Raw genomic sequence first — 72089 nt, 5'->3', positions numbered from 1 at the left:
CAAGCCCTTGCCAGATACTCCCACTCTCTCCCAGTATGGAACCACTGCCCAAATCCTACATGCCAGTAAGGGTGGGAAGGGAGAGAACGTAAAACAGACCCTCAAGCGTGGAACAAAGGATTAATAATCAGTTGTCACATACAGTTGCATTTATCAGTTTTTCCCTCATTGTTTTTCTCCTTGTAAAATCAGGTTTCTCACCCTGAGCTGGAGCGGGACAGCTTTTGAGGGCTTCTTTAACAGACAAGTGAGGCAGGACTCCAGGCCTGGCCCAGAGAGAGGGTGGCCCGAATCTATGTAGCAATTCTTTACCATATGAACCTTCCTCATGGTAAAGAGAAGAAAATCCTTCCCCTGAAAATGGGAGGAAATGTGTTCATTAAGAGGGTATAAAGGAAGGGAGGGGCCTGACCCTTCTGGATGCAAGGAATAGTTGGAGGAAAGGGGCAAAGAGAGGAAGGGTGTAGAACTAGAAGACAGCAAATAAAGCCTGCTTTCCAGCTCTCCACATTCAGCTCCCAGCTTGCAGTCAAGAAGGGGAATATTGATGGCTGTGGGGGATGGGGAGAGATAAGGTGAGAGACACTCTGATAACAGAGGGCTTCTGGCCAGCCAAGCTCCACCACTGAGCTCTAAAGGAGATCTCCTTTTGGACTCCCCACCCCACTCGCACTGGGGGCAGGGACTCTCTGAGGTATGCCAGGCAGATTGGATTGGAGGGGACTCCGATGTCAGCTTTCCCAGGTGACCAGGGAGCTGCAGGAGCTCAGGGCCTGGCTGCCAAGATCTGGTGGGTAGTCTTGGTGAGCACAGAGACTGGGGGGGGGGGGGTGAACCACTGGTGCTGAATGGGTCCCAGCAAACCCCAGGGCTCACAGCACCAGTCAGAGCTATTATGGGATTGCTTTAGGGCAGCAAAGGATGAGGGAGGGGTACCAGGGGATTTCAGGAGGAAGCAGGGCAAGAAAGTAGAGGAGGCATTCCAGCTGTGTGTGGGAGGGGGAGGGAAGTAGGGAAAAACAGATTAAGGGGCAAAGGAGAAAAAAATAGAAGTCACAGGAAATGCTCAAAAAGGCGACAGCCCTGGTAGAGGAATTGGCAGGCTGGGCCAGCAGGGGAGGAAACAGTGTTGTCGGCAGTCCTGGAAGCAGGCTCAGCCAGGGTGAGGAGCTGAAGGCGGGAGCAGGCAACAAGAGTGATGGATTCAGGAAGGGAATAAATAGGTGTAGTCTGCAGGCAGGATGGAGGCTGGGCTTTGCAGGAGAAAAACTACAAGTGGCAAGGACACCAAAGCTAGACCTAAGAGGGAATGAGCAGGAAGTGGAGAGAGCACTGTGGCCAAAGCCTTGAAGGGTTGATTGATATTACACATCAACAGCTCAAAGAAGCAACAATGATGTCAATAGTACATGTCCCCAGAGAAAAATGCTTACAGCACGTAGCCTCCAGAGAGAACAAGAACTGATGTCCTTCTAGACAGCTAAGCCCTTCGTAGGTTCCTCCAACTCCTCATGGGTCCTTTCAGGGTGTCTAGGGGCTAGAGCCATTTCAACACCACTTTTCAGTAACTGTAATTTGTCAGGAGCACCATTATCTTATGAGCCAATAAGAAAAAAGAAAAAGAAAGAAAGAAAGAAAGAAAGAAAGAAAGAAAGAAAGAAAGAAAGAAAGAAAGAAAGAAAGAAAAGAAAGAAAGAAAGGCAAGGTGGCAGACAAAAACATGCTATTAATTGCAAGATACATCCTGATTCCAGAAATAATAAAACATGAGGGTAAGGAGGGGAGCTCTATGTGTTAAAGTCAGTGAAATACAGTGTGACAAAGAGCCAAGAACAGGTTGTACACAGCTATGACAAAGCCACAGCGCTTATTCAAGTTCAAGTTCTATTGATTTGGAGTGAAAACTGCATCAGGGAGTCTGTGCTACAACCTGACAATCATGTCATGATGATCAGATGGGCAAATGCGACTTACTAAAAAAAATAAAATAAAAATAAAAAAGAGGACCAGATTGCCTGACTCAATCTGTTAAGTGTGTGACTCCTGACTTTGATTTCAGTCATGATCTCAGGGTTGTGCAATTAAGCCCCATGTCAGGCTCTGTGCTGGGTATAGATCCTGGTTAAGATTCTCTCTCTTCCTCTGCACCCCCCAGTCTCTCTCTCTTTCTAAAAAAAGGAGGGGACCATAATGCCATACCACTGCACACCTGTTGAGATAGCTGTTATCAAAACCAAACAAATCTGGAAAACAAATGTTGACAAGGATGTGGAGATTTTACTGATCAGAATATAAAATGGTGCAGCTGCTACAGAGAACAGTATGGCTGTTCCTCAAAAAATCAGATATAGAACTACCATATGGTTCCACCATTTCACCTCTGAGTCTATACCCAAAAGAACTGAAAGTGGGAACTCAAACAGATATTACACACCCACGTTCATAGCAGTATTATTCATAATAACCAAAAGGTAGAAGCAACCCAAATATCTATTGACAGATGAACAAATAAAATGTGGCATAGACATACAAATGACTATTATTCAGCCTTAAAAAGGAAGGGAAGACATTATGCTAAGTGAAATAAGCCAGATATAAAGGGAAAAATTCTGTATGATTCCACTTATTATGATACTCGGAGCAGTCAAACTCATAAAGACAGAAAGTAGAATGGTAGCTGCCAGGGGCTGGGAGGTGGGGGAATGGGGAATTAGTGTTTACTGGGGACAGAATTTCATTTTGGGAAGATAAAGTGAGTTGAGATGATGGTGGTGATGATTGCACAGCAATGCGAATATTCTTAATTCCATTGAACTATACAGTTAAAAATGGCTAAATTCATAAATTTTGTGTTATGTGTATTTTACCACAATAAAAAATGTAAAATATAGTAATAGAAAATTTTCAAAGGAGATGGTGAGGAGAAAAGTGATTTGGCAGACAGAGACTTCCCAGATCTGGTGCTGAGGTGACAACGGGTGAAGGAAACAGCAGGCCAGCTCCACACAGCAGACCAGGTGCTCTCTTTGTTCAAGTTTCTGAGTGGTGAATTCAGGAAGAAAATCAACAGAGTGAAAGGGAAAGGAGGTGTAACAAGAGTAGTTGTTCTGCTATCTGTTAGAAGTTTGGTTAGACACAGGAATGAGGCATGGTATGAAGTCACAGGTTTATGTCTAACAGAATTTATAAGCCAGGAAAGGAGACAGAACATTTGTACCTGGGTACAATTGGGCTCAATCAGTGTCCCTGCTGCTTCCAGGAGGATCCAGGGTCATGAGCTCACTTTGGCATTTCCAATAACTAGCTGATCTCTCTAAGCAAACCACTTGACTTCTCTGAGCATCAGTTACTCTAATAATAAGAAGAAGGTGCCAGACTAAAGGGCCACTGAGGTTACAGTAGGAGTTTGTGGGAAAAGAGAACACACAATGCTGTGTTATAAATGATTACCCTTGAATCTTGCAGACCTCTTGTAAAAATATTGGAGTCATTGGTTCTTAAAATTGTCCAGGTAATATCTTCCCCTTTCAAAAATATGGTGAAAACCATGAACAACACCCCAGGAAAAAAAATGAGCACATTCCTATTTTCCACATATCTAGCAATTACATGCACAAAATATCGCATATAATTTTAGGTGGCAGGGACCTCTGAAGCCCACCCATAGAAGACCCCCAGAGATTCACAAAATCCAGGTTAATATTTTTTTTATCTAGGTCTTAGGATCTAATATAAAACATGATGATTATAGTTGATAACATTGTGTTCCATAACTGAAATTTGTTGAGAGTAAAACTTTTTTAAAAGATGTATTTATTTATTTATTTATTTATTTATTTATTTGAGAGAAAGAGAGCAAGTAGGGGGATGTGCAGAGAGAGATGGAGAGAAATAGTCCCAAGCTGACTTCAAGCTGAGCACAGAGCCCAATGAGGGTCTCAACAAGGGGCTTCATCCTACCATCCCAAGACTGTCACCTGAGCTGAAATCAAGAGTCAATTGCTCAATCAACTATACCACCTAGGTGTCCCCAGGAGAGTAAAACTTAAATGTTGTCTTACATATACAAAGAACCTATGATGTAGTTCTTGGAGATGAGGAAACTGAGAGGAGAGAGACAATTGAGAGGAAGACCCGGAGCTTTGGTTGACCAGTATATACTGGAAGTGGGATTTAAGAAGAAGGAAAGAAATGGTGTTTGTGAGCATATATGCTCTTGTTCAACCTGTAGCTACAGGGAAAAGTTTTCCAAAGATGATTCCCTTTCTGCCTGATGATAAAAGAAAGACACATCCATGACAAGTCAGGCAAAGAGAGTTAGGAAGGGTAGAAATCTGACATTGACATAGGAAGTAAAATCCTTGGAAATTGTCTTAAAAAAAAAGACAAACATGGTTAGAGTATGTTCCTGCCCCCACCTCCACAACACATACACACACACACACTTGCTAATATTGTCAAGACAGCTTATCAACAAGGGAAGTAGGCTAATGAGATGGCCTGGATTTATACGGCTTAAAATGCACAGTGGAATGTGCAGAGTGGGATGTCTGAGCTCCTAAGAAGGCAGGAAGTGTCTTTGATCCTGTCTCTGCTGCCCCAGGCAGTGCTTGGCACATCACAAATATTTGCAGAATGAATGATGCTTGGGGAACCATCCAGTGGTAAGAGTGGGGTGAGGAGTACAGTCAAAAAGATTAGATAACAATAAAATAGGGACAGTATAACCTGAGGGTGAAAAGCTTTCCTGCCTGCCCATAGACCAGTGCATGGAAAAGACAAACAGCCATTAATGCAAGTCCAATAGCTTCTATGGGTTAGAGACAACTGGGACGGTCTGTGAGGCACACAGACAGGGCACACATCCTTAGGCCACCCATTATCCCAAGCAGCCGAGAAATCAACTAAGGTCCAACAAACATACAATCTCAGGTAAAAGCAATGGCGTAAAGATCAAATAAAAAAGTTATGGGAAGGAACTGGGCAGAAGATGGAGAGAACGAAAGGATAGATGTCATTGGGGCAGACTAAGAAGACAGAATTAGGGGCACTGAAAATGGCCAGGACCTTCCTTAGACACTGAGGCTGCTCTCAGCTGAGCTTAGGAGGCAACTTTTAGACAACTAGAGTCACCCCAAGAAGACTGCTGTATCAGAAATTGCATTTGGCTACTAGTAACAGAGACTCTCCTCCCAAAATGATTTAAACCAGATAGTTGTCTATTTATCACTCAAGTGAAAGATTTCTAGAGGTAGACACTCTTGAGCTAGTAAAGAGTATTCCTGACAACTTCATTTTTCTGCCCTGTTATACTTGCTGCCAATTTCCTTCTTTAAGTTTCCTTATGGTCACAAGATGGCTGCTGTTGGCCAGCAGTTTGACTGGAATCCATTCAGCCCAGCACTAATGGTCTACTTCTTCTTTGGCTCCTTGCTCATTAAGACCTCCTACCACAACTTTACTACCAGTCCATGAGCTCTTGCATGGTATTAGATGTCTATACCCCAAGACACCTAAGTATCTCAGAAAAGTGAACATCAGAGTCCCCACACTCTGCCCAAAATAATTTGATGAAGACTTGTTCCAGGTGGAATAAGGGTAAGGTGTCCAAAAAGAGGTCTTTTCAGAGTTCAGTCATGGGGCTGGACTGGGCAAAAGCCCTTTGCTATTGAAGTGTCATTCACTTGCAGAGTCTAGAGAGCAAAGAACCAGAGTCCTGTCTTGCTTTATTCCAGCTCTGCACACTTCTTTTTGCCACCCATCCAAATTTCATGAGGAATAAGGTAGGAAAGCAGAGGCACTTACCAACAACTGAGTTAGCCCCTTAGAAAGTTGACCTGAAGCTGTTGTCTTCCACCTTCTTCCTGTTACAGAACTTATAAGGCCATTGCACCTGCACAGGGGGCCAGCTAGCAATGACTTGGCAGGGGGAGAAACAAGGTTTGGCAGTGACGACAGCGTGGGCCATTGCTGGCTTTCAAGTGGAGAAAAGAGAATGTGATATAAAGTTTGAAGGCTATAAAGGACAGATTGAGAGAAAGAAAACTTCAAGACAAGTTCTGGAGAATGAAGCATTTTGTTTTTACTTTGTGCCCACATTGTTTCCGAGGAAAATAAATCCCTATCTAGAAGGTAGCAATGTGGGTCAGAGAAAAGAGCTCTGCACTATTTGACAGGCAGCCTGTAAATATGGGTTTGGCCACTGCCTAGCTGTCTGACTGTGGGCAGATCACTTTTCACCTCTGGGCCTCAATTTCCCACCAATAAATTATACCTATGTTCACTTCCAAACTCTGAATCCAGTGGTTCTCAAATGGTTCATATCTAAAAAAAAAAAAGCCCTCCTGGGTGTGATGATCTTGAGCAACCAAAGGTATGTGGAGGTGGGTAATCCCTTTGGCAAGGTTTTTTATCTTCATATACAACAGAAGGAGTAAACAGAATGATAACCCCAGAGAGAAGGGAGCTAGTATGGTCAGTGGCATCCCTGAATAAGATTTAAAATCCTACTGGAAGTGACAAGTCATTAGCGCAGGTGCCAGTTATTCAACACCAATAGATCAAAAGCAGATGCCATATAAAGAAGGTCAGAAAAGTCAGATGTTTACTCAAAATAAGAGAAAATATTAAACATGCCAACTCAGGTCAAGCTCCCTGGAAGAGAAAAAGGGCTTTTATGGAAAACTATGAAGATGTGAAAGTGGCCAAGATGATAAGCAGAAAATCATCATTCAAAAAATGTTCAAACCATCCACAAGTACGATGGGGGCATAAAAAATAAAAACCACTGTGAAGAGATGCACGTGGAGCCCATGTTCCATGACATAATAAGCCATTAGTTACTGATGGGTCAATAGCTGTTATGCCAAGGGAATCAAATGTACAGATCCACCACTGGCCTTAAGGAGCCAATTTTGCAGCCGGGAGGTGGGAACTGGAGGGAGATCAGTGGGGCCAGCAAATGCTGCACCCTGGATATGCAATAGAATCACCTAATATAATGGGTTTGCCCCAGCTGCTGTAACAAAGTACCCAGGCCGGGCAGCTTCAACAAAAGAAATTTACATTCTCATCATTCTGGAGGCTGGAAGTCTAAGATCAAATTTTTGGCTGAGTTGGTTTCTCCTGAGGTCTCTCGCCTTGGCTTAAAGATAGCCATCATCGCCCTGTGTCTTCACGTGGTCTTCCTTCTGAGTATGTCTGTGTCCCAATGTCCTCCTCTTCACCAGTCATATTGGATTAGGACTCATCCTAATGTGAGCCTCCTTTTGCTTAATTACCTCTTAGGAGACCCTGTATATATAATCATATTCTGAGGTACTGGGGTCAGGACTTCAACACATAAATTGGGTAGGGGTGGGGGACACAATTCAGCCCATAACTTCTAAAGAGCTTTTGAAAGTACTGATACCCAGACTCCACCTTCAGAGATTCTGAGCCTTTGGTTTGGTCTGAGGCCCAAACAATTTTTTAGAATTTAGAAGTGACTTTCAATTTCTTTAAAAAAACACAAAACAAAACAAAACCTCCCAGTGTTGAAAATCACTAACCTAGAGTAACACCTGGACAACATTGAATTGGCAATTGCAGGCCAGCCTAAGTGATGTTAAGTCTAAATACAACAGAAATTCATAGACTGGTCACTGAGACAGAGAATTTGAACAGGACTTCCCAGTGGGCCTTCCAGGGATGGGAAGATATATGTGACAGAGCAGGGTGAGGCTTGCAGCAACTTTGTGAGTGGGGCCTTGGTCGAGGAAGAGAACACCCAACTCTCAGGAGTGGTGACATTTGCTGGTTTGGGAGCGGGGGTTGTATATAAAGTGGCTGCACACTGAGAACCAGGGAGGACTTCTGAGCAGGAGCATTATGATTACCCAAGATCAACTAGCAGGATGAATCAGAGGGCCTGTGGGGAGGATATTGTCATGGCAACAGTACCTGCACACACACACACATACACACACACAATAACAAAATGGGCAGGGGACACTGCTTTGAAATATGTAATGAATAAACAACCACAGCTCAGCAAGAGTTCATGAAACCTAAAGAACCCTTAATCATACATAGGAAATCATGCAGTAATCTTTTATATAGTTCAGAATATGATTAATGAATCTATGCTGTTAGGGGATAGTGATTCTATTTATGGGGGAGGGGAGGGTAGGATTGAAGATTGGAACACAGTTGAGGACAACTCTGGAGTGCTGATAATTCCTGATTCTTGAGCTGGTAGTGGTTACATTGGTGCTCGTGACAACTCACTAAGTATAGCTGTCTCTGCACTCCTGATTTATATACTCTTTTGTATGCATGTTATACTTCAATAAAAATAAAGTTTAATGTAAAGACAAGCTTTGTGATATCCCATTGAATAGACTTACCAAATATATTTAGCTAATATCCTATGGGTAGGTATTTCTTACTGATTATTATAGATAATCCTGACATAAAATGCCCTTGTAAACATAAAATTAGAAGAAAAGAACCCTTTAAGGCAACATATGTAAAGCTTTTTTCAATTAATAAAGTGATTTTATAATATATGTAATATATATTTAAATATATACAAGAATATATTTACATTATATACAAATATAATAATACACACATACATATTATCTCATTGTTCCTACCATAACCTACAAGGGAGAGCGTGGGAAACCCCACTGAACAAAAGAGAAATCCGAGGCCCGGCACAGTTCCAGAGTTTGTTTGTCCCTTGGCCTCTGGGTCACAAATGACAGAGGCAAGGCTCCTGCAGCCTTCAGACCGCCAACACCGCGGCTCTCAGTCAGGGTGCCTCAATCCGTTGAGGGGTGGTTGAAGGCTGAAGAGAAGCAGCCCATCCTTGATGAAATGAAAACCAAGGACAACAAACCCTTAAAGACTGCACCTTGGGGAAGACACTGTGACTGCAAGCGTCTGGACTCAAAAACAGGAAGGGGGAAACTAGCACAGAGCAGATCTGGAATCGGTCCATGGAAGTAGAATGAATAATTCCAAATCCTGCTTTCTCTGACACTTACGGTGGCCTCCATGAGCGGGACTGCTCGTTTCCTTGAGAATGTTTTTGTCATTTTGTCATCATGTTTCACATGGTGGGAGATGGTGGGGGAGGAGTCTTCAAAAGGCCACCAGAGGACAGGTCCTACTAAGGAAGGAAAGGGAGCAAAGACAGGAGACAGACCTAGGCCGAGGAGGAGGCATAGGAATACAGGCCAGGTGGTTTCTCTTCCCACAATCCCACGACTGTATAGTAGTCAGGGTTCTCCTGAGAAACAGAACCAACAGAATGTATGTAGAGAGAAATATAGAGATTTATCATGAGGGACTGGTGCGGGAGATTCTGGAGGCTGAGAGGTCCTACTGTCCACCATTACCAGGGGGAGGCCCTGGAGAGCCAGAGGTATAAGTTCGGTCTGAGTCCAAAGGCCTGACGGTATTAGGGGAACTGATGATATCAGTCCTAGTAGAGCCTGAAGGCCCAAGAACCAGGAGTTCTGATGTCTGAGGACAGGAGAAGATGGAGTTCTCTGTTCAAGCAGAGAATAAGTTCTCCCTTCCTCTGCCTTTTGGTTCTATGTGGGCCTTCAGTGGATTGAATGATGCTTGCCCTGTGTTGGTGAAGGTCATCTTCTTTACTCAGTTTACTGATTCAAATGCTATTTTCTTCTGAAAACATCCTCCCACATACACCCAGAAATGTTTTACTAGCTATCTGGATACCGTCTTAGCCCAAAGTGACACCTAAAGTTCATCACACTTTGGTTCTGACAAATGATATAAAAGAAACTGTGGCAACCCTGGGATGCAAGAACTGTAGGCAATCCCTGTTTTCCTGCTTGGGTTTAGCAACAACTAGCTAACTCTCCACTCTATGACCCTTCATTGGATGCAGGCAGAACCTTCTTTTCTCCTCCAGGAAATGGATAAATTTTTCTGTGATGTATGGAGGTGGAAGAGACTGCAAACCTGCAAACCTTGAATCTAGAACTTGCTGGGCAACCACTCAGTTTCTTCAAAGTTTTTTCCTTCCCTGCACAGTGAGGATAATGGTGTTTACCAGGAGTTTTAAGATGATTGTGAAGCCTTTGCTCACATAGCAGGACACTAATAAAGGTTAGGTATCCCTTTTGACTTAGCTTGTTGGTAAACAATTGTCTCTTGGCTATACAATGCAATATATTGATTTATGGGGTTATCTTCCCCCAAAATCCAAGGGAGATGATTCCCTATCTCTTCCTGATTTCCTTTCTTCCCTGAACTCCTGCAGCGCTCTATTTCTCAGCCCTCATTTCTCGTGCTGACTGCATCATTGAAGTATGTGCCCACGACTTATTTCTCCTACTGCACTAGGAGATGGTTGGGGGTGAGAACTAGGCCATTTATTTTGGGGTTCCCAGTGCATAGCTATGCACAGAGAACAGCACACTGAAGGTGCTCAGGAAATGTCTGTTGTGTGCCTAAATGAAGGCAATTGCCCTCCTCCAACCTTATTGTGGTCTCTGTTACCCACCATCAGCAGCCATCCAGAAGTAGACTCCTTCTGCATATTGTCAGAAAGGCAGTAGTAGTCCAACACTGCATCACAGTGCCTGCATCATTCACCTTACTTCATCTTTTCATGTGGACATTTTAGCATCTCACATCCTCACAAGGAAACAAGTGAGTACAAGACAATAAGGTATTTTGAGAGAGAAAGAGACATAACTTTTATTACAGTATATTGTTTTAATTGTTCAATTTTATTATTAGTTATTGTTATTAATCTCCTATTGGGCTTAATGTATGAATGTATCGGGAAAAATGTAGTATGTATAAAATTTGGTACAATCCACAGTTCCAGCATCCACTGGGGGTCTTAGAACAAACACATCCCTTGTGAACAAGGGGACACTACTATAAATAAATGAACATTCATTGGACAGAATGGCCATGTGATTCTCAACCTGAGGCTGACCAGACATAGAGTCGGTGAGGTCAATGTTAGAATTTAAAAGCAATTTGAGGACCTTTTGATGGTCTGACATTATTTGGAACCTCAACAGTCTTTGAGACTCCTCAGCCCATACTCAGAGTTAAAATAATTAGAAGTTTGTACTCGCTTCTCCTTGGGCTAATACTGATGTATAGTAAGTGGCATCCCAGCCACTTCCTCTGCTTAACTGTTATGCTGGGCTGGGCCCCCCAGGAGCTTGGAGCTGGATCCACTGAACCCCAGGAGACATTCTGAAAGTGAGGGTCAGCATCTGACGGTATCCATCTTGGCCAGTCAATGTTCCCCTGGGAAACACAGGGCATAGTCAAAGGGTTGATTGTGAGAGTTTAGGGAAGAAACGTGGGTAGAGCGTCCAACACTCTGTGTCCAACAAAGAATGGTGATGTGCCTATGAGATGACAGCAGTGGGAAGTTGCTATTGCCCCTGTGCCTGAAGGGTTGAGAGGAGGAAAGAGAATTGCTGGACCAGTGAGAGGTAAAGCTACAGAGCAAGTACCCAATGGACTTGAGTAGAAAAATGCAGACATTGCCAAAGCTGTGGTCTGGCAGTGGACAAGAAAACAAATAGCCCAACCTCTATCTTCTCAACCTGCCATTGGCCAAACCCAACCAGAAGTCAGAGGGCAAGGAAATCTATGAGGCAATCCATAGAAGTCAAAAATCTAAAAATATATGTGGAGGGGCAGACAGAGATTTGACAACGCAAATATCCCAAATTACATCAGCTTTCAGCCAAAGGAAACACTGGGCAGGGCACCAATAACATGCCTGAGACCATAGTGCATTTCAGCTTCAAAAACCCTCTCTACAGCTCTCCTAAGTGCCAGGCACCAGAGAGTCTCTAGGAAGTAATAAGCCTGCTCAGAGGAGTCCACAGTCCTAGAAGAGAAGCAAAATGTCATTTTTTTATCTTTGAATTTGATATCAACCTAGAGTAGCTAGAGGGCCTTCAAACCTCTAGACTGCAACCCAAGTTACCCCAAAGAGTTCTCCAGACCTCTATCAGGGTTCACACAAACTTCAGTAACCACAATTCATGGTGGGTCACTACTTATAAGGCATTTTCATAGTACTGTAGATAATCTTCACATTGTACCATGAGGAATACAAAAACTAAAATTCCTTTCTACCCTCCCTCCTTTTTTTCAGATGAGAAAATTGATTGATAAATGTAAAGGGAATCTGATCTTCATGATTCTAGACATCCTGCCCTCCTACTGTAAAGAAGCGTGGCTAAAGGCCTACCCAGGTTCCTAAACTCACACTGCCTCCCAACTGCAGGCCTGAGGTAGCTTCAGATCCCTGAAGCAGAGAAAATAGGGCTCAGAGTGTCAGGCGAACCACACTGCAGTTGTCTGAGCAGAAAGAGAGATGATGGGGGCATGAAATGGGGTAGAGTACTCATGCCACAGAACACCTACAGAAGAAAAAAGGTACCTTTTGGCTCCTCTCTGACACCCCACTCATTCACTCTTATGCAAATAGTTCAGAATATATGCTTTCCCATTATCCAAGAAGCAGCAGCAACCATGACTGTGATGCTCAGAACGTGGACCACAGAACAAGATACATTCTACTATATAACCTCATCTTCACCGGCATCTTCAAGGTTTCTACAAGCATGTGAACTGATTCTTTGTGATTGCAATGATTGAGGAAGACCAAATTAAAGAGCATGGAAGTGGAGTGTTGGGTCTAATGTTGCCGCATGAGGAGAACTTGGTTTCATGACTTCCAGGTCTATCCTCAAAGTTACTGACTTTGGGTACTGCTTGTTGGAGCTGAAGGAGGCTCTGGGTTTAGCAGAGAAGCTTGGAGAAGAGTAGTAAGCCCCTAGGCTGTTGCTGGATTAGGAGACCATCCAAGGGATTTGGCGACATCCCAGAAGGAATCGAGTTTACAGGCTGGTGGTAGCTGTTATATTTTACTACTGAAGCCCCTACACAGAACCCACCAGGCCAAAGGGTCCCATCTCATCTATTTCCAGGCATTATGGCTCTTTCACCTTGTATGAGTTCACCAACCCTCAAATGGGATTTCCCCTCCTCAAGGGGCACCAATAAACATGGCCTCTCCAGTCTCCTTGGGACCCTCTTCACCAAGAATTAGGGACTCACCTCCCTCAGGAAAGCATCCACCCAGGTCCTAGGTACTATTGGGCCTTCTTAGTCACTCTTTCTGCTATGCATAAGTGAAAATGTGTAGAGTGTTTGTAAGCTTTTTGTCTCCTCTTTGCTAATTAACATCAGCCAATAATAATAAACGCACAGAGCAGTTGAACTGTGAAATGGGAAGAGACAGGCAAAGGCTTAGGAGTCAGAAGACTAGGTCTTCATCTTAATCCCACCATGGACTAACATTCATCCTTGAAGAAGTCAGTTAACCTCATTGGGTACAAGTGGGGTAGGATACAGAAGCCCAGGTGCTTTTCAAGTGACCCTTGAGGTCCAGTAGCCCATGATTCTATTGCCTTCTCCAAGAGGAGCCCCTTCTAGGCATCCAAAACCCTTCGTGTTAATCTCTGGGTCTTTTTCACCATACCATGCCTTGTTTCCCCCAACCCACCTCTAGATATCCAATGCCTCACGTACTTTCTGGTTTCTCTTAGATGCTCTAAAAGAACATAATTAACAAAACCTATGTTATTCTATGAGACCAATTCATTCCTTTGTTCTGGAAAAACCTACTGAATATCTACCAAAACCTGGATGTTGTCAAGAAAAAAGACTAGGTAACTTCTTGGGACAGAGTTATTTAATGCTGTACTCTCTGGGCAACCATGAAACTGAAAAAAGGAAAAACCCTTTGACTTAACACTAAGAGCTTCCCATCTCCTCCACACTTCTCTTCCCAGGTGGGGAACCTGTCATAGAGTTGTTGGTTGAAGGAGCCATTGGTAAAGGTGATGGGGTGCCTACTAGGGATGGTGGAGAACATGGGTGTTTTTATGTACACTTCCAGCAACCTTTCAATAGGCTTGAGATTACTGCAAAATAAATATTAGTTACTTAAAAAGCATGAATAGTGGAAACTCGGGATCAGCTGGAGGCCAGTGGGTAGAATGCTTGGAGGCAGCAGGAGAAGTTATCCCAGGTCAGGCCATTGCATTGACCTGTGAACAGAAGTCCATTTGAAGGGGCTGGCACAGAATGAGAACTGGACAGGAATGGGGCTTGAGCTCATGTCCAGCTCTACCATTAATTTTGTCATTTAATCAACAACTCCTTGTGGATGACCTGCCCTCTTCTGTTAAGTGCTGTGTGGGCATGGAGGAATTCCTTCATCTTTCTGGGCCTCAGTTTTCTCATCTGTAAAAAATGGATTATTTGGACTCAGTGATGCTTGTGGGTCCCGAGTGCTCACCTTTTCTGAGTCTATAATAAGAACTCTAGGATGCTTCATGTCTGGATCTTGAAGAGGGGTACTGGGGGCATTTGGGGTAGGTAAAGGGTTGCTTTGTCCAACATGGAGATGGCAACATGAGGCAAAGGAAAGAGAGGCAGATTTGCAGTCAGCCAGACCCCGTCCCCTCAAAGCCCTAGTGCTACCCTTTAGCAGCTGTAAAGCCTTGACTTGGACTAATAAATCAACCTATCTGAACCTGGTCACTGCTCCTGTGTAACATGGACACATCAACACCTGCCCTGCACAGTCAATACCTCTCTTCTTCCCCTTCCCCCTTGAATTGCATCTCAGGGCCCCGCCAGCCCCAAGGAGCCTGCTTCATAATGACCTCCTTGGATGACAGGCGCTGGGGCAACAGGAAGGACTGTTGTTTTAACTGCTCTGCGTTTCCTCCCTTTGTCTCTGGCATTATAAACAAGCCTATTCCCCAAAGCCACATCTGATAATCCAGCTGCAGGAGGTCAGCGGTCAAGCAATCAGAAATGCTTTTAGTTGGGATTAGGTAATTCAGAGCTGGGCCTGATGCCTGCAGCAGGTCAGAACCAACCTATCCTTGTTGTCACTCAGGCTGCCTGGACACAGATGCCCCTTGGGAAGCTGCCTGCTGCCCAGATGGAGCAGGAGTGACCAGGGCAAGGGTCAGTCTGTCCACATGGCTCCCTGAGACAGCTCCCAGGCCACCAGCCTTAGGAACTCAAGTCATGACAAAAGGCCCCTGTTAGGGGAGGCTCTTTGTGGTACACAAAGCACTTTCACCTGCTCTCAGCTATCCTTGGAGAGCATTCAGAGCAAAAGATCAGGGCCCAGATTGGAGAAGGGCCTGCTTAGGGCCTGAGGAGCAGGTAAGGAGAAAGCATTTTGAATCTGGATCCAAACTCAATGCTCACACGGAGGTGTCAGCTTCACATTCCCCAACCACCCCAGCTTATCACAGAATCTGAGTGACTATGCCTTCTACCACCTCCTGAGGAGAGCACATCTCCTTTAGTACTCTTCTACTATACTGAAATCAAGCCAGGTAGGTGATAAATTTACTGTGTATGATGTTATACAGGAACCAGAAGACTCTTCTAGGTCTTTTTGGTATTAAATAGAGGAATAAAAACAGCAGTAAAGAGTATAGTCCAAAGAACTCCTCCTTAGTCAATTGACCCACTTGATAATGTGCTATACGCTCTAGTTAATGTGCTCAGTTGAGCTTTCCTGCAAAGAAAGAGTTAATGTAGCTGTTATTTGTAGTAACTTATCTCCCATATAGGCATTTATTTCCCTAAGTTGGTTGAGACAGGAGGGGAAAGAGACAGGGGGAAATAGGAAGAGAGAGAGGAAAAAATGGGTTCGTTTCAAGATCAAAAGATGCTCAGAGATCCAAAAGGAAATACGAACTCTGGGGGTGGGGGGATTTTCAGGACTCTGTATCCTCCTGATAAGGAACTAAATCTTGGGATGGCTCCACCCTCCTGTCTACAGCCCCAGGGCCTGGTCCACTCTCCAGCAAGAGCAGGCAATGGCACCCATTCCTGGAGCTGGTGACCACAGAAGCCAGAGCAGATACAGACCTGGGCAATATTCCCTAAGTCCACGACAGGAAAGAAGGATTGGACAACACCTGCTTTGTAATATTTTGTTAGTTTCGGGTATGGTTTATGTGAGTTACACATGTGAATACAAAAATATGAGCTAAGCTTGCCTATGCAAATTAAACACATTTCCACTTATTTATAGGTGGCTCTATTAGTGATTCTCACTGAGGTCTAACCAAATAGTAAAATAGTTTAGTTAGTCTTAATGATAAAAGTACAAACAGAAGCATTGAAATAAGAACTTTCCATGAATGCTGGAACTTAAGCAGAGACTTAAGACAGTTTCGCATACAAGTGAAAATTTGAAGGAAGAATTGAAATAATTCATTCCCTTGATTTTTTTCTTAAAATATTAGATAAAAGTTTCTATTCAAATTATTTGAGAGTTGAAATTATTGGGACTAGAGCTGAGGCAAATAAAGGAGTTCACCAGACAGAAGGACACAGATTAAACCCATTAGCTGCTCAACAGATTAATAGAAGAGCTACAGCCAGGCAGTCTTGCCTCTGCTTTCTGACAGAGCAAACCCATGTTACTTTTGCTGAGGCCCTTTGCTAACCCTCAGTTCTGGTCCTTTTAACCCCATCATCAGCAGGAAAGACTGCAGCAGAGATAGAGAAATAAGGACATATGGACATTGTGTTATTTAGGATTCAGGTAATACTATTCTAAGTGTGTTAACCTGACCTACTTCTTTCTCTCTGCTTTTTCTTTTTTTTTTTTTTGAAGGAACTTACACTTATTGAGTATTAACTTTGTGCCAGGCATTAAGCCAGGCACTTCACATGAGTTAACTTCGGTACATTTTATTTATTTTTTTAATTTATTTTTTTTATTGGTGTTCAATTTGCCAACATATAGAATAACATCCCATCAAGTGCCCCCCTCAGTGCCGGTCACCCAGTCACCCCCAACCCCCGCCCACCTCCCTTTCTACCACCCCTAGTTCGTTTCCCAGAGTTCGGAGTCTCTCATGTTCTGTCTCCCTTTCTGATATTTCCCACTCATTTTTTTTCTCCTTTCCCTATTCCCTTTCACTATTTTTTATATTCCCCAAATGAATGAGACCATATAATGTCTGTCGTTCTCTGATTGACTTATCTTGATGATGTTTTCAATTTATTTAAGAAACCATGCTATTTGAGCATTTATTTTTTTTGTATATTTTTATTGGAGTTTGATTAGCCCACATAGAGTATAACACCCAGTGCTCATCCCATCAAGTGCCCCCCCTCAGTGCCCGTCACCCAGTCCCTCCAACCCCCGCCCACCTCCCCTTCCACTACCCCTTGTTTATTTCCCAGAGTTAGGAGTCTCTCATGTTTTGTCACCCTCTCTGGTATTTCCCACTCATTTTCTTTCCTTTCCCCTTTAATCCCTTTCACTATTTTTTATATTCCCCGTATGAATGAAACCATATAATGCATTTAATTGTAAGCCTTTCTGTTGCATTGCCACAGGAAAAGCTTGGCCAAACTGTACTCAGACTACCAATGCATCAAGGTATCCACTATATAACAAATCTAAAATTTAACTTGGTAAAGATGGATGAAAAGCATTTTAAGTAGAAGGAACAGCTTGGGCAAAAGAATTCCTGTGGCATTTCCCTCTTTTTTAGGGGATTCTGTTGGCAGAATGCTGCAGGAGATGCATTTATTACAGGGTTCTGAATGGTCAGGGTTTGTTGCTGTTGTTGTTCATTTGTCTTTTGGTTCCACTTTAATACTTAAAAGCAAAACAAAAAATAAAGCTCCCTCAGAATGATACCAGTCATAGGAAAGAAACTACAGAAACTGGAAGATTTTGGAGTGAGGTTAACAGGAGCCTTTGACTGGCCAAGGAAAGCTGCACGATTTGAATAGCTTAAGCCTGTTCCCTTTGTTTCAACAATAATATTGTTTTGACAGTGAGGTCTCATATACCTCACTTATTTGGAAAATGAGCCATTTTGCATAAGTCAACTTTCCAAATAACAGAAATTTTACTTCATATAATACCAAGACTTTTTTCTATGATGTAAATCACTAATTTTTTCTTTTTCATTTCTTATTTAAGTAGGCTCCACACCTAGCATGGAGCCCAACACAGGGCTTGAACTCATGACCCTGAGATCAAGACCTGAGCTGAAATCAAGAGTCGGTCACTTAACCAACTGAGCCACCTAGGCATCCCTAAATCACTCAAATATCTTAAAAGAATTTATAAGAAACAGGAAAAAACTCTTATAATATTAACCCATAAAATAAAATGCAACATTTTTCATACAATATGGAGCAGATACAATGCCATGGCTCACCAAATCCTCTGTCATATTCCTCCTTCCTGATTGTATGACCACCCTTTCTATCCTTTGCAATTAGGTGGCCTTTCTGACCAGCTCTTGCTAATGAAATGTGGACAGACATGACACATGTCATTACTATGTTGACACAGTGAGTATGGAAGCCTCAAGCTGGGACAGCAGAACCAATCAAAGCATCTAGGACCCCACCACTTAAATGGCAATAGCCTCAAAGGTTGCCTGAAAAATCTTTTGTAAATGAGAAATAAATCTCCACTGGACTAAGCCACCGAGATTTGGGAGTCATTGGCCATTGCAGCATAACCTAGCCTATCTACACTAATGAATGATATAAAAATGAGAACAGTTAAAATAGGGGTGCCTGGGTGGTTCAATTGGTTAAGCATCTGCCTTTGGCTCAAGTCATGATCTCAGAGTTCTGGGATCGAACCCCACTTCAGGCTCCCTGCTCACCCAGGAGTCTTCTTGTCCCTCTCCCTCTGCCCTGCTTGTGTGCTCTCTCTCTCTCTCTCTTTCTTAGTCTCTCACTCTCAAATAAAGAAATAAAATCTTTTTTGGAAAAAAATAACAATGCCAGAACAAGGGCATCCCGAGTGGCGCAGCAGTTTAGCACTGTCTTATTAGGCCCAGGGTTTGATCGAGTCCCACGTCAGGTTCCCAGCATGGAGCCTGCTTATCCCTCTGCCTGTGTCTCTGCCTCTCTCTCTCTCTCTCTCTCTCTCTGCCTCTCATGAATAAATAAATAAAATCTTTAAAAAGATTAAAAAAAAACAGAACAATAAAAATATTTTTAAACATGGAGAGAGAAATTATTCCAAAATGTTTATAATTCTGTTTTTAAGTGATGATATATACAGGTAATTTTAAAAAACACTAGATTTGGGTATTTTTAATATTCTATCATGTAATACATTAATTTTAGTGGGAAAAAATTTCTTTTAAAAGCCCCCCAAAGTTATTGGTGGAGGGTTAGACACATAGATGAATGGAACAGAATAGAGAACCCTAAAGTAAACCTACACAAAAATGTTCAATGGATTTTTTACCAAAATGCAAAATGAGAAAGGATAGTTTTTTCAGTAAATGGTGCTGGAGCAATTAGACATCCATAGCAAAAAGAAAGAAAGAAGAAGAAAGAAAGAAAGAAAGAAAGAAAGAAAGAAAGAAGAAAGAAAGAAAGAAAGAAAGAAAGAAAGAAAGAAAGTTAATACCAACCCAAACTCCATGTTGTATACAAAAATTAACTCAAAATCACAGACTTTAATGTAAAACAAAATAATAAAACTTTCAGGAAAAAAAATAAGAGAAAATCTTCAGGACCTATGTAAAAGTTCTTAACTCAAACACATGAGAAATTGATTAAATTCAGCCTTATCAAAATCTTAAACTTTTGTTCTGCAAAGACCCCCATCAAGTAGATAAAAAGACAAATGACAGAATGAGAGTAAATATTTGCAAATCACAAGTCCAACAAAGAACTGGTATGTAGCATATATAAAGAAATCTCAACAGGGAACACACAAAAAATCCAATTAGGAAATGGGTAAAAGACATGAGAAAACACTTCACCAAAGATAAGACATGGATAGCAAATAAGCACGTGAAAATATGTTCAGTCATTAGCCATTGGGAAATGGAAGTTAACATCACCATGAGGAATCTTTACCTAACTGTCAGAATGGCCAAAATTTTACAGTCCTACATTGCTGGTAGGAATGTAAATTATCACAGCCACTTTGAAAGAGAGTTTAGCAGTTTCTAATAAAACTAAACAAGCAACTACCATAAGACCCAAGAATTGCACTCTTGGGCATTTATCCCAAAGAAATGAAAACATAGTTTAACACGAAAGCCTGTACATAAGTATTCAAGGCAGCTTTATTCGTAAGGCTGGAAACAGCTCAGAATGCTTCAATGAATGAATGCTTAAACAGGCTGGTGGTACATCCATTCCATAGAATACGACTCAACAATGAAAAAGGAACAAACTATTGATGCACACCACAAGTTGTGATGCAAAATGTTGCATACTCTCATTGCATCCATCTACCTTTCTTGAAATGACAAAATTATAGAAATGGAGAACAGAGGAATTGTTGCCAGAGTTAAGGAGGAAAGTGGGTAGCTATAAAAAGGCAAAATAAGGGATTCTTCTGGTGCAAGAGATGTCTATATCTTGACTGTATCAATGTCAACATCTTGTGACATGTTGTGTCAGTATACTATGAGATGTTACCATTAGGGGAAACTGGGCAAAGGGCACAGGTCTCTATTATTTCTTACACCTACATACAAATCTACAAGTACCTCAAAATAAAAGACTTAATTTTTAAAAAAGGAGTTTTTAAAAAGTCCTGAGAGTGATCAAAATCATTACCATGTGTGGCAAAGACTGAATATCCACTGTTCCTTTCTTCTTACTCCCCAAATCCTACATATTAGGGGGTACAATATGTCTAATTAATAAAATTAAATTTCCAAATTCCTTTTCAGATGTGAATGACTAAAGAGTTTTAAGCAGAAATCATTGGGAGGAGCTTCTAGGAAACCTTTCTCAAGGTGCCTGGAACGTGTATGCCATGACTGGAGCTACAGGCACCATTCTGCCACCAGGATGGAATCCAGTACTAAAGATAAGAGATAGAAGGAGCCTAGATGCCAATGGCCATGGAAATGCCAGCCCTGGACTGCCTCTGAGTTTTTCAATTAAGCCACTGAAACTTGATTTTCCATTACCTGTAGTCAAATCTAACCTAATTGGCATACCATACAAGTCACCACATCCCTCAGCTCCTCAGCTCCCCCTATCCAGTCCCAACCATACCTACGCCCCCACAGTAGAAAGGCGACTTGGCCTGGGGCTTAGTTGTGTTTCAGAGGCAAGAGTAAGTGCAGAATTAAAAAAGCAGAGAAGGCCTTGATTTATTTATATTAGAAAATTCTCAGGGCACCTGAGTGGTTGAGTTATTTGAGTGTCCGACTCTTGATTTCAGCTCAAGTCGTAATCTTGGGGTCTTGGGATTGAGCCCCACATTGGGCTCCTCACTCAGCAGTGAGTCTGCTGGAGATTCTCACTTTCCTTCTTCCTATTGCTCTCTCTCTCTCTCTCTCAAATAAATAAGTCTTAAAAAAAAAAAAAGAAAAGAAGACTCTCAAGAAGCTTAAGAAAAAACAAAAATAACTGGGAAGTTGAAAGTGAGAAAAAAAGCAAAATCCTGAGAGAAAATATTTTTTGGAAAAACTAGAAAAATCTGGGCAGTGAGGGGAAGACAGAGAAGTTCTGTTGGATATTTTGCTGTGAAAGGACCCCTTCAGGCCTCTTAGGAAGGTTTTAGTAAATATTTGGTTTTTGAAAATTATTTTTTAAATTTCAGAACAAGTTTCTCTGATTCTGCCCAAGATACTGTGAAATGCCACTAGGCAGCCCAGGTGTATCCTGGCTACACAAGAATTGTCTATATACCCAGGGTCCCCTGAGCTAGATGCTCAGTAACTCAAGGGAAAGATAAGAAAAAAGTGAGGTGTTTTAGGAGGCATAAGCAGGCGAACATTGGCTCTAACAAAACCATAATCAACTTTTAAAAATATTTTTGAAGAGGAATGTCACAGAGGTTCTCTCTCTCTCTCTCTCTCTCTCTCTCTCTCTCTCTCTCTCTAAAACTTTATTTTAGAGAGTTCACTCATGCAAATGAATAGGGGGAGGAACAGAGGCAAAGGATCCTCCAGCAACTCCCTGGCCAGAGTCCGAGGTAGGGCTCGATCCCATGACCCATGAGGTCACAACCTGAGCTGAAACTGAGAGTTGGTCAGCCAATCGACTGAGCCACCCAGGTGCCCCTATTTCTCTCTCTATTTTTTTTTTTAAATGCAGAGCTTTAAGTAAGGCACAGGGAAGCTTATGGTTACACAGGTATGGTCAAATTTTGGGTTTTTCCCCACTTACTAGTTATATAATTTGGAGTAAATTAACTAGTAGCCCAAGCTCCAGTTTTCTCATTTGAAAAATAAACTAAAAACTACCCCAAGTTCTACATGAGAGCGTGTATGTGAAAATGCCTGGAACCCTATAGATGCTGGATGGTATTTCTTCCTCTTCTGATGGTTGCTAATCCAGCTGCTGCCATAGGGTGGTGGTTAGTCTGTTGTGTGCTTCCCAAAAGATTCAGGGATCAGTCATGACACATTCTTGGCTTCTCAGAAAGGAAGGGAAAACATTCAGGTTAATGTTTTGGGAGAAAAAAACAGTCTGTCTCTTTTCAAGGTAACAAGGTAATGAAGACTCTGGAAAAAGCTAGAATGTTGTCTTTCCTGCCTAGGAAAGAAAAGCCAGTCACTGCACCAGGATAGAAAGGATCCTGGTTCAGCCAAGAACCTAACGTGGGTGCTGGAAAAACACTCCTTTCTTGCCTGGGGGCTTGCCGGCTACCTCTCACCTGGGCAGGTGGTGGTGTGTGGCAAAGCACCCAGCTTCAGGAACATGTTGACGGATCCATGGAAATTCAGAGAATGGAAGCAACTGGTATGTTACAAGAAACTGATTTACGAGCAATAAAACTGGGTACAGCCTGTGTCATTCTGGCAAATGTGGCCAAGGATGGGTGGGAGGAGATTGGGAGGTGGTCAAGAAGGGTAGCAGAAGCTTTCAGAATCTGTCAACAAGGGGCATATTGCCAGAGACAAGTTTGGGATGTGAGAAGGCCATGCGGGGTCCTGAGAGCATCCAGCCCAATTCTGACCTCCAGGAAAGCTTATACTCTGTTCCTTGGCTTAAGAAATCCTCCAGGAGGATCCAAGCTCCAATTCAAGGTCTGTGCAACTGGAATTATAGGAGGGCTCAGGACAGGCCAGATGACTGACATGCTATCTCAGTGGGGCAATAAGGACTCAGGGGTCTCATCTCATGCCATATCTCTGGACTTCTGATTTCTTCTCCAAAAAATGAGGAGGCTGGACAAAGCAGCTCCTAAAGAAGCCATCCAGGGGCACCTGGGTGGCTCAGTGGTTGAGTGCCTGCCTTTGGCTCAGGTTATGATGCTAGGGTCCTGGGATCGAGTTCTGCATCAGGCTCCCTGCAGGGAGCTTGCTTCTCCCTCTGTCTTACGTCTCTGCCTCTCTCTGTGTGTCTCTCATGAGTAAATAAATAAAACCTCTTAAAAAATAAAGAAGCTGTCCATCCTAAAAGTCTATGTTTCTACAGAAAGCCAATGGCTCTCCCAAATTGTAGCTTATAGAGAAAGGCAGCCCACAGCAGATCGCCCCTGTGCACATAGGCCATGCAAGTCAGATTCACCCTTGCTCTTCCAACTGTACGGAGAAATGTGACTACTAAGAGTTGCCCGGGTCAAGGTGAGGTTACAGCATCTATTAAACAAAGAACCAGCTCTTTCCCTCTCTAGCTTCTGGCTGGTTCATTCAGCATTCTGGGCCTCAGCTTTTCATCCTTTTTCATGAATAAAATAAAAACAAATCCCTGCCTATATCACAGGCTTGCCCTGAGGATGCCATGAAGCTGGAGACTAGGAGGAGCTCTGACAATGCCATAGCAGGGGTTCTCAAACTGGCTGCATGTTAGACTCTACCTAGAGCCCCACCTCAGAGATCCCTACTGAACCAGCACTTTCCTAATGTTCCTTGTGGGATTCTAATGTATACCCAGGAATGAGAACCACTTTTCTCCGACTCTGCATAAATACATGTTGTTGCTAATAAAGGTGAAAATTTCAGCCAAGCAGTCATTTAGCTTATACAGCACTAACAACCCATTTGACTGATTTTTGTACTAATGACCATTTATTGTAACACCAGATCTCTTGGGTTTCTATAATGTTTACATTATTGTGGGAATGAAAAAAACAAATATAAGAAATAAAATCTTAAATTATTCTCTATAAAGATCTCTCCAAACCAGTGGTTCCCAAACATCAGTCTTCAACAACAAATTATCCAAACCACCAGAGGTTTTGGTTGAAGTCCCAGATTTTCCAAACACTGCTTCCTAGAACTGAATCCAAGCCTTTGAGGGTGGGGAATGGGTATGAGCCATCACTTCAGGTGATTCTGAAGCACAGCCAGGCTAGAGAATCATTGCTAACACATTCTGGGATGGGCACATCCTGCCAGGAAAGAAGGCCTCCAGGAAGGGAAGCAGTGATGTGCCCTTGAGCCTTCGGCCTCTGCTTCCTCACTGGGCCTCCAGGTTTCCAACTGTGAAATGAGACACCAGTAAATGATGGGCTCTGGCAGTGCTCAGAGATATAACCCACAAACTGTTTCTCATTGTGCGAGGGAGTACAGCTCCCATGTCACAACTAGGCTAGATGGAGGACACATTCTTATCTTGGTTACCAGTGAACACAGATACCACACTGTGGACTCAGGAGATACCTGCTGATGTGGCCTTTCTCCACCTTCCTGCTTGCACTTTGTCTCGCTCAGAGAACCTTGATTCTTTCAACACCCTGCAGTCCACCTTGCCCCATCTTCATTGTGTCAATTAGCAGATACACACTGCATCCCAGGCTGGGCGTTGGGGTCGCTGCAAAGAACATGACAGAAGCCATCTCTGCACCTCAGAGCTTAAAGTCTTGTCTAGAGACAGGTGAGGAGGATAAGGCTGGGTCAGGAGAAGCAAAGGGTGAGTCAGACTCAGCAATGTTGCTGGGATGTGATGAGGACTTCATAGTGCCAGCACTCATTTATGGGTCACTTACCTTGCCAACCTGATCCCCATGCACCACATAGGACTGATCACTATCATCTCCATTTTGTGGTGGAGAAAATGGAGAAATTGGAGATTTAAAAGCCTAGAGACAGGCAGCAGCTGCAAAGGGAAGCCGGGGTTTGAACCCAGAAGCATGGATACCACGGATACCATTACTGGTTTCTGAGTGGTTTTTTCTTGTGTGCTATGTGAAGACCTTGTTTTTTTTTACAAGCCATTGAAGGATTTTGCATACTTTACTAGGAGCCTTGGGAGCATGGACTAGGAGAAGAGATGACACAGGCCCTAGGAATTTCCAGGGAATCCTGAGTATTGACCCAAGTGTATGGTCAAGAAGGAAGGGAAGAATATACGCTCCAGGTGGGGCACATCCCCCGCTCCCTCTGGACTTCTTGTCCCCTAGGAATGAGTGTCAATGGATATGTGGCAGGGCCAGCCCTTCTAATGTCCAGCATCCAAGGCAGAGCCTCTATTTCCTGCATCTACAGGTGGCAGGTGTGGACAGAGCCCTGGACTCAGGAGGTTGGAGTTCTTTTTTTTTTTAAGATTTTATTTATTTATTCATGAGAGACATGAGAGAGAGGGGGGCAGAGACACAGGCAGAGGGAGAAACAGGCTCCATGCAGGGAGCCCCGATCCCGGGGTCTCCAGGATCAGGCCCTGGACTGAAGACGGTGCTGAACCACTGGGCCACCCGGACTGCCCAGGAGATTGGAGTTCTAAATAAGCTCAGCTACTTACTAGCTATATGGCTGGGCAAGTGACTTAACTGCTGTATGCCTTACATACAAAACAAGGAGATAAGGCTTTCTTCAGAAAATGCTACAAAGATTGGGGAGAAGATTCAAGGATGGGTGTTGAAGACTATTCTATACTCACGCTCATAGGCACTTTGCATGTGTTATCAAATGACAGCCCTCAGCATTCAGCCCCCTTAGGAATTGCTTCAGCAGAAGACAACCTTGCCCAGGGTCACACATCCAAAGACAGATCCATCCCCAGCTATAAAGGCCTTGTCATCTCACCCCAAGTTGGAACAGCAGTAAAGAGCTGTCTATTTTCAGAACTCCCTGCAAAATTGGCTGAGTCTCCACTGAGACTCCATGGCAGCCCACTTCTCCTTCTGCCTGTCCTGTTTCTTCTCTCTCCTCTGTGGAGATTGATCCAAGCCACTACCTTATAAGCCTCAGTACCCTAACCTGCCTCTCAGATTCTGTTTCCCAAAGAACCGAATCTGTTATGGGTGAGAGCGTGTTTTCATTGTTGTTGCTGCTACTGCTCTTTTTAGTTGTGTCAAAGTATACATAACATAAAGTATACCATTTTAACCATTTCTAAGTGTTCTGTGCCATGACATTAAGTACATTTACATTGTTGTACAATCATCACCACCATCCACCTACAGAACTCCTCATCTTTCAAAACAGTTGTTGTCACCATTAAACACTAACTCTCCATTCCCCCTTTATCCAGACCCTGGCAGCCACCATGCTACCATTTCTGATAGAACCACCATTTCTGTCTCTATGAATTTGACTCCTCTAGGAATCTAATATAAGTGAAACCATACAGTATTTGTCCTTTTGTGGCTAGCGTATTTTACTCTTAGCACAACATCCTCAAGATTCATCATCCATGTTGTTCAGTACGGAATACAGAATTTCTATATATATATATATATATATATATATATATATATATATATATAACATTTTCATTATGCTTTCACCCATTTATATATACTTGAGTTGTTCCATCCTTTGGGTATAGTGGATGATGCTGCTATAAACATGGGTGTTCAAAACTCTGACTTCAATCACTCTGGGTATATACCCAAATGTGGAATTGCTGGATTGTACAGTAATCTTATGTTTAATTTTTTGAGGAACCGCCATGCTGTTTTCTACAGTGGCTACATCATTTTGCATTTCTACCAACAGTGCACAAGGATTCCAGTTTCTCCACATCCTCACCAACCCTTGCTATTTCCTCTTCTTTTGATAGTAACCGATTTAATTGCTAGTTGCTAATTGTTTTTCAACGTAAGTCTCCAGCCTTCCTCCTCTAGGGGCTGTGTTTTTTAAATGTTTCAGGCAGTTTCACCACAAACAGATTTGAGAACCACAGCTCTGAAATCTAGTAGTCACAACATCTTACTCCTGGATGGATCGGATACATATCTCCAAGCTTTTAAAATAAATCACATGGAACAACATGGAACAATGGGACACGCATGGACCCTGACATGCAAAGCTCTGGGCTCTTTGTCTTATTTGAAGTGACCTCCTTGTCTTTGCCAGTAAAATGAGACCTTCAAAACAGAGCAATAAGGTCCATTTGGCTTTGCCATTATCCAACTCTTGTGCTAGAGTTCTAGGTAGGAACTCATTTAGAGAAATCATTTTTGCTGGGCATGGACAGATACCACACACACAGGGGAATTGGACACAATCTTCCTTCTCAGTGTTTATCCTCTTCAATCCTGCAAATATCTCCTGTAGAGACTCCCCTGGGGATATCAGCCTCATAGCTTTCCCACAATACTTAATAGGAGTTAAATGGAGAGCTTCAGAAACAAGGGCATCCACCCATAGATATGAGGAGCCAGAGCAGTGAGGGCTGTGGCCATCCCCTCCCCTCCCTACTTTGCTTCCTTTCAGAGCTGTGTGGCCATCCCTGGGCCAAGACATGAGCCTGTGCCTTAGAATAGAACCTTGGTGGGAGTCTGCCCTTCCCTCAGAAAACCCCTGTATCCAACCATTCCAATGGATTCACAAAGCTCTGACAGAGGAAGAAGAATTAGATTTTTTAAATCCACAGACCTGACTTTCTCAGAATGCCAGCAAAATATTTCTATTCCACTATAAAAGCATTCATTCTCCCCAAACCCACTGCTGACCAAACTATTTTAATTGTGGCAATTAAAGTGTCTTTCTTAGGCACTTAGGTATTTGTCAGGCACATCCTCTAGCCACTAGCACTATGCTAGATTCAGGAGAAAATGCCACATACAGTAGTAATGTTGTGGTGCTGATTTTTGAATTCTCAGGGTCAAGCACTTTGTCTAGGAAAGATTCTGTGGCAACTGAGTCCACAAGGCTGTGGTCTTTCCCTGACCTTCCAGACCAGTAACCTCACTGCCAAGACAGGGAGCTGAGTTCCTCCCCCTGACTCCCAGGGAGCTCAGTTTCTCGTTTCAGGATTGTGCTGGGGGCCCCTTCCAGCTGCGACCCCAGCTACAGGAAAACTTCGTAACGCTGTGGGGAGATGTGCAAGTTAAAGAAAGAAAGAAAGAAAGAAAGAAAGAAAGAAAGAAAGAAAGAAAGAAAGAAAGAAAGAAAGAAAGAAAGAAAGAAAAAGAAAGAAAGAAAGGGACTTTGCTGGTCTCCACCCACCCTCCCCCGCCCCCTTCTCACTTGGTGACTTTCTCACTTGCTGACAGAGGGCCTGATCCAGTGACCACATGTTCCATGAGCCTCTTCCAGCCATGGCAGTTGAATATTAACTAGTCTAAACCAATCCGGCAATTCCATTTCTCATCATAGGGCATGCAATACAACCCTGGCCAATAAGAGCCTTCTAAGAATTTTTTTTTTTTACATGAACAGGGATGCAAGTGAAGGATTCATCTCTTTCTGCTTCTGATTGTTTTCATATGTGGATGTGATCTTTGGCACTGCTACAACCACCATGTGACCATGAAGAGAAGGCCAAAAGAATCCCTGAGTCTTAACTTGGTCAAGCCATTGAGTTAATCAACCCTGAAATCACCCTGCCTCTGGACTTCTTGTGAGATGAAACAACCACTTTTAGCTAGTATTCTGTTTCTTGTAGCCAGAAGCATCTAATGTAACAGTGGCCCAACATGTAGCTTTGACCAAAGGAGCCAACAGGACACAGGACAGCAGCAGCCAGGTATTAACTAGAAGGTTGCATTATCCACATGTAGAATAATGAGCTACTACATGACCAAGATTGGTACATAAGATGAACCCACTGGCCAACTTTTCATATCACAGATAAGGAATTTGAAACTTAAGAAAGTTATAAAAACAAGACTCCATATTTCTTTATAATTTCACAGGTTGCTTTTATATCAGTCATTTCACTTCATCTTCATAAAAATTACTATTATTATCCTCATTTTACAGGTGAGTAAGCTAAAGCTGATGGGAAATATTAAGCCATTAATAGTTATATTGTGTTTTATAGTTTATAAAGTGCTTTGCTCATCATAATTTTTCTAATTATTATCTTTAAATCTAATCTGCAAGGTAGAAGTTTATAAATAAAGAAGCAGGCTCAGAAAGGTCAACTCACTTGGCCAAACTCCATCAAGTTCCAAAGCTGTAGTTCCTATATCAGGGGTTCTCATAGTGAAGACCCTGGACCCACAGACTCAGTGTCCCCAGGGAATATCTTAGAAATGCAAATTATCAGGTTCCACCCAGACTCATTGAATCAGAAACTCTGGGATGGAGCCCAGCAATTGGTGTTTACTAAGACCTCCAGGTGATTCTGATGCACACTCACATTTGAGAAGCATTTGCTTTGTACCACAGCTGTCTTTTCAGTGGCTTGCCCAAAGTTACCCTGCCAGGTTAGCCAGGGGTCTCAGTCAAGGGCCAAGTGCTCTTCCTCATACAAAAAGTTGATGCTAACTGAAAAAAGAATATGTACCCCCAACCACAACAATAGAAGATGAGACCATAGCTGTTGATCTCAAGCTATAAAGTCATGAAGCATATGCTATACTATAAATAAAATATTGCCCTCCAACCTTGAATAAAATTATTTTAGAATCAATAAGCAGAGATGATACTATTGTACACATCATATAATCAACTTACAGAACTTAGAAACTTAACTAGTGGTATGACCAGCAATATATATCCATTCGGAAGAGCTGAAGACTTTCAAGAAACTGATCCTTAATGAGTTGTGAGGGGAAGAGAGATTATAATACCAATCACCTACCATGCACCAAACACTTTACAAATGTGATGTTGTCTAAGCTCAAACAATCCTTCTTTGTTGGTATTATCCTGCCATGTAAAGAATCTGAGACTCAGAAACCTTAACTAACTTGCCTGAGGTTCACTCAGCTAATGAAGGTTATAATCATTACTCAAATAAAGGTCTGGTTTGCTCCAAATTCAGAATTCTTTTGGCTACTTCACTTTATTATTGATCATGCTGCATCTGGGAGAAAAGCTTTCAAATCATCTCACATAGAACACCGATGTCCTATCTGCAATCTTGAGGTTGGCTAGGTCCTCACTTAGGACACACCTATCCCTCTTTGCTTCCATACCCACCCTGCTCTCTACCTTGTGCACCTGACTTTCCTCCCAGTGGTCCTGGACAGCATCACACTCATTTTCATAACCCTCAAGGTGCCTAGCACAGAGCTCTAAACAGAGCAGGTGCCCTTAAATGTTTACTTAAAACATTTTCAGATATTGATGTTGAGGCACGGCCCTGATCTTCAAAGATGATGGTATTAGAAGAAACGATATCCTCCCAACATGTCCACAGTGCCTCAGGCCACTGCTGGACAAATGAACCCTTGGTCTGAGCCACAGTGAAAACTCTTTTTGTTCCTGTGTGGTTGGATTGTATCAGCCCGGCACCTCCTGCAAGCCACAGGGTGGTTGCTTAAGAGATATTGTTGACAGATTGATTTACTGACTAATTTATACGACATACTTATCCAATGACATAGGTATCTTGGAGGGAGTTCAGAGAAAAATAACCAAGTTGATTAAAGGATTGGAAAATGTGCTTTACAGGGAAAGGTTATAGGGACTGGGGTTATTTAACTTGGAGCTGAGAAAGCTGCGGAACACTGCGTGTGTAGGCTATCACCCTGTAAAGAAGAGATGGCTCCTCTACCCCATCCTGCTTGCTTTCCACCTGGAAAACCAAGACCCAAAGAGCAGAAGTACCAGGCAGCCATCCAGAGCAGGTCTAGGCATTGTAACTGTTAGTCCAGTGGTCTCTCCGCATCTCCAAGTCTCCTGCAGCAGCATACACACACACACACACACACACACACACACACACACGTACCAAGATGCATACACATGCACAAAGAAATACCCATTCACATATGCACACCTTACAGGCATGCACATTTACATATACATACTTTTACACACATAGACACACACATATAGGCATGTATACCCACACAAAAATACACAAACATACATTTAAGCACATAGGTACTGGAAATGGCAACCAGCTCTCCTCTTTACCCCAAGCTTAGATAAGGAAAGCAGACCCATCTGAGGTCACCATAATAAGAGGATTTCTGGATGATGTTTATATATCTAAGAGAGTAAATACAGACTGATGTGGGTTATACTTCTCTAGGAATCACCCCTCACAGAGGATATTCAATATTCTCACTGTCTGAGGTGCACTTCTGGGCTATGGGAAGGGCCCACATGCCTTCCCATGCCTCCTCCATGGTTACACAACTGAGAGACAGTGATTTACACCCCCTTCCCCATACTATCGAGTGGACTTCCTCCTCCAAGTAGGGGATGAGTCAGCACTAGGGTGGAGCCCTGTGGGAAGATGCAGAACTGAGGCACAGAGGCAATTAGTAGCAGTCACACTGTACTTGGTCAAGAGTCTGCCCTCACCGGCTGTGTGCCCTCTGCAAAATATCCAGCTACCTCAAGTCTCAGTCTCTTTGTCAGTAAACAGGGACCAGAAGATAGCATCTGTCTCACCCAGCGATGACAGTAAAAAGAGCAACAAGGAGGTAGAAACTGGGTTTGACTTTGGGGCTGCCCATAATTTAATCTCTCTATGCCCCACTTTCTTCTGTAGGAATGGACACAGTGATGCTAATCCTGAAACCAGCAGAGAAAATGCAATGAGGTAATTCTTAGGGACTCCCAACCCCTTTCCCTGCCAATCTTTATATTCATCCGGGCTCTTTATAGCTTTTTCTTAAAGCCTTGATTATCTGAGAAGCAAGTGTGATCCCTGAACCATCCCACCATGGGCTATCCTCACCGTGCAGGAGTGGAGGGGCAGCCCCTCCCCCCCCACTCTAAGAGCCTGAGGGAGGGTCCTCAGGAGGGATTTCTCCCTCTCTGGCTTCAGTGACTGCATTGTTCCCTCTCCCGGGACAGGTGGGAGAACCAGACAGGCTATAATATTAACATCCTGTAAATCAACGAGCAGGAACCTGAATCTCAGCAGCACCGTGTTTAAACATGACCTACCACCAGACAACCCAGCAGGCTGGGGAAAGAGACCCAATCTTGCATCACCACAGGTATCCTGCTCAAGACGTCCCTCCCAGAGTCTCAGGCTGAAACGCCTCCCTGTTGGCTATGACTTCCCAGAAACAAGATACTCTACCCCAGGGATGGCTGACCCCAAAGGATACAGACCTACAGACTCACCGTTCTCTGCAAAGCAAAAGGGCATGGCCAGCTCTTCTGAGCCCTCTGAGCCCCAGGAAAATGACCAGCAGAGGAGTGTCAGGCCAGTTTAGATGCTTGCCCCACTCTCTGAAGCTGGTTCAACCTCCTGGGGCCACAGGGCTGGTGGCCTTCTTCTGGACAGTCCTTGCAGCCACTCTCCTTGACTTGAGAGGCCAGAACCCCCGTCCCACAGAGCAGCTACCCTATCTCCTCGCTTAAGCAGACAGCCCTTTTGCACGAAAGCCAGACACCCAGCAGCTCTCCTCAGAACAGAACTGGATTATGACAAACCGAGAGAGGATTAGTGGGGGACACCATCTGCAGAGAGAATAATTAGCTTAGTGAGTTACACAGATTGTTCCTGGCTCTCTGCCCAAGGGTACACTCTTCAAGACTGTTAAACACAGCCCCCATGGGCTTTCAGGGGAGTCCTCCCAGCACCAGGGGCTCCTGCCTGATTCCAGCCACCAGCGTGGGCCTCCAGCAGCCTGTGATGGCAGGGGGGTGCTCCATGGAAGCTCAAGCCCTGTGTCAGGCTGGTTCCCATCTACCTGAATAAATCAGAAAAGGAAATAGGGTGTTATTGCAGGAGGTAGGAATTAGATATGTGAAGACTTTAAAGAACTGACTGGTGAGTAAACCCATCCATCAGTTGTTTTCTCTACCAATCTTGAGGGATCCCACTTACTCATTTGAGACTGAATTGATCATTTTGGCTTTATGTTGACAACACTTCTAGGCAACTATTGAAGCCTGGAATTATCAAATCCACCCTTTCTGAGGGAAGAAAACTATTTTTTCTTAGAACATTCACATTTAGGGAGTGCCTGGATGGCTTAGTCAGGTAAGCGTCTGCCTTTGGCTCAGGTCATGATCCCAGGGTCCCAGGATTAGGTCCCACATCAGGCTCCCTGCTCAACAGAGAGTCTCTCTCTCTCTCTCTCTCTCAAATAAATAAATAAAATCTCTAATTAAAAAAAAAAAAGAATATTCACGTTTAGGTGCAGGGTTGCCTGGAGGCAGAATGAACTACGTGACCTAAAACTTGGTGGCTTCCTTACTGGAATTTAAGGAGGTGAAAGAGCCACCTGCAGAAACGATTGGGACTGAGAGCCCATCGCCATAAAGGGGCAACAACTTAGGCAATGTACATTCAATATCAATATGACTGATCAGTTCTGCAAACAAAATCACTCAAGGCTTGCCTCTGGCTGACAGATGTGGGATTCAATCCAATCAGATGCGCATACATGTGGGCTCCAGAACGGAGATCACTCTGTATTTGAAAGCTAGGTGTATTAGTCAAATTTCTCAAATGAAACTGAATCAATAAGAATATAGAAAGATCTAGCTGTGCAGAGATTATAAAGGATTGGCCCATGCAGCTATGGAGGCTGAGGAGTCCCACATCTGCAAGCTGAAGAGCCAGGCGAGCTGGTGGTGTAGTTCCAATCTCAGCCAGAAGGCCGGAGAACCAGGAGCCCTGATGTGGCGGGAGAAGATGGAGGTCCCAGCTTAAACAAAAAGAACAAATTCTCCTGTCCTCTACTTTCTTGTTCTTTGGAGCCCTCGACAGATTGGATGGCACTTACCCACATCAGGGAGGGTGATCTGCTTTACTAAGGCTATCACTTTGAATGCGAATCTCTTTCAGAAACACCTTCACAGACACCTCCAGAAATAATGTTTTACCAGCCATCTGGGCATTCCTTAGCCTAGTCAAGCTGACACGTAAAATTAACTGTCATACTTGGCTAGCCTAGGTAATCTTAATAAGTCTGAACATTGTCCAACACAATAGTCATTGGCTGATCCAGATTCTTCATGCCAACGTAGAACATAAGGAACACAAAACAAATTTCAGACGGTATGTGTTGGCTCATTGAGTACTTGTAAAGTGTACAACATTCATTGGTATTCAATAAATGACAATTCATCTACTCTATGAGGTAGGTATTATTATGATACCACTTTTTGAATGGGGAACCTGAAACTTGGAGAGGTTAACTTTCCAAAAGTCATTTGGCTGGTATGTGATGGAACCAGAATTTAGATCCAGGCTGCTTGGTATCAGCCTCCTTGTGTCTAACCATTACACTGTACTTTTGGGGGACAATAGCATAGGCCCAGAGAGGAATGATTTTACTAAAGCAATAAGAAAGAGCATGAAGTGTCAAAAAAGGAATGAGGAGAGAAGTAAAAAAACAAAAAACAAAAAACAAAAAAACCAGAAGTGTGTTTCTTCATAACCAGACCACTGTGCATAATAGATGTCTGTGATTTGGGGGGCAAAGAAGGGCACGTAGGGTAATGTCAGGAGGGAGGACACTTTAAAGCGACTCTGACACATCCCTGTGTGCCAAAGGCCTTGGTCCTTACACCCTCTCCTTGGGCCCCAGCTTGCTTCGTTGTACCCTCTTCTTCAAGGTCCTCTTTAGAGTCCCCAGATTCCTCACCTCTTCTACATCCAAGGCCCTGCCCCTTCTTTTTCCCCAGCAAATATTTTATTATCCTCAGGCAGAAAGGCTTTGTTGTTGGGGCAGGTGAGGTTGATTGTCTACTTAACTGCCATGACTACTTTCTTCATTGCCAATAGGACCCCACTTTTTGAGGTTGAATACTAAAAGTCCTATCCACTTCTTTTGCAGAGCCATTTATGTAGCCTTCTGCCCTCTGCCCCAGTATTCCCTGAGAGCCATCTTGGCACAACCAAAGAAGCCCATTAAGTTATTCTAAAAAAATCTCTCCCCAAAATGATCTCTCCCCTGGCCCTAAGGCTAACTTCCACATTTCTCTTTCCTACATTGAAGTTAGACCTTTGTCAATTTCCATCATGACCCTATACTCTCACCTTACCATGCCCATCACCCAGTTACCCCATCCCCCACCCACTTCTCCTGCAGCAATCCTCTGTTTGTTTCCTAGAATTAAGTCTCTTATGAATTGCCTCCCTATTTTTGTCTTATTTTATTTTTCCTTTCCTTCTCTTAAATCCCACATTTGAGTGAATTCATATGGTATTTGTGTTTGTTTTATCATCCACCCACTTCTCCTGACTTAGGGGAAGAAGGGCTCACCAGCCTGCTTCACATAGCTAATCTACTAGACACCATACTCTTTCTCTGCCCTGACCCTCAGTCCCCCATTAGTCCTCTCTGTCTCCACAGAGTCCTTTTCTCCAGGCATCCATTCCTGTCTGGACTGGGTGTCCTTCCTCTCTTCCCCCCAGCCTCCTGAGTGCTCTGTCCTTACACTTAGCACTCTTTGTGATTTGATCTGCTTCTCTCCTAGACTGCAAGCATCTTGGGGACAAGGCCTGTGTTTATTCATTCAATTAATATGTATGAAATGTCTTCTCAGACACTGTTGTAGGCACATGGTCCCTGCAGTGAGCAAAGCAAAGACCTTCCTTTCATGGACATTACATTCTAGTGGGACAGCAAATACAACAAAATACAAACAAATAGCAAATAAATATATGGTAGGTGGTAATAAGTGCTGTGAAGGAAAATAAAGCAGGATGAGGGTACAGAGAGTGAGAAGAAAGCATCTCTGAGGATGTGACGTGTAGTCACATCCTGAGTGGAAAGAGCTGGCCAAACAGGTACCTGGGAGAAGAGCCTTCTGGACAGAAGCAAGAAAAGGTTCAAAATCTCCAAGAAAGAGCATGCTCCAAGTCAGTGCTAGGAACAAGGGCCACATCATAGAAGATTTTTATAGGTTATCTCTGTATCTCACACTTGTAGCAGAATGGATACACTCTTCATAAACATTTTTTGAGTGAATGAATGAATGATTGCTTAGAAATATGCTGAGGTTTATTATGTCCTAAAAATGGCCTTTCTTTGCTGTGTACTTCCCCCATCCCACTTGCAGGGGTCCTTTCCCAGGGAAGCTAAGGCCTAACAGGTTGCATGCTCACAAAGCCTAAATTTACCTTCTGAGTAGTGTCTACAACAGGGTAGACCCTTGACTTCTCATAAAAATTTGTCTGTAATGGAGCTCCTTTTATGTTAATGAACAGACTTCCTGCCCACCCCACCACCCCCCCAGCCCTGGAAAAGTCTCCCAAGATGACTGATGACTGTCCCTTTCTCAGGGCCCTGACAGGAAGTAGGACGTGCAACGCACATTGGTGACCAGAGGAGATATCCTGCAACCTAAACGCCCCCACTTCCTGGTTCTGGCAAATCACTTTATTTCTGTGAACAAGAAACCGCCATTGCCTGATCCATCTCATGACCTGGTTTGACCCAGGTTGGACCTCAGAAATTAGTTTCTGCAGCACTGAGAGATTGAGTATAGATACACACAACTCTAAACCCAAATAATAGTGACTTAAAAAGCGGGTGGGTTTTTTCCTCTCATATCATAAAACGTCCAGAGTTCAGTAATCAGTCACTGGTTCAGTAGCCTTGGCTATCATCAGGGACCCCAGGATGGAGTTCTCACTCACGTGCTTGCAACATGACTGCTAGTGCTCCAGTGATCATCTCTACATTCCCAATTGGAAGAAAGAAGGAGATAAAGGGTGAATGGGCTTTCCAAAGCCCAGAAAACCTATCCAGGGACTATGTCACATAATCAGTCCAATCTGCAAAGGAGACAGGGAAATATTTTTCGGTTGTGTACATTCCTCCCTTGGAAGAATTGGAGTCCTATTCATAGGACTAAGAGAGAATAAATACTGGACGGACCACAAAGTGTATCTGTCAGGATCCACCCCCTGAGCTACCCATCATCCATAAATATCATTCTTCGTATTCATATTCATGCCCACTAAGGGTGATGTTCTCTTTTCTATCATGTCTAAATGTGGTCACTATAGTCCAAAGTTCTAAAAACTAAAAGTCAAAGAGTCTGCCCCAGCATCCTCCATATGCAATGACAGAAAAGGAAGATAACTGTCTTTAAAACTCCCACAAACAAAAGACAATAATGGGAAACCCACAGCATTCATTGATCCATAACAATTCTGGAGTACTCTGGAACAGAACCAGTGTGGACTCTTGGTCTTGGCCATGGACTATATTTCTGGCCAGTTGCTTCAACCTCTGAAAGAATCTCCCTGAAGTATTTTCCTCATTGCTCTCCCTTCTGGGAACCTTTTCTTATCCATTATTCTCCAAGCTCCATCTCAGAATGGTGTTTGGAAGGATGACTTTTCTTGGAAATTCTCAGCCATTAAAGCTTACCTCTTACTTGTTTGGGTTTGGAGGTATAGTTAGTTTTAGTCATGAAATGTTTCAGGTAAGATTAGGCTTTCAATGGTAATATTAAAAACTTAGCTAACTTTGGTTCTAATTGTTTCTGTTGATTCCATGTGCAAACAACCCACAGAACCAAAGATCCTATCTAGACTTAATTTTTAGAGCTGCTTGCCTTTTTCTGTGGGCCACTGCGTAATACCTTAGCCCATAAAATAGTACTACTGACTTGAGGTAATCTCTAACAATAATTTCCATTTGGAAGGTTTAATCCTATCTTTACTAAGTGATCATTGCCTTTGCCTCATGGCACAGCAGTCTTTTCTTACTGTGGCTGTCATTTTCAAGCCACTATTTATAAATTATTCAGTTTGAAGTATAGAAGTAGTTGGTTTTTTTAATCCCGTAAGACTTCAAATTACAGTGATCTCTTTGGACACTCATGTTCACAGCATTATTCTGAAAAAGCCAAAAGGTGGAAACAACCCAAGTGTCCATCAGTAAACAAAATGTCATCTATCCATACAATGGAATATTATTCTACCTTAAAAATGAAATTCTGACACAGGTTACAACATGGATGAACTTTGAGGACATTACATGAAATTAACCTGTCACAAAAGGACAGATACTGTATAACTTCAATATGAGTAGCGAGAGTAGTTGAATTCATACAGACAGAAAGTAGAATGGTGGCTGTCAGGGCTTTTGGGGGAGAAGAGAATGGGGAGTTATTGTTTGCTGAATATAGTATTCCAGTATGGGAAAATGAAAAAGTTCTGGAGATGGATGGTGCTGATGGTTGCATGACAATGTGAATGCACTTAATGTCACTGAACTGTATGCTTGAAAATTATTTAAGTGCTAAACTTTCTTACACATATTTTGCCATTATTTTAAAACATCATATTTAATAGATACATAAGTAAAAATATTGCAATGCTCTCAGCAAACATAGATGGTAGACTGTAGGCAAAGGGTATATCCCTAAGAAAATCAGTATTTTTATTCATTTCTGCTTTTAGATTGTCCTACTTCAGCCTGAATTTATATCTCTGATTTTGCTGCCATAAGTCTGGATTTTTCTTACCATATTCTCTGATGCCATACCTATGGTTGGCATGTGGTATACATTTCAAGATACAGTAGGTGACAGTTTTAAATGCGTTCAAATATATCATGTAGCTTTTATTCTGTGATATCTGATATATTACTATCTCTCGACATACTTTCTTAATTCAGTCACTTTCAAATATTAGATTGTTAATTGCAACATCCCACTCCTGGTACAGTGGTCGGCCTCAGGAGGAATTACTAGAACTGTGAATACCAGCCACTTAATTACAGTGGGTTAAACACCAACAGGTTTGGTTTTGTCATCCAAAGAATAGTCTAGAAGCAGGTAACTGATGGTGTTGGTTTGATTAGCCTTTTTTTTTTATGGTCCAAGATGCTTCTGAGGTTTCAGCCATGGCATCTATGCTCTAGGCAAGAAGAATAAAGGAGAAAAAGACCAAAAAAAATGTGTGTTCCAGGTGCATATGCTTCTCTTAAAACCCTTCTATGATATACCAGCTAGAAACTTCTGCTTATATCTTATTGGGGAAAAACTTTATCATATGGTCAGCTCTAGCTGAAAGAGTCTAAGATATGAAGCTTTTAGCTGAACATAGTGCTGTCCCTTCCCCCAAACATGAGAATTCTGTTAGTAATGCAAATAGGGAGGATAAGTATTAGGGAACAACCAGCATTCTCTGTATCTCTACTGAAGAAATTCGAGTTCTCTTGACACCACAAACCAGCAGCTCATAACTAATCTATCAACTATCCTATTAGACTGCTTTCACCTTACCCTATATATTCTTAGTAGGTAGATTGCATTTTTTAGAAAAATTTTTAACTTTATGTATTTTCTTTAAAGTGCCTATGCTGTATATATGTGAACAAAATTTATGTGTGCCATGTAAGTTCCGTTAGGGTACATTATCAGTCAAGGTTCTCCAAAGAAACAGAACCAAGAGAAGAGATAGATAGATGATGATTATAAATAGTTGATAATGATGATAGTAGGTAAATTGATAGATGATTGACAGATGATGATGATGATGAAGAAGAAGATGATGATAGATAGATAGATGATAGATATTATGAGATTTTTTAAGGAATTGGCTTATGTGATTACAGTGTATTAGTCCAAAATCTATAGGACAAGTTGACAGCCTAGAAACTCAGATAGGAGTTGATGCTGCAGTCTTGAAGCAGAATTTCTTCTTTTTCAAGAAACTTCCATTTTTCTCTCTAGAACTTCAGTTGACTGGAAGAGCTCCACCAACAATATAAAGAGAAATCTCCTTTACTTAAAGTCATCTGATTATAGCTGTCAATCATACCTACAAAATACCTTCACAGCAACACCTAGCTTAGTGTTTGATTAAATAACTGGATACTAGGGTCCAGTCAAATTGATACATAAAACTAACCATCACAGATAGGTAATATGATGTAGATTAAATGGCACTATGTGGTCAGAGGCTTGAGTTCCAGTCTGGAGTCCTATACCTAACCAATGATGTTCCCTTTGCTCTGGGCCTCTATCCATTATCTGGAATTTTAAGGCCATAGACAAGAATATCTTTGTGTTCCCTTCCAGATGAAATATTTTTAAATATTAAATATTTAAAACATTTAAAATTTTAATTTAAATATGTAATATTAAATATTTTTAAATATTGCCTTACTGTATACCTTTTTGTATTTTGAATATCTGCCATCATGTCTTAGTATGATGATAAAGGTGATAAAAACAATGTTGATCAATATTATGGAATATGGAGGTTCCCCAAATAATTAAAAATAGAACTACTGGGGCACCTAGGTGGCTCAGCAGTTGAACGTTGCCTTTAGCTCAGGTCATGACCCTGGGGTCCTGAGATTGAGTCCCATGGGGAGCCTGCTTCTCCCTCTTCCTTTGCCTCTGCCTCTCTGTGTCTCTCATGAATAAATAAACAAAATCTTAAAAAAAATACAACTACCATATGATCCAGCAATTTCACTTCTGGGTATTTACTCAAAGGAAATAAAACAGGATATGAAAGAGATATATGCACCTCCATATTCATTGCAGCATTATTCACAATAGCCAAGGCATAGAAGCAACTTAAGTGTCTATTGATGGATGAATTGATAAAGAAAACATGGTGTGTGTGTGTGTGTATGTATAATGAAATATTATTCAACACTAAGAAAGAAGTAAATTCTGCTATTTATGACAACATGGAGAAATTGGAGGGCATTATGCTAAGTGAAAAAAGCCAGACACAGAAAGACAGATACTGTATGATCTCACTTATATCTGGAATCTTAAAAAGAGAGAAAAAAGTCAAACTCATAGAAACAAAGAGTTTAAAAGTTGTTGGTTGCCAGGGGCTAGGGTTGAGGAAATAGAAATAAGGAGAGGTTGGTAAAAGGATACAAACTTCCAGTTATAATATGAATAAGGTCTGAGGATCTAACATGTAACATGGTGACTGCTACAAAAAAAGTTGTTGATGATGATAAAGGATAAAAATAAAAATAATGGTCAGATCTTCCCTGAATCATTCAAAGGTATTTGAAATCTCCAGGTTATAGTGTATATTGTAGCCTGAAGTGAGAAGTTATATAAACTCTATTTGAGCACTAACTGGAGTCTGTGAACCCAAATGTCTAGATATTATCTAGAAAACTCTTGAATCCTGCGATAGTAATTAGCATGACCAAGTGTTAAGGTTAGGGTTTCTTTCTTTAAAAAAAAAAAAAAGATTATTTATTCATGAGAGACACAGGGAAAGAGAGGCTGAGACATAGGCAGAGGGAGAAGCAGGCTCCTTGCAGGGATCCCAATGGGGGACTTGGTCCTGGACCCCAGGATCACACCTTGAGTTGAAGGCAGACTCTCAACCACTGAGCCACTCAGGCACTCAGATTAGGGTTTCAATACTAGTTTTTCAAGATATTTAATCTCTCTAAGCTTCAGTTTCCTTATATGCCAAACGGGAATGATCATTATTATGTCTATCCGATGGAATAATTGCAAGGGTTAAAAGAGATAGTTAAAGCTCCTGAAATGTACCTTTCATTATTTACTAACTGAAAACACTCTTTAGCATTGCTTGATAAGTATATGAAATCATTCTTATAACCAAACAGACCTTTAAGATAAATGAGCTGACATACACATATTCATTCCACAAACGATAAATACCATTAAGTTTAAGAGTGCCAGACTCTGTGGCTTTTGTTTGGATCTCAGGGGAGATCTAAGAAAGCCATGTTTAACTAAAGAACACTGAGTATGGCCACAATGAGTCAAGTGCATAGGTAGGTCCATAACCTATTTTCCTCCTGTCAATATCACCTCGTGATGTCTCCAGTTATTCAACCAGTGAACAGTTACTGAGTGCCATCCACCATCTAGGCCCTACACTGGAAAAGTACAGATGGATGAAGCCCAGAGACAAGTGTGCAGAGCTGCCAGGATGGGCTGGACAAGGAAGAAGGATCCAGATCATTATAGGGCTTTGAAGGCTTTGCGGCTTACTCTAAGAGCAACCACTAAAAGTTTTGAAACAAGAAACTGACATAGTCTGATTTTATGTGTGTATTTGCATGTGTAGAGAAAGGAGAAGATATAAATTTACATAAAATAGAATAAAAATCTTAAGTGAAGATATATGACAAAGTAACCCACCCCAAAAACAAGATGCAGAACATTATGATTGCCTTAGCAAGTTCCTCCTTGCCAATTTCCAGCCCATAATCAGATTTGTTTGTTTGCTTATTCTGGCAATAGTAGGGAGAATGGGTGAAGGAAGTGGGGGCAAGAATTGATGGGGGCTATCCTTGGGTAGTAGCAATGGGGATGAAGAGAAGAGAAGGAACTCAATAAATATTTAGAAGATAAAGTTGGTAAAGCTTGGAGTGTCTGGGAAGAAACAGAGGGAGAAGCAGTCAGGCATTGCCCACATGTTGCTGGCTTGAGCAGTTGAAGGGACATTTAACCAGCCTGGAGAAGAAGGATCTGAGAGACTTTCCAGAAGACCTAACATGCAGGCTGGGTTTTGCAAAAATCTGTGAGAGTTAGACAGGTGAGGGGAGTGAAAAGTGTATTTTAATGAAGGGGGTGGTAAAGGAAATCTCAGGGAAGATCCTGAGAATGAATACATATTGGAGTAACTTTAGCTTTATCTTAAACATCCCCCAAGGCATTTTAGTTATGTGTAACAATAAAATCTCATTTGGTCTAAGCCCATTTGAGTTTCTGGTGCCACAAAGAGAGCTGCAACCGTAAGAAGAAGATTGAGAGGGGTGGGAAAGGAGATGTGAAGGGGCTTTGGGTCTGGGATGTGGAGCCCCAGTCCAATGTTACTTGGGAGAGAAGTCAAGGAAGAGCATCAGAGTATCCAGGCACAGTGGCTGGCCTTCAGGACTACAGGCAGGCACAGCTTCTACCAAGTAGGCCTAGCCTCAGAGACTTACCCCTCAAACCACTGCATCAGGATTCCCACCAGCAACATGTCCACCCCCACAAACCTAACAAGTAGCACACCTTTCCAGTCATGCTTTCTCTGGGTAGAGATAGCACATCAGCACACCCCAAGCTGGAGATAGAGGAGAATGGACACACCCATTGCATAAATTTGGAAGTTATTTGCTATGGATGGATATTGAAGTCATGTGACTGGAAAAAAAAATCCCTCAAGAATATGTGACCTGTGAACGTTAAGGACATTATGCTGAGTGAAATAAGCCACTCACAAAATGGCAAATACCATATGATTCTACTTATTTGAGACATCTAAAGTAGTCACCCTCATAGAGTCAGTGTAGAATGGTGGTTGTGGGGGCTTGAAAGAGAGGAGTATGGAGAGTTGCTCATCAATGGGCATAATATTTCAGTTATACAAGACGGGTAAGTTCTAGAGACCAGCTGTACAACAGACTGCTTATAGTTAACAAGACTGTGTTGTACACTTAAAAATATATTGAGAGTAGATCTTGTGCTATCATAATAGAATTTTTAAAAAGAATATGTGGCCTAGAAGAAGAAGAGCATGAGGATGGAGCAAAGGACAGCACCAACATGTAAGGAATAAGTAGAGGGAGAGAAGTCTTCAGAGAAGGCAGAGAGGGAAAGGTGGAGAGAGAAATCATTCAGGAGAAAGCATCTAATGGAGGGTAGGGGGACAGGGTAACTGGGTGTTGGGCATTAAGGAGGGCACTTGATATAATGAGCACTGGGTATTGTATGCAACTGAAAAATCATTAAATTCTACCCTGAAATTAAAAATACATTATATGTTAACTAACTTGAATTTACATAAAACCAATTAATTAATTAATTAATTAACTAATTAAATAAAAAGAAGCCAAGCTACATCAGCTAAGGATGATGAGGATGGAAAGGGATCCATGTTGAAATAACCACAGACTGCAAAGGGACACCCTCCATAAGATTAACAAGAGTGTGAGGGTTGCTGAAAAGAGAATGAGTAACTTGGCACAAGGAGCCAAAAGGCCCGATGGGAAGGAAGGGCACCCCGTTCCCATTCCTTTGTCCCTAGTAATTTGCAGGAGTGGAACTAAATGGCTCTAACCAAGTTTTTCCTCATGGTGGGAAAGGTAGAAAGGGCCCTGAGGTAATATGCCCATGAGGGTAACAAAGGTGGGCCACGGGACACTGATGGCATCACAGGTCTTTTGGAAAAAATGCCTTTGAATGGTTGAAGTGGCAGATGCTGGAAGCTTGGAAGCCCTTCTTCCCCCGCTCAGGGAAGAACTATAATATGGGAGCTCTCACTCCTGTCCAGGAACTCCTTTGCCAGGTCCAAACCAAAAGAGACAAGGAAGCCTGGAAAGGTACCAGAGAGGGAGCCCCACAACCAGATAGCTCAGCTACCAACTCCAGAGAGTGTCCAGGGTTTTCCTCATGGAGGCCCCTGGGTACAGAGTCATGGCTTGTGGCCAAAGAAGAACTTACCTGTATTAGTGGGCAGCAGGGCCTCCAGGACACAGAAGGCAAAGCTAGCCAAGAGAAGAGACTCACTCCCTACTCATCTCAGCATGTGGATGCTTGGGCAGTGAGCTAGAGGACACCCTCACAGAACTGTTTTCTGTACCCCAAAGTGAAGTCAGGATGCAGGAGTCATGGATGCTACTGGCCAGTGAAGAAATGAGATGAAACCAGATCTTGGTGGGAGGAAAGGTCCATAAGGACATGAAGACAGCAAATGGAGGCCAACTTTTCATAGAAACAAATCCTTGACCGTGAAAGGAAGGAGAGAAGTGAAGCTCAGGTTAAAGAATATAGGATGGGGGACATTTGTGAATGTTCTCAGGAAAGTATGAGAAGGCTCACTTCCTGTGAAAGAAAGGTTGGACATTGGAAAGGGATGAAGGCCCCTGGAGCAGATGTAGGAGATGAGACCCAGAGGCCAGCTGAAGAGGAGGGGCCAGGGGTAAAAGCCTGGAAAAAGCCACCTTGAAGCAGGCCTTCATGACCTCACAAAGCTGGCACACTCACCCCCAGAGTCCCAGAAACTTTGAGTCAGTCCTGGCTGGGTCTCCTAGCAACTGGATGCAGTGGCCATGGCACTCTTAACACCCCAGGGAGTAAAAAAAGTCTTCCAATTTGAGGTGAAGAGAAAACATGGCTTTTAAAAGGAATTTGTTCTGATTGGTATAATAGTGAGGTGTGTGTGAGAAGTGGCCCCTCGATGGTGCTTCCTCCAGAAAGACACCTTGGACATGACTCCTTCCCCAGCACACCTCCTGTGAGGCCCACAATGGGTGTGTGCCAGCTGGAATGCCAGGCCAAAGGTTTATCAGCATTTGGAGCTCGGAGGTTGTTTTCCCAGCCTACAGAAACAGAGCCTGGCACAGAGGCTTTGTGCCTGCCTCCATTCTAAGGAGGGCCAGGGAGGTCCCTGGGGCTGGTCACCATGGGGTGCCACCCCTCACCAAGGAGCCTCAAGGCCCTGTGAGCCCTTTGGGGTTGTATGCCAGTGTATATGGTTGTGAGTGTGAGGTTGTGGGGAGTGGGGAGGGAGGTTGTTGCTTTAAAGCAGGGAGGGGGCAGATTTTGTTGTTTTCTAAGAGCCAGTTCTGAGCTGAAAGGCATGAACAAAGGAGGTGTCTGTGGAGTAATCAAGACCCAACAACAGGGCCTAGAGCTTGGGAAAGCTCCTTCCAGAACAGGGCTGTCCTCAGAGGAGTGTCAGGGCACTGCTATAGAGCTCAGGCAAGAGGACCCCATGTAACTATGTGCACGGATCCGCTTCTGGCCTGCAGCCATGAGTTGATGGGAGGGTGGGCAACAGGCGAGGCTTTCCTGGTGGGGTCTCCCTCCCCACACTGGGACCTTGTTTTCACCAGTTGATCCAGATCTCTCAACCAGTTGTCCCATCAGACACCAACCTGGAGATCCGTGAGCACTGCAGGGAAGGGCTGCTTGGGTCAGATGGTGAGAGAGGAGTCTTTGCAGTATGAGGACTGGGCCCTGGACCTCCCCCAGGAAGCAGTTCTGCCATCAATTCCCCTACAGGAGTTCCCCCAGCCAAAGCCTCCTCTTACCCCAGAGAAGCAACACTCCCATTTTTGGTGGGTATCCACTTCTGCCCACCTTATATTAGCCCCTCCTTAAAAGGCACTTGCTTCTCCTACATCTGTTGACGACCTATAAGAACCTTTCTGGAAGGACCAAACTCTCAAGTGAATTGGGTTCTTATATATAGGATTCTGATCAAGTGTACCCCCCTGGTCTGCTAAGGTGCCTGAATTTTCAACAAGTAAGACATATTTCTTCTCCGAGAGCATAGCCTCACCAAGCGTCTTTGTAGTCATTTATGCTTTAGTATGAATTTCATTATCAGCTTAATAACTTGGGCAATTAGTTAAGAATAGATTCAGAGGGAAGTCAAAATTTTTTTAGGGAAGAGGAAGGAGGGACCATAGTCCGGACTTGAAGCCTGCTGGAGTCATATAAACCTGAAGCTCCAGTGGCTAGCATGAGAACTCTCAGAAGTGGTGCTAGAAAGAAGAGTACATTCCCAGAAAGGGAAGGCATAATTCTGCCCAAGCATACCCATGGTCCTGGTCACTCTTCAGGACGATGGGAAGCTCTGTGAAGACCCCAGTGGTTTGCCCAGTGAGGATGGCATCTTGATTCCTCAATCTCATTCTCCATCCCTCATATCATGCCCTGCAGAAACCAAAAGGTAGGGAGCACCTACGGAGACTGTTGAACTGGGAGGAGTTTGATGAAGTGAGAGACTCCCGCCGAAGCATTCTGCTGGATACCCTCTATGAAAGCATCATTTTTGCCGTGGGCAAAGGCTTCCCGTGGGTGGAAGTGGCCGAGGTGGTCAAGTTCACAGAAGAGCTGCTCAAGGAAACCAAAGGTATGGGGCATCTGCGGCAGGAACCAGCGAGGCTTGCTGGGGAATGGGGGGTATAGGATCCTCCCTGCAGTCTGCAGCCTCAGGAGTCCTCTGAGGAGCTAGAAGCCCCTTTCTTTCTTTCTCTGACATTTATCATCCTCACATGCTCATAAACAGGTTTCTGTCTAGGTTTCTGAGAAGTGAAGCAAACTGAATGTCCTTGCTGAGGCTTTATATTCATCTCACTGGCTGAAAATTTTCCACTACTCCAAGCTGTTCACACAGCAGCCTGGGTGTTTGTCTCTTGGTCAGTCATTTACACTTTAGTATGACTTTCACTATCAGATCAATAACTCTGGAGCAGCTGCCTGAAAGTAGGGTCAGAGTGGAGTCAGATTTTATTTTAGTGAAAATAATTTTTTTGTTTAGTTTTGTTTTTACTCGGCATAAACATGTCACTCCTTTGTTTAAATCCCTTCGTTGACTCCCCATTGCATTCCTGAAAGACTGAAAATTGTTCCACGTATCAGGTTTTTTTTTTTATAAATTTATTTTTTATTGGTGTTCAATTTGCCAACATAGAGAATAACACCCAGTGCTCATCCCGTCAAGTGCCCCCCTCAGTGCCCGCCACCCAGTCACCCCCACCCGCCGCCCTCCTCCCCTTCTACCACCCCTAGTTCATTTCCCAGAGTTAGGAGTCTTCCATGTTCTGTCTCCCTTTCTGATATTTCCTACCCATTTCTTCTCCCTTCCCCTCTATTCCCTTTCACTCTTATTTATATTCCCCAAATGAACGAGACCATATAATGTCCTTCTCCGATTGACTTACTTCACTCAGCATAATACCCTCCAGGTCCATCCACATCGAAGCAAATGGTGGGTATTTGTCATTTCTAATGGCTGAGGAATATTCCATTGTATACATAAACCACCACGTATCAGGTTTTGATCTGCTGAATATCTTGGAGGAATCCTTTACAGGCATCAGGTTGCTGGCAGGGGAAGGAAAGGCAGTCAAGTGAGTTTATAGAGGGAGCATCTCTCCCACCCCTGCCCTGGCTTCATAAGAGGAAGAGCATCTCTCCCTGTGATTCCATGGCACAAGAGAATGTAACCACACCCATCCACCCCTTGGGCTGTGAGCTGCAGATTCATTCGTTAAACAAAAATATGGAACAGCCCCTCTTTGGCTACCATTATAGTAATATTCAGCCAAGGATCATCAATAAGTGCTAAAACCAGTAGGTGAATGCTTGATGAGAAACTGGGTATTTGCATACTCCCTTCCCGCAACATTCTTACTGATCATGAAGGAGAAAAGAATACTTCTGTGTGAGGGAGCCTGGCAGACAGCTCCTCCATCCAATGACCCAAGTCAACGTCATCAGTAAAAGTACATATGGAGAATCACGTTCCACCTGGTAGAGCGCAAAAGGAGAACACAGCATCCTTCAGTGATGGTTCTAGCAAAAACTCAGAACCTGACCTAATCACAAGAAAGTATTAAATTAATGGCACTGAACAAAGTCCCTCAAAATCATTAAGGACCTGAGAGCCAAGGTAAGACAGAGGAGTTGTTTTAAACTGAAAGACACTGAGAAGATGTGGCCACAAACATGACACATGGCCTCAGTTTGGGTCTTTTTTGCTATGAAGGGTGTATATAAGGGACAACTGGGAAGACTTGAATGAGGTCTAGAGATTAAGCAGTAGTGGTGTGTCAGGGGTGAGCTCCCAGTTCTGATGACTGTGGTTATGAATGCCCTCTGTTAGGTAACATATCTGAAGGCAAGCTGAGATGATGGGGCATCTTGTGGGCTGTTTATTCGTTAAGTAGTTTGGGAAAAATTTCTTTGCACTGTTTTTCCAGTTTTATTGAGATATAATTGACATATAACATTGTGTAAGTTTAAGGTATGCAACATAATAATGTGATATATGTACATACTGCAAAATGATTACCAAGCTAAGTTTAGTTAACATCCATCACCTCACATAGTTACAATTTTTTTCTTGTGGTGAGAACTTTTAAGATCTACTCTTTTACCAACTTTCAAATATACAACACAGTTGTCACCGTGCTGTACATTAACACCAGGACTTGTTTATCTCGTAACTGGAAGTGTGTACTATTTGAACACCTTCATCCATTTTGCCTACCCACCTCTGGCAACTACCAGTCTGTTGCATTTCCATGAGTTCAGTTTTTTTTTTTTAATTCCACATGTGAGATCATACAGTATATGGCTTGATGCCCTTATGGCTTATCCATGCTGTTGCAAAAAGTAGAGTTTCCTTTTTTATGTATGAGTAATATTTTTATGGCTAAAAAATATAGTTCTTTTATCCATTCATCCTTCTATGGACCATAGGTTGTTTACCTGTCTTGGCTGGACTGCTGTGAATAATGCTGGAGTGAACAAGTGGGTACAGATACCTCTTCAAGACAGCGATTTCATTTCCTTTGCATATATGCTTAGAAGTGGAATTTCTGGATCGTATGATAGTTCTATTTTTAATTTTTTGAGGAGCCTCCAGACTGTCCTCCACAGTGGCTGCACCAGTTTGCATTCCCACAGACATCACATGAAGGTTCCCTTTTCTCCACATCCTCGCCAAGTTTATTTCTTGTCTTTTTGATACCAGCCATTCTAACAGGTGTGAGGTGGTATCTCATTGTGGTTTTGATTTACATTCCCCTGGTGATGAGTTATATGGAGGCTATTTTCATGGACTTGTTGGGCATCTGAATGTCTTCTCTAGGAAATTGTCTATTTAGGTCCATTGCCCATCTTGATTAGATTATTTGGGGTTTTGCTATTGAGTTGTATGAGTTCTTTATATTAACACCTTATCAGAATATGTGCTCTACAAATATTTTCTCCTATTTTGTAAGATGCCTTTTCATTTTCTTGATAATTTCTTTCACTGTGCAGAAGCTTTTTATTCTGATGTATTCCCACTTGGACTTTTTGCTTTTGTTGCTTGTACTTTAGGTGCTATATCCAAAAAATCATGGTCATGACCAATATCAAGGAGGTTTCCTATTGTTCTCTTGTATGAGTTTAATGGTTTCATTAGCTATTTTTTTAGTAGAGTATTTCTTTGCATAGATTTGGGCTCACACAAAATGGAGCAGAAGATACAGATTTCCCACAGAAACCCTGCCCCACATGCACAACCTCCTCCACTACCAACATACCCCACCAGAGGAGGACATTTGTCACAATTGATTAATTTAAATTGATACATCATTATCACTCAAAGTTCATAGTTTATATTAGGGTTCATTGTGCATTCTACAGATTTCAATAAATGTATAATGTCATGTATCCACCATTAAAGTATCACAAAGAGTAGTTTCACTGCCCTAGAAATACTCTGAGATCCATCTATTCATTCCTCCTTCTCCACCAACCCCTCAACCACGACTTTTTACCATCTCCATACTTTTACCTTTTCCAGAATGTCATATAGTTGAAACCATACAGTCTTTTCATATTGGCTTCTTTCACTTAGTAACACACATTTAAATTTCCTTCATGTCTTTACATGGTTTGACAGTCCATTTCTTTTTAGCACTGAATAATATTGCATTGTCTGGATAAATCAGTTTATGTATCCATTCTCCTACTGAAGGGTATCTTGGTTGCTTGCTCATTTTGGCAATTAAAAGCTGCAATAAATATCTGTGTGTAGGTTTTTATGTGAACATAAGTTTTCAACTCCTTTGCATAAAAAACAAGTAATGAGATTGCTTGATCATAAGGTAAGAATATGTTTAGTGTTGTTGGAGACTGCCAAACTGTCTTCCAAAGTAGCTGTGTCATTCTCACCAGCAATGAATGAAAGTTCCTATTGCTCCCCTAACCAGCATTTGGTGTTGTCAGTGTTCTGGATTTTGGCCATTCTAATAGATATGTAGTGGTATCTTGCATTTTCCTGAAGATATATGATGTGGATCATCTTTTCATATGCTTATTTATATATATATATATATGAGAGAGAGAAAGAGAGAGGTCTTTGGTGAGGTGTCTGTTAGGATTTTTACCCATTTTTCAAGAAGGGTGTTTTATTTTTGTCGAATGTTAAGAGTTCTTGGACTCTGTTGGATAACAGTCCCTTATCAAGTGTGTCTTTGGCAAATATTTTCTCCCAGTCTGTGGCTTGTCTTCCCATTTTCCCAACGATGTCTTTTTCAGAACAGAAAATTTAAATTTTAAAGAAGTCCAAATTATCAGTTCTTCTTTCATGGGCCATGTCTTTCTATTGCGTCTAAAAACTCGTCACCAAACTGTGTGGAGGTTCCTCAAACAGTTAAAAATAGACCTGCCCTACGACCCAGCAATTGCACTGTTGGGGATTTACCCCAAAGATACAAATGCAATGAAACGCCGGGACACCTGCACCCCGATGTTTCTAGCAGCAATGGCCACGATAGCCAAACTGTGGAAGGAGCCTCGGTGTCCAACGAAAGATGAATGGATAAAGAAGATGTGGTTTATGTATACAATGGAATATTACTCAGCTATTAGAAATGACAAATACCCACCATTTGCTTCAACGTGGATGGAACTGGAGGGTATTATGTTGAGTGAAGTAAGTCAGTCGGAGAAGGACAAACATTATATGTTCTCATTCATTTGGGGAATATAAATAATAGTGAAAGGGAAGGGAGAAGAAATGTGTGGGAAATATCAGAAAGGGAGACAGAACGTAAAGACTGCTAACTCTGGGAAACGAACTAGGGGTGGTAGAAGGGGAGGAGGGCGGGGGGTGGGAGTGAATGGGTGACGGGCACTGGGTGTTATTCTGTATGTTAGTAAATTGAACACCAATAAAAAAAAATGAACATAAAAAAAAAAAAAAACTCGTCACCAAACCCAAGGTGATCCAGGTTTTTTTATATTCTGTCTTCTAGAAGTTTAATTATATTTTATTTTAGATTTAAATCTGTGATCCATTTCATTTAACTATTATGAAGGGTGTGAGGTCTGTATCTAGATCCCATTTTTTTGCATGTGGATGTCCAGCTGTTCCAAAACCATTTGTTGAAAAGAATATCTTGGCTCCATTGTATTGCTTTTGCTCCTCTGTCAAAGGCCAGTCACCCATATTAGTGTGGGTCTATTTCTGGGTTCTCTCTCTGTCTGCCCCATTTATTTGTCTATTCTTTTGCCAATACCACACACTGCCTTGATTATGTACTCTTTTTGAAACTTTTCTGTATTTCTTTATTTTGAAGTGTTTAAGTACATTTTTTTAAACATGTGACACATTTGGGGTCCTCCTCTGGAATTCTGACCAAGGTCTCCAACAGCTGCCAAGCAAATAGAATACACAGTGCCTTGTCCCTCATATATAATGTCCTCATTCCTTATGCACCCAGAGCTCAACAACCAATCCTATCAGGAGTACCTCAATGTCCCTCCCTAATCTCACAACTTTTCACTAGCAACTTGTCTACCACCATTTCTAACCCACCTCTTTCTGCTTTCAAATCTTGTACTTTTACATCCTTCCACTGAACTGCACAGTGATTTTCTTCAGACACAAATAAAATCCCCATCACTCTGCTTCAAGCCATTTAGTGGCTGGCACCGAATCTCACATTTTATGTACTCATGGATCAGCCTCTTTTTATTTCTTACGCTGCTCATGTGCCCTTCCTTCCACTTCTCTCCTCCAAACCAGTGATCCAACTCTGAAGTCTTGAGCCAGATATGGCATTGCTCCTGAGCTGGCTTCAGAGATACTTGGGAAACTTCATCCTAGCCTAGCCTCAGCCCCCTCCCCAAGCCAGCCCTCACCCCTGGGGCTTTCCTGGCATCCCTCTGGGTCCCGCTCCCTGCTGCTCACAGCAATGCACAGGTACCAGAGTTCAGCCCTATGGGCTGAGCTCTGCAGTGGCTCATGGCCAGAACAAACACTGACGAGCGGGAAAAAGAATGTCAGCCCCAAGCAGGTGGGAACTCGGGCTCTTTCAAGTTTCCATCAGAGCCTTCCACAGGCTGAGCCCGTGAAAAACAGTCAATGATGATGCAAACCCAACTTCAAACCCCAGAGATTAGATCATACTGGAGTTTTCAGCATTTCTGGTTATCACATAACTTGCCAACACAGCCAACCTATACTTTATGGACTTCTAAAACTTTGCAGTTGGAAGATGACCCAGATCTGAGTGATCTAGAAACTTAATTTCCTCTACTGCAGGGAGCTCCTTCAACCAGCCAACAAGGTTCTTCCAGCCTCCGCCGACACCCTCCAAGCAACAGGGTGCTCCTTCCTTCCAAGGCAATTCTTCCTTTGTACAACCATGCCTGTTATTTGGAAGTTCCTATTTATACCTAGCTGTAACTGCCTTCTGTACTTTTTACTAGAATGCTTAAAGTCTATCCTCTAGAACCAGAATGCAGGCCCCACAGATATTTCATGAGATTTATGTAATTTGACTATCATGACTTTGCATTTAGACTAGACATACCCAGTTACTTTTGTCATTCTCAGTATGGCATCATTTCCATAGACCCTCTTCCCCTACCTCCCCACCACTGCCCTCTTTCTTGTTGCCCTTCTCTGGGCATACTGTGTTTGTCAATAGCATTCTTAAAGTATGTCATCCAAATCAAAACATGAAACAGGCTGCAATTTGATCAGTGAAGTGATCAGGGATTTTATCACTTTCTCTGTCCTGTTGATGATGCTCCTATTTATATAGCCTATGGGTGCATATACTTTATCAACATCAAAGTCACATTGATTTATATTGAGCAGGCAATCTCACATGGGAATCATTTTTCCCATCCTACCCTTGTGCAATGCCAATTTTGAGCATACACACAAGACTTCACAATCATCCCCACTGATTCCATCTTGTCAGTGTTGGCCCAATCTTTCTTTCCTCCTGACATCTTTTAAATCTTGATCCTGGCTTCTCCAGCTTACAAATTCTTCCTCTTACCTTTAAATCATCTCAAAATTTAAGAAACATAGTCGGTACAAACACTGAGTAGGAACAAGCTCTTGGGTGGGCTCCTCATGTCTGAAATTTGACTCACTGAAGACAGATTTCAACAGGAGGCTCAACATTCAAAGGGAACGTTCCAATCCTAGTTCGGTCCCTTACTGGATGTATGGTTCTGGGCAAGTCACATCACCTCTGAGCCTCTGGTTACACATCTAGAAAATGGAAAAAGCAAGAGCACTCACTCACTCCATGGGATTGCTTTAAGGATTAAATGAGGTAACATATGTAAAGTACATAGCATGGTATTTGGTGCCTAATAAATACCCAGCGAGAGCTAGCTATTATTCTTAGGAGGGGACCTCACACACTTGAGACTTGAGAGTGATGTGATTCAGAGATGGCATGATCAGATGTGGCTGCATGCACTTTGAGGCAGTGCTCAGTAGGGATCAGCCTCCAAATGTACACAAGCAGCTTCAGTTCCCTCCAAGGGCAGCAGAGACCATCCGAGGCCTTTCTCTTCAGATGCCAGCACTAAGCCAGCTGACTCTGCAACACAGGGAGTGGGGCAGGACAATAAGCTGAGAGCAACGGGGCTGGCACTACAGCCAGAGGCAGGCCCAGGAGCTAAAGGAAATTGGCAGACTTGTCTGGGAAGTGGGGATGCTTCCACAAGTGGGGAGGCAGACAAGATTGTTCCTCGCTCCACCCCCAGGTAACTGACTTGTGAGAGCCGACTCTTGAGAGCAATACCAGGCTGGCTGTGGTTTGCAGAGAGTATACAATGGGGGTGCAGTGAGAGCGCCCATGCATATAGAGCCACACTAGAACCTGAGCAAGGTCCTGCTGACCTTGGGCCCCCCAGGGTGCTATTCGGGATGATGCCTGTTGCTCCTGAAGATGGTCAGGCTGGCCCAGATGGCATCTCCATGGCAGCCAAGCCCACGCTGCTTTCCAGAAATCTAGTACAGGGGCACTTGCAAGAGCATGACCAAGTTCATGAGTACCCTGAGATAGGGGATAGAATTTCAGCTGAAGCCTCCTTCTTCCCTAGGCTTTTCCTCCTCACTCTACAGTCAACCCCAGTGTCTGGCTAGACTGGTCCTCAACATTCCTGGAGCTCTGGTTCAAGTCCTGGTTCTGCCATTTCCTGCTGTATGACCTTGTGAGAGTCCCTTAACCTCTCTGTGCTTCAGATCACTCTTAGTACAAGACGAGGACAGGAATGGCACCAACTTCCTGAGATCGTTCAAGATAGATGAGTTCATTTATGTAAAGCACGTGGCACAGTGACTGGTACGTGGAAAGCCCTGTGGAGGTGCAGTTAGCTGGCCCAGTTCTTCAGGGGTTCCAGGCACTCCCATGGTCTCCACTGTCCATCCACAAATGTAGGTCTTACCTCTACAGTAGGAGGCAGCGCTTCAGCACTGTTCATTGAGGGTGCCTGGTTTGTTCCTCTTGGCTTTGTTCCCAAACCCCTGCCTTTGCTTACTTAGTTCTGTTTCCATTCTACCCAGTTCCTGACCCAACCTTGATCTTTTCTTTCTCTCCCACCTGGTATTGCCTGAGACACACTACCCAGGTCTAGACCACAGGCTCATATACCCTTTGCTCCTTCCTGTACCTACCAGCTCTGGGTTAAACTCCTCTCCTTACCTGGGGCCCAATCCTAGTGGGGGCTAACTGATCCAGTGTCCAGTGACAAAGGGGCACCTGACATCAGCTCCATCTGCTGGAGGGTGTTTCCAAATGTTCTTTCTGTTCATCCTGCCAACCACCTCTGAAATGTCCCCCCTGCACTGATCTCAGAGCCCAGGGTCTTCTCACACTCCCATACCCTATGCCATCCGCTCATCCTCTAGGTCCCCAGACTTTGCCACCCAGAGCCAATCTCAGAGCCTCCCACGTCAGGCCCAGGTTTGGCCCACTCTCTCCCAGCCATGGTGCAACTTCCCAAGGCCCTCTGTACTTCACAATTATCTCTTTAAAGACTCCATTTCCAAGTACAGTCCCATCCATTCACAACTGGATTTCTGGACCTGCATCCTCTCTGGGCACCCACATGCATGCAAGCACTCCCCCACCCACCCGCCGCTAGCAGTGGCTGTCTTGTTCATGTTTCTCAACCCCTGTGTCCATGTGAGTGCCCCCTTTCCTTCTCTATTCAGATCTAAACTCTTCCCCCAAAGTGCCATGGCTAGACAACAAGAAAATCTAGATCCTTAATTTCAATTTTTCTCCCACTATTTGTAACCCCCTGCCAAGCACAGCATGTAGCATACAGTAGGGCTGCATGAAGGAATGGATGGATGGATGAATTGATTCTTGGTGCTCCTGGAAATGATAGGTCCTATATACAGAGAGAAGATTAGGGTGACTTCGTTGAGTGTTACACATCCATGTGATGTTAGAGGCAGCATAGCAGAGCGATTAGCACCAAATTCTGCAGTCAGAAGATTTGGGTTCAAAACCTACCTCCTCTAATTACTGCGTGAGGTCAGAAATGTTACTGTACCTCTCTGCACCTTCATTTCCTCAGCTCTAAAATAGTGGGCATAATAGTTCCAATTCCTAGTGCAGCTGGGAGGATTAAATGAGACAGGGCCTGCAAAATGTACAGTGTGGTGACAGGCACATAGTAAATGTTTAACAAATGTTAGCTCCCCTGTACACATGGAAGTAAGGTGGGATGAACGGAAGGTGCTGGCAGTCCAGGACTATAAGCTGCTGTGTGCTGCCCTTCAGAGGGCTCGCCATCTGCACAATTTCTTGTCTTTCCCTCTTTGTAGGCAAGACTGCAGATGTATTCAAATCACAGGCCAGCAGAATGGAGGTCCAGACAACTTTGAGCCTGGCCCCTCATGGAGCCACCCCATGCCCATGACCTGCCCTGGGCATACATGTGAGGAAGTGCCATTGCCCAACAGCACAAGGGAGAAGGCAGGTATTCCTACCCTTGTTAGAGGATCTGGGCAGGAAGAGCTGGCAAGACAGCAGGTCAGGTCCCAAAAGAGTTGTAGCCCTTCCCATCTCACAGACCACCCTGCCCCTGCTCTGGGGTACACATCCCACCTATCACAGGTGGTGGGGTGCAGGATGCAGACAATGGGATCCCACTGGTTGGCCAGCTCACGTGCAAGCTTCTGTTTCAGGGCTAGTGTCCATAGGTGGACTGTTGGTCTTCTTAGAAGGGAGCTTCTCCAGGGATTTCTTGTTGCTGTTGTTGTTGTTGTTGTTGTTGTTGTTGTTGCTGTTAATCTGGGGCTAGGGATGGTTGAGTTCTGTTTGCATACTAGATAACAAAGCTGGCAGATGGTATTTAAGGAGGCTCATGTTTATATAACAGTGATTCAGAGCTTTGACAGGACAGCTGCCAGCCCAGCTTATCTCCTGGCCCAATCAGGCCTTTATACCAGGAGGGAAAGAGCTGCTCTTTATTCAAAAACATAAGCTGATTCTGTCCTGGCAAATGGTTCACCAGGATATTCTGGTCTCAACCCCAGGCCAGATGAGAGTCCTGTCGACCTCACCCCTTCTGCCAGTCTGCAGGAAGCCCGGGGCAGATCCCATCCTGCTATCTTCATAGAGCCTGGAGTGAAGTCACCAGACACAGCACAGAGAAACAATAAGCTGCCAGCTCTGTCCTGGTGGAAATTGCAGGAAGTGGGCAGATTTTGCACACCCTGTTGAGGGTCTGGGAGAGGAGAGGAGAGAGGTGTTAGGGCATATGGGAACCCTGAGGTCTCCAACTTCACATCTGGGAGTAGAAGAGATTTAGGGTACCCAGAAGGCCCTGTGCATCCTGTCTCTGACTGGCTCATTGCAGCAGGTGAGGGGTGGGAGGGGAACAGCCTCTCTTGCCTCAGGCTTTGTGTCTGATGCTTTCCCTAGACATGTGGGCTAGAAGAACATTTTTCCTTCTGGCTTGGCCACATATCCTGGGGCTGTGAGGAAGTGGGCCTTGATGGTCAGTTGGTGAAGGCATGATGTGCTAATCAGGTGAATGCCCAGTGGGTCATGGCACTGTATTTGTAGTTCCATCCATGGCCACTCCTGATTTGCCAGAAAATGTCATCTAGGCAGCCATGGGATAAAATGCAACCATGCTATCTGTCCCCCAGCAGCCTGGGGCTGCCAGGAGGCATTACTTCCCCCCAAGCTACCCTGTGCCAGTTTTTCCTGCCAGAACACTAATGGCCATGCCCAGGGTTTACTCCACCAGCCCCTGAGTACCCCACCCCACATCAGGGAGCCACCAGCAATTCAGGACCAGCCCAAGCCAAGAGAAAATGTACCATCACTATTCTTGGAAAGTAGCTTCTCCAGCAGCCTTCTCCAGGGAGGACTGAGTCCAATGCCTCTCCCACTAAACCCTGAGGAGGGAAATTTGACTACAACTTCTTTGTTGCTGGAGAGTGGAAGCTTCCACAAAGGCCATTGATTGAAATCTTGAGAGAGCACTTCTTGGGGCAAATGGGCAATTGCAATCTCAGAGATTCCTCTGTGAGTGTATCAGTCTGCTGAGGCCATCATAAAGTACCACAGACTGGGCAGTTTCAACAGCAGACATTTATTTTCTCCCAGTTCCAGAGACAAGAAATCCCAAGATGGAGGTATCAGCAGGGTTGGTTTCTTCTGATGCCTCTCTCCTTGGCTTGCAGACAGCCACCTTCTCCCTGTGCACCTCACACAGCCTTTCTTGCGTGTCTTTGTCCTAATTTCCTCTTTTTGTAAGGACACCAGTCATATTGGATTAGGCCCCCACATGACCTCATTTAACCTAAATTATCTCTTTAAAGACTCCATTTCCAAGTACAGTCCCATCCAGAAGAACAGGAGGTTAGATCTTCAACATATGAATTATGGGGGACACTATGTTAATTCAGCTTGTAACACTGAGTCACAGCTCTCCAGATGAGATTGTGCCAGTTAGTAGGCTAGAAACCAAGACTGTGCCATAGAAACCTTCCCCAACCTTCCCCAAAGAACACACATCCTGCAGAGGGAGGTTCAGTGAGGACTCTGTGATTCTGGTATTTTCGCACGTAGCATCTATAATCCTCACTGTGATCTTGCATCATAGTCATTATTTTAATGATGAAGGAATTGAGGTCCAAAGTTGAAGGAACTTGGCCCAGGTCACACCTCCAGTAGATGGAGTTTGGATTTGAACCCAGGTCTGTCTGACAGCAGGGCACATGCCCTGCCATGTGACCTTCCATCTTGACCAAAGGGATCTGTACACAGAGCACCTGAGAGTCTGAGAGGCATGAAGCCTGGGAAAGCACCCCACAGTGAGTGGAATGAGACTGCTGGCATGCAGGAAGAGCTGAGTCCCTGGAAGAACCAGGTGTGGAACACCTGGAGGCAGGGCTCCTAACTAGGTCACCTGGAGTTACAGCCTGTGCCTGGGATCCTGACCCCCAGCAGGATGGCTCCAATGTGGTGGGTGGCACAGACCTGACTGAGAAGAGGAGCTGTGTCCTTTGGCTAATGTGTTCTGGCCTAGATGTGCCACCTGTGTGTGGGCAGGTGGTACCACTGCCCTCAAACCTGACCTCTAGCCCTTTAGAGTGACCTCATGCTCTGCCTCTAACTTCCCCTGTCCTTCCCTGGGTCAGCTGGACATGCTGGTCAGTCTTGGAGTCCCCCAACATCAAAGAGGATAATACATGAGTATGAAATAGCTTATTTTTAGTCTAGGTACAGTCCCATGTCCCTAAGACCGTGGGATTACTTAGTCATTTGTAACTCAGGAATGAGGACAGGATGATGATGAAGATCCAAAGTCAAGACTCTCTTTGCTAAATTTGAGATGGCTGCAAAGCTGGCCACGAGGTGCCCACAGCATCCTTAGATGTGGCTATGGAAGATTGTCAGCCTGTTGGAAATCATCATAACTTCTTAGAATCAAAGAGGGACCCAAGAGATCACCTGATTCAAACCCCACTAAACCACCACACACATATTATTCGATAATCCTCTCACCAGCCAAATGCCTGCTCAAGACTAGACTGCTCCGCTAATAAATCTCTTGTTTCTAGAAAGTTCTTCCTGCTGCTGAACTGAAACGGGTCTCTTTGAGCCTTCTGCCTGAAGACTTCTGTTCTGTTCTCCAAAGCCTCCTCCATGAATCAGCTAATAGACCCCACTTACTCAGCTATTCTGCAAACATGGCCAAGGCATGCTAGGATGGAGAAGATGGGACATCCACTCAGCTGTCCCTATGCACTGAGCTATACTCACAGAACATCTCTCTAATGTTCACAGCAATTGCAGGTGGTTGGGTACTCTGTACCTATTTCACAATGATGCAGCTGAGGTTCAGAGAGGTTTGGTAACTTGCAAATTATCACACAGTAAATGTCATTAACCTTGAGATCTTCTGGTCCCAGAAGATCATCTGTTCTTCCTGCCAAAACACTTTAGCATCAGGCATGCAAACTTCTTAAGTTTGCATATAGTTTAACTATAAAGAACAAACTGGTGGTTACCATGAGGTGGTAGGTCAGGAGTTGGGTGAAATAGATGATAGGGATTAAGGAGGGCCCTTGTGATGAGAACTAGGTGTTGTATGGAAGTGTTGAATCACTATATTGTACACCTGAAATAATAGAACACTGTGTATTAACTAACTGGAATTAAAATAAAAACTTAAGCAAAATAAAAACACTTCCTTTTCAATGAAAAAAAAACTTCTCAAGGAATAGGGGTGAGAAACAATGGGGGGGTGCATGTGCTAAGCGGATGAGGGGAACATTTTGGGCAAAGAGAAGAGCTTCGGCGAAAGCCAATGACAATCTAAAATATGTGGCCCTGTCTTTGCCCTTTGAGTCCCAGGATAGTGAACACAGGAAATCTTTAAAAGACCAACAAAATCTTTATAATTCTGCTATTGGGGTAGGTTTTTTTCTTTAATGTGGTTACTGGTTTATCTTAAAATCAAAAACAAAACACCTAGTGGGCAGGAGACTAGTAGGGAATTTCCTCCAAAAACTAAACATAGCATTGCCATGTGACTTAGCAATGCCACTTCTGGGTATAAACCCCCCAAGAACTGAAAACAGGGATTTAAACAGATAAGTGTACATCCATGTTCATGGCGGCATTGTTCACAATAGCCAAAAGGCAGAAGCAGCCCATTCATATGGGTTAACAAGTCTGTCAGCAGATGAACAGATAAACAAAATGAGATGTATGCACAAAATGAAATATTACTCGGCCTGACAAAGAGGGGAAATTCTGGATGACTTTTGAGGACATTACACTAAGTGACATAAGCCAGCCACAAAAGGCCACCCTCCTCATGGCCCTCCTCCATTCCTACCTTAGATTCCACTTGCATGAGGTATCTAGAGCAGTCAGATTCACAGAGGCAGAAAAGGGCCTCAGTTTCCCATCTCTAGTGTGAGAGGATTAGACTAGTTCAATAGTTGCCGAAATATGCTTCTTGGTCTGAGAAACTAATTGCCTCAAATAAATTTGAGAAATATTGCATACGCTCAACCCTTTTTGGCCATTCGCCGAGCCCACTGGCATACTAAGGGCTCTGTTTAATTTCTTTTGATTCAATATATATTCAACGTCTCTGGCTACAGAACATTCATTTCTATGTGATACCAATTGCAGAACATCCTTTGGAAAACCATGACCAACTGGATTGGTGGCCCCTTCCAATGTCCACCTCCAAGAGTCTAGAGAGAGAACCCACAGCTACCTGGAAGTGGATGGTTGGGTCAGGTTGGGGTTTGAGTTCTGGCTTCCCCATACCACAACCTATGTGTCCTTAAGCAAATCCCTGGACTCCTTGAGCCTCAGTTTCTGTCATGGGTAAAATGCGTACACCTGCCTCACAGAGCTAGGAGGGGTTGGGTGGAGCCTGAGATGACCCAGGGCACGTGGGGCCCAGTGGGAGCATCCCAAACAAGAATCCTCTGCTGCCTGAAGGCAAGCACACCCTGGGTTCTGAGCTGTCCCTATCGTCAGCACCTTGGTGTATATGAGTTTGGCAGAACCTTCCCCTAAGCAGAAAGATGGGCAGGGGACAGCGTTCGGGATGCAGGATGGTGGTGAAGACATGGGTCCTATGCTTCTGTCTGCTTCCCACCAGCCCAGGCCAGCCCTGGCAGGTGCTAGGAAGTTAAGCCAGCCAGGCTGCAGCCTGACTTGGTTCCTCCCCTTCACGCCAAGGCAGGGGCAACCAAACTGGTTTGTCAGGGGGCCCTGGTGGCACCTGGATCCTCCCCCTCACTCCCACCCAGGAGGAGCAGCACCTCTTCACTGTTCCCAGCCCTTCCGGGACATGGCACATCTCCCCTGCTCTCACCCAGCCCCCGACCCCACATAGGAGGGGCAGCGGGAGGCAGGAAGCCAGAGTGCCTGGTCCAAGCCCAGTGCCTTTTTGCCCTGACTCTGGAGCATCTGGTGTTGTCACCCCACCCCCGCTCTCTCCCTCCCCGTGGCCCTCCTCCATTCCTGCGTTCCGTGCAGGTGCTGGGCTCCAGGGGTTTGGGGACCGTCTTCAGGAAGTTCCCAGCAGCCAATGCAAATGAAGGCCACTCCCTGTTATTGAAGAGCAACCTGCACGTACAGATCTGTCCCCCCGGCAGCCAGAGGCTTCTCTCTGAGACTTAATCCTTGGCTTTCTGAGTCATTGGAACCTTCTCAACCTGCAGCAAATACACAATGGTCTGAGTGCCAAGAAAGTGTGTCTCACGAGCCAGCTTGGGATGATCTTTGCTGAAAACCAGAGCTGGTCAAAAGAGTCTTGGGCCTGGAAGTTAGAATCCAACCCAGGCACTCCTTCTCCGGTGACCCTGGATGAAGTCCATCCTTGGGCTTTATGACCCTGAGGCTAAGGCCACAGCTCATGCCCATAACAGAGCACCTGTCGGGATGACAGGCAGCTGGGAGCACTTGCCAACATTTGCTGAGGTCGCTCAGCATGACTGGGCCCTCAGACTTCTTGATTTAAACCTGGGCTCTGTGCATGCCACCAGGAGCCGAACCTAGAAGACCAAGGGCCGGCCTTGACAAACCAGGCAGTTGTGGCTGCCCACATCTGGAGGATGCAGGTGATCCCAGCCCTGTGCTATGCCAGGCCAGGCTGGAGGAAGGACAGGGCACTTGCCACTATGTTCATTCAGCTCCACGGGGCCCAGAGAAGATGAAATGATTCGCCTCACGAGTTTCACACACAATCGCCCCTACACCAACCTACGGTCCAGCTTTGATTACCAGAAATCAATGACCTCACCCTGGTCCCCCAGACTCTGAGATTCCTTTACTGATCATCCTTGCCATCCTCCACACACCACCACCATTTCTCTGAAATGCCCATCTGACCCCTCCCTTCTCGGCTTAGGAACTCTGAGTGACTCTGCAGCTCTCGGTCAGAGTTCTGTATTTCCTTCCAGAAATGTGATGATTCTTTCTATGCACACACTCCCCATGGGGGGGAAAAAGTCATGTGAAATTCTGGATGTAATTTCAGGTGTCGATCAGTCCCAAGGCCCATCCTTGGATTTCCTTGGGGTCCGTGAATTCTGTTTAAAGAGCCCAACTTGTGTTTTGAAGTCTAGCTCTTTCACATGACATATACAAGCTTCCCCTTTGCAAACTGAAGACACCAAGCCCTTTTGTTCCCTCAGGTGAGTCCCCCAGACTCCAGCTTTTCCTCCCAGAAACTCTGAGCCATGTGGATTATGTACATGGCCACACTGTACCCCACTTCCAGCCTATATCCCTGCAGTCCCTTCTCTGGGAGTGCCCTTTTCCACCATCTCCTGCCAATCTCTGTTCTTCCACTCTGGGCTCCAATGCTCTCTTTGTAGGAAGCCCTCCATGGCTCCCGGCTCCCCAGCATCCTGATCCAGTCCTGATCCCCACGCAAGCCCCTACCTTCCATCCCTCTGCCCTCCCCACCCCCACCATGCACACACACACACACACACACGCGCGCGCGCGCGCACACGCTCTCTCTCTCTCAGTAATAATCTTTAAATCTTTTTTTGATATTTTTTTTATTTATTTAGGAGAGACACAGAGAAAGAGGCAGAGACACAGGCAGAGAGAGAAGCAGGCTCCATCCAGGAAACCTGATGTGGGTCTCGATCCCGGGTCTCCAGGATCATGCCCTGGGCCGAAGGCAGGTGCTAAACCGCTGAGCCACCTGGGCTGCCCTTTAAAAATTTTTAAATAAAAAGCTATCAGCATCCAACTTAATGTTACACCTGTAATTCTAAATAATTTTAATGTATTTTATTTATTATGTAAATTGTAATTGTCAAATTACATAATCAAAGAAGCAATTTATATAGGTACATAATGATAATAGCAATGCAATTAAAACTTTATTTATTTATTTATTTATTTATTTATTTATTTATTGTATATTTTTTATTGGAGTTCGATTTGCCAACATATAGCATAACACCCAATGCTCATCCCGTCAAGTGTCCCCCTCAGTGCCCGTCACCCAGTCACCCCATCCCCCCGCCCACCTCCCCTTCCACTACCCCTTATTCGTTTCCCAGAGTTAGGAGTCTCTCATGTTTTGTCTCCCTCACTGATTTTTCCCAGAGGGGGAATGCAATTAAATCTTAAAATGTCATTCAAAATTGCCATTTCTTTAACGAAAAAAATTTACAAAATTAATTTTTTTTAATTGTTTTCAGTAAACTTAACTTTCGACTTTTACTTCTTACGGTAAATAACAAAATTATGGGCAGGAGGGGGTGGGAGGGGGTGGTTTGGGAGGTGTCTGTGAGAAGGTGGCACCCCCTGGGAGTAAGAGTATGTCCATGGCCAGCAAGGGGGCATCCTAGACCAAGTCCTGGCACAAGGGTATGCAGGGTATGGTGGAAAAATAGGGGAATGCCAGCATGCCAGGCAGGAGCAGAGGGAGGGGGGAAAGGCAGGTTTTACACAGAGGAAGACCATGATCTGACTCATGTTGTGAAAGGGTCATTGTTTTAACACCACTCAGGCCGAAGACCAAATTCCTCCCATAGGGGCTTAGGAGGCCCAGCACCACCAGGCCACTGCCCACCTCCCAACCTCATCTAGAACTCAATCTCATCTCTCACCAGCTGACTTCTAGCTTGCCAACCCCTCACCTCCAGCCTTTTGGTTCCTCAAATGCGCCATGCTTTCTCCATCCACAGGGCCTTTGCACATGATGTTGCCCTTGCCTGCTTTACTCGTTCCTTCTTCTCTTTGCCCGGTGACTCCTCTGACATCTCATCTCTTTCATCATCTCCTCAGACAGTTGCTCCCTGGCTTCCGTGACAAAATCACTTGTTCCTATTCTGTGCCCACCCAGCCTGTATAGCCCTGAGCAGAGTTATGCTCTGTGTGTTTTCTCCTTAGCCCTTCATGGCCTCCCTGGAACCTGAAAGAGCTCTTGACACCTGAAAGGCCCCTAACACCTGTTGGATGGTTAAATGAATAGTTCCATCATGCACTTAACATCAGAATGTGTCCATTTACTCACTAGCTACCCATTGGCCCTACTGAGCACAAAGCCTTGTGCTGAGGACTGAGCATTTGTGTAATTGTCACCTCTTCTACAAACTGGATGCTCTCTGAGGGCAGTGGTCATGTCAGAGATGAGTGTCCTACCTGTATCATGTTCTATTAGTGGCCCCACCACTCTTCGAGTGTCATACTGTAAGCACCTGGGAGTCATGTAGGTTGCTACCACACTCCACATCTGACAATCAGTCCTGCCACTCAAACCTGCTCCTGCCCACACCTGTTGACCTAGCATTCTCAGGCCACAGCAACTCCCATCTGCACAGGGTCACGCCATGCACCAGCACCACGTGACCATCAGTGGGATCAAGTTCAAGGCAAGCATAGCCATGTGTACAACCTGTCTACAACACAGTGCAGACCCTGCACTGCTTACAGTGCAGACTCCTGGCTTCTGAATACAGCATTCAAGGCCCTCCCATCTGTCTTCCACCTACTTCTCCACTCAACACTTGCCATATTCTGCCTCCATCTTTGAGTGCCAACAACAACAAACCCAGTCTTGTTCTCCACCCATGCCATGCAGCTTCTTGCCCCAGTGCTCTCACTCAGGCTATACCCAAGAAGCGCCTCCCTCTTTACTGGCTCAGTCCCATTAAACCTCTCAGATGTAGCTCATGCATTATCTTCTCAGGGGGATTCCCTATCCTCAACTGTACATTCCTCTTCACCTGATTCTGTTTCTTTTTACACATGTACTGTAACATTTACTTGTGTGTCTCTCCTGTGAACACCTTGAAGGCCAGGGATCTATTTATCGTAGTATTGCCAGATCTAGCATAGTGCCTAGTAATTAATTAATAGGCACTCAGTAACAGTTGACAAATTAATCTTGGATGAATGGGTGGATGAGTGTTTGGATGGATAGGTGGACAGGTGGGTGGATGGGTGGATGGGTGGATGGGTGGGTGGATGAATAGATAGAGAGATGGATGGAAGGAAATATAAATGTGGCCAGGAGAGACTTTTCTCACAGGGCAAGAACAAACTCTTCTTTCCCTACAGCATTTATTTTTTTTAATTCATCCTATAGTATTTATTTATTACCACCTTGTAGCAGGGTTTGTGCAAGGCACTTGGACATATCATCCCATTCGATCCTATAACAATCCTAGCAACTAAATATAATTATTCCCCATTTTACATCTGTGGGAATGAAGGTCGAAGTGTCATAGCTAGAAAGGGTAGGAGCTGTCCCAAGCCTCCAAACCCTCCCTCTACACCACTCTGAAACAGAAGCATTCTCTTGGGGCTCTGAGCCATCTGATTGGCCTTAAAAAAAAAGGAAAACATAGCCCACTAACCTTCAGTTCTGCACAGTGGAGAAGCACCTCTTCAAGGAGGAGCTGAAGTCTAAATCCAAGTGACACTTTCCAACATATTATAACGAGGCTCAAAGTGAAGTAGCGCTCCATCTACTACTACTTTTCTAAGATAGTGATGCCCTGTCATCTCAGTACTCTGGGGAGATTTAAGGTAAATATTCCCACACAGAGCCAAGAGTGAGGAGCCAAAATGAACATAGAATGGGAATGGGAGGGTGGAAGAGTTTACAAACAACTACGTGGGCAAGACTGATACTATCCTTCCTTATGGAGCATGGAGCCCTCTGGCTGGGAAGGTGGGAGACTCTACCAGGGTCCCATGGGGGGATCATACAAGAGAGACAAGGAAGGGGACCTAGATACAGCTCAGGCCTCCACTCCAGGAGGAAAGCCAGGCTTCCTGCATCCAGTGCTTGGTCTCTATCTTAAATAGATAAAACTGTGTAATCCCCAAAACATGTGACTTGGTGGTCATCTGGCCCAAGTTCTCATTCCACAGATGTAGATACTAAGTCAGGGAGCAAGAGACACTTGATTGAGTTTACAGTGCACTTCAGGGATGGTGTCTGTGTGAGGACCCAGGTCTCCTTACACCAGGGCATGTTCTTTCTTTGTCCTTCGTCTAACTTCTCTCTTTGCCTGATGTCTATCCACTAAGGCACACACATCATTTAGCCATCACCCTTTATTGAACCACCCCCTTTGGTAAAACTCAATCATATGCTGTGAAGAGTCCTGCCTCCTTGACCACAGCACAACCCCAAGCTTTTGTTGGAGTTGTGGGTAAAAGGAGTGAATGAAAGAGGATGGGAGAAGACAGTTTGCATGGTAGAAATAATATATGCCTAGCTCTATGACACACATCTCCAGGATAATGGTTTCCTGAACATCTGTTTCTCTAAGTTATCTCATGCTCCACACTTACTAGAATCCCTTTTTTACATCTTCATCTCCTTTCCAAAGGGTTTGAAATGAAAACAATATAAATTACAGCTGAGGTAAACCTTTAAGATGAGAGTTAAGTCAAAATATAGGTAAGGAGTGGGATAATCCTATAAAAAATGAGATAAATGTAAGTTACTACATAAAATTGGTGCTGAGCTTCCTAGAAGCCAAGGCAAAAGCGGAACATGATGCACTCCATAGCTTTTAAGAACTACTAAATGGTAATATAGAATAGCTGGTAGGATGTGGGCTCTGGTGTCATAGGGCCTGGGATCAGCACCTGTATTGATTAGCTATTGATGCAGCTTTACCTCAGTTCACACTCAATGTCTGGCCCCTCTGTGCCCACAGGCTGCTCCATCACTGAGGCTGTGACAATTCTGGGGAATAAACTCCGAGATTACCAGGGGCAGTTCAACACCACCCACCTGCTGGCCCTCTGTGACTACTTCCACAACACCTTCATCCGCCACTACAAACTCTACCAGTATGTCCTGGGCCAGGAGCAGGAAGTCAACCTGACCGTCACACACCTGGAAGTGTGTGCGCCACCCCAGCCCCTCCCTCTGGCCGAGGGCATGGACAGAGATATCTGGCAGCTAGAGCAGCAGGTGGCAGAGCTCAGTACGGCAGAGGTGCAGAAACGCACCAATATGCTGCTCCTGAAGGAGGCACTGCACATGGAACAGGATCACAAGCTACAGAGAAAGTTCTCAGAGGTGCCCGGGCAGCCCAGCCGGGTTCTGAAGAGAGAGGTAAGGCTGTGCCTGTGAGAGGTGAGAGGATGCTCACCTGCCACATATAAATGCCCATCCCTACCAAGAAAACATCAAGGCTGGGAAGGACTCCATTTTCTGCATACGTGGGATGGAGGAGAAGGGGACAGTCAACTGAGCAGGGGCCACAGGGTTTGCGCGCATGTTTCACAAAACATTTCTGAGAGGTATAATTCATGTCCCCATTTCAGTAATGAGACTAGTGAGGCTCAGAGAATTTCATTAACTCACCCAAGGTCACCAAGCTATCAAGTGGTAGAGTTTACATTTGAACTGAAGCCTAGCTGGCCCCAAAGTCCAAGTTCTTTCCACTGCAACATTCATCAGTGACCGATTCCACAAAAAGAAGACTCTAGGCTCTGAACCACAGATTCTCTCAGGGCCCTTCATCCATCAAGGCCTGGGGGTGGGGGAAGATGATGAAGGAAGGTGCAGACAATGGGGATAGCCCAAGGTGGATGATATCATGAGGTAGGCAAAGGAGTGGGGCTGGTGAGTCAGAAACAACCTAGGAAAGTCTAGCATGGATCTAAGAAATCGGGCTGCCCCCTTGACTAGTCTTAAGACCACTGAGGCTCCAGGATCCAGAGTCTCAATGACCAGCTCTTTGCTAAATGGTAATTAGCATGTCCCCAGGGCAGCCAAACTCTTAAGGGCCTGATAGAGTCCAAATTCATTTTTTAAACTAGACTCAGGCACTTGTATCACCACTGCCACACCATCTGTGAACACAAGAGACAAGTGTGTGCATATGTGTATACACAACTGTGTGCATCTGTTGGGGGGTTTGGGGATGGAGTGGAGGTAGAGACACAGGGCCTATATGTTCCAAAATGTTTCTAAATTGTCAGCCAAGGAGTGAGTGGCCCTATTCCTTTAAATATATAAAAAATATGGAGAATAAATCTAAAGAGAAATTAAAACCACAAAACAAATTATATTCTCCTAAGGTTAAGTCAAGTCTCCCAGAGAAATAGCACATTGGCCGCCCTGAAATCTTAGTGCATTAAGATGTCTAGCAAGGAAGGACCCAAAAGAACTCAAGCAACAGCCTCTCTCCACCCTGAGAAGCCTTACTCTAGAATGTGTGAATGGGCCACAGATGTGAGGGGCTGCCTTCCCTCCCCCTCCTCTTCTCTGCACAGCTGTCCTTCCCTGCCCCTCCCAGCTCACCTGCCAGCCCCCCATTACTTTGCTGCTGGTCCCTGCCTGGTGAAGCTCATGGACTAGAGTCTCCTCCACTGTGTGCCCCTGGTCATGTGCCTGAACTAGAGACACTGAAAACCATAGGATCAATACGATGCATCTTCTTGGAGTACAATACTCCCCAAGGACTTAGGGGGGAAGGCCTGAAGGGGGAAGGAAAGAAAGTCAATGGAACCTAAAATAAGAACTGTGGGAGAGGACTATGGGGTATGGGGGTGTGACTGTAGGTAAAGGATCAGAGCCATGGCCAACCCAGAGCAGATCCGGAGTGAGACGAGAGACTTCACTCTCTTCCCAGCTACTGCTTCCCATTGGCTGAACTCAACCTAAAGCCAGAAGTCAAGGTAGCCAGTTGAGGCAGCCCTTATCAGTCATCCCCTCAAAGCACAGAGTAGGGTGGAGAAAGGTAGCCAAGAGAGCTGGTGGGAGAAATGGAAGATTCTAGAACACAGAAAAAGATGCTGATATGTTCAGAACTGGATCCCAGGGAGGGACCCTATCTGCAGATGGCCTCAGCTTTCCCCAGAGCCCTAATCACCAGCCATGCTCTGTTTCTTCCAGGAGTTGGAAAATCTCATCAGTGAGGCCATTCACGTTCAGATAGAATGCCTGAAGGAGCTGCTGCAGTATGAGATACAGATAACTTTTGATATTTTGGATCTGAAACTACAGAAGAAGACTCTGAACCTCAAGGCTCCTATCCCTTCCCCACTCTCGATCACTGGCCAGCCAGGCCAAGATGAATCCCTTAAGCTCCACAAAGCAAATAAAGGAAAGAAAGCAAAAGCAAAGAAGTAGAGGACCCCTGGTGCCCACTGACAGAAAACTCTGATTGAGGACAAGCCGTTGGCAATCATGAAAGTATTATGTGATGCAGTCAGCACCTAGTAGATCAGAGATGTCTAGTGATTAAAAGAAACAAATCAGTCTTCAGATTTCTTCTCTTTCTGGAAACCGTCTTCCACCCCATAAAAATCCAACCCAAATGGATTTTCCCTGCATGGTGGAAGAAAGTTGCCTTTTTCTGTTCAGCACAGAATTTGTGCTCCATGGGTAGGCAAACATCTCTTGTTGACTAAGCCTGAGTTTAGGTGCCAAAGATAGAACTACCACCAGCGGGTTTAAGTGGATAAGAGTAATGGTGACACCAGGCACCAGGAAGGACTTCCAGCTAACACAGTGGTTCTCTGGCTAGTGTGGGAACAGGTCCTGAAATTCTGTTTCCAATCTGCAATTTGTACAGCAGGACTGATGGCCTGTAGCCTGCTATGCACGTGCTGTTTTCCCCGCTAGAAGACCCAGAGCCACCTACAGCCTCTCTGGAAAAACCCTTCTTTTTGTGAGAACCTAGATCACTTAGACTGAGGCAGGGGACCCAGTGCTGCCCTAGAAGCTAGAGACCTGGCTTTAAACCTAGATCTACCTCTAGTCTGCTTTGTGATCTTGCCCACATCTCTTCTGTCTCTGGGTCCCAGCTCTCTCTGTCAGTGGGGGCATTGCTGGCTAGTGTCAGGTCTCTCTCCCACACTAACCTGGGAGGGTCCCCTCCACCCTGGGAGAGAGATGAAGCATGCTTGGCTATTCCCATTTTTCAAGGGGTTCAAGGAGGTCAAGTACCCACCTGAAAGTCACACAAGAGGCAGGGAGAGAATTGGAACTAGAACTCAGGTGTCTGGACTCTTCTATCTGTGCCCTTTTCCCTATAGCATCATACCTCATGGTGACAAGGACACAAATCCTGTTGTAGTTGGCTTATCACAGCCATGTACCTGACAGGAGACTGTGGCCCCTAGGATCAGGGAGGAAAGGACATTATCACTTACTGCCTCTTCCCAGGCCAGAGATCTGCTCTGCCCATCTCTGCCATCTTCCCCGTGTTCTTGTTGGTGAGGGATGGGCCACCGTGCAGTGTACCATCTCATACCCATCACCTCACCATCGCCACATTTGCCTTCTGGGTCTTGTAACCAAAGTGTGTCTGGCTCCATATGTTTCCAGGCGAAGTCAGCCTACTTTTGGAAACCAAGCTGGATTCAGGTAGAGAGAGGGACCCCCAAGGAGGCATGTCACCCGCCCGCAGCCCTCTGGGAGAAGTCCAGGAGACAGGAAGCCCCTAGCTGGGAAGGGGCCTCATCGCGAGAACTACCCCATTCTCCCATCTTACCTGGATGCCGCTAGGGGTGTGCTTTATTTATATCTGAGAAGTTCCATAAGCTTCCCCATACATCTTCGGAGAAAGGAAAG

General features: G+C 44.1%; 1 protein-coding gene and 1 long non-coding RNA gene across 4 annotated transcripts; one reads left to right on the top strand and one right to left on the bottom strand.

Moving 5' to 3' along the window:
• Positions 1-23745: 23745 nt before the first annotated feature.
• LOC112669660 (uncharacterized) lies at positions 23746-45156 on the bottom strand. Its single transcript, XR_003142429.3, has 3 exons — positions 44691-45156; positions 24681-24831; positions 23746-24500 (listed from the first exon to the last, which is right to left on the bottom strand). It is a non-coding gene; the product is annotated as an uncharacterized LOC112669660 (long non-coding RNA).
• Positions 45157-45205: 49 nt separating this feature from the next.
• C25H8orf74 (chromosome 25 C8orf74 homolog) lies at positions 45206-70778 on the top strand. Of its 3 annotated transcripts, none has more exons than XM_025462923.1 (4): positions 45206-45346; positions 46917-47109; positions 68215-68618; positions 70407-70778. In XM_025462923.1, the coding sequence occupies exons 1-4, from the start codon at positions 45299-45301 to the stop codon at positions 70641-70643; spliced, it is 882 nt and encodes a 293-aa protein (XP_025318708.1). In that variant the 5' UTR covers positions 45206-45298; the 3' UTR covers positions 70644-70778. The 3 variants fall into 3 exon arrangements, with proteins under 3 accessions (XP_025318708.1, XP_025318709.1, XP_025318710.1); XM_025462924.3 differs by lacking the exon at positions 45206-45346 and adding an exon at positions 45601-45726; XM_025462925.2 differs by lacking the exon at positions 45206-45346 and adding an exon at positions 45928-46172.
• Positions 70779-72089: the final 1311 nt, after the last annotated feature.

This window comes from Canis lupus, chromosome 25, assembly GCF_003254725.2.
Source record: "Canis lupus dingo isolate Sandy chromosome 25, ASM325472v2, whole genome shotgun sequence".
In the NCBI taxonomy this organism is placed as follows: Eukaryota; Metazoa; Chordata; class Mammalia; order Carnivora; family Canidae; genus Canis; species Canis lupus.
This window is presented reverse-complemented; position numbering and strand designations above follow the sequence as displayed.

Bases quoted from the DNA above. Each gene is read 5' to 3' on its own strand.
- C25H8orf74 (XM_025462923.1), top strand. From the start codon at position 45,299: ATGGCACTCTTAACACCCCAGGGAGTAAAAAAAGTCTTCCAATTTGAG. The intron at 45,347-46,916 runs GTGAAGAGAAAA...CATGCCCTGCAG, and splicing joins AAAAAGTCTTCCAATTTGAG to AAACCAAAAGGTAGGGAGCA. The intron at 47,110-68,214 runs GTATGGGGCATC...CTGTGCCCACAG, and splicing joins GCTGCTCAAGGAAACCAAAG to GCTGCTCCATCACTGAGGCT.